The sequence below is a fragment of the Diuraphis noxia genome, unplaced genomic scaffold (genome assembly GCF_037042655.1).
Source record: "Diuraphis noxia isolate RWA-SAM2 unplaced genomic scaffold, SU_Dnox_SAM2 contig0001, whole genome shotgun sequence".
Taxonomy (NCBI): Eukaryota; Metazoa; Arthropoda; class Insecta; order Hemiptera; family Aphididae; genus Diuraphis; species Diuraphis noxia.
In genome coordinates this window covers 67,636,783-67,708,871 of record NW_028301711.1, presented here as the reverse complement: position 1 = coordinate 67,708,871, position 72,089 = coordinate 67,636,783, and the positions used below count along the sequence as shown (strand labels likewise).

The window sequence follows — 72,089 nt, the reverse complement described above, 5'->3', positions numbered from 1 at the left end:
GACCGTCGGAGTCGGGACATCTGGCTGAGCGTGCGGGGTAGTAGCGGGGGGTGCCCAGTTTATTACCGATGCGCGACCTAACATATATTATTAATATTATTAATATTAATCGTTATTATTATTATCATTATTAATAAGATAAAAAAAATTATTTACCCATTGCACCGCCTACTCGTACAGCGTTGTGGAATTCGGGAGTGTTTTTAGCTATCACTATTTTAAAAATAATTTAATTAATAACCCCTAATTAGCAAAACGTTGTCGCCTGGTAAAACATCATATGTGTATTTTACGGAACGATATCGGATAATATTGAATGTACTTACTATGACGTTTTTGAACGTGGATGTTGAGTTTGTCTCGGCGAGTGAACGTCTTGAAGCATATCCCACACGAAATCATCGATCCATCGTGAGTTTTAGCGTGTCTGTTCAGACCGCACTTATGAGCGTACACTTTTCCACACATTGTACAATTAAAAATTTTCGAGAATGATATACAAACAACGTTTTAAAATAATAATAAAATGTAGGCGAGAAGATGAATATACGCAAGGACGTGGAACGTGTTTAAACTCTGCGGACAGACTGATCTGTCAGGCAGTGTTGCCAGGTCAACGATTAAGAAAATTCCACCAAATCATCTCAAACTTCCCTATTTTACCAAAATTTCCCTTTCGATTTATTAGTTATTAAACGTCATTTCTAAAAAAAAAAAAAAAGCAAATTGACATTTAACAGTGTACTTCTTGTACAATTTTATTGTAAAATAAATAAACTAATAATTCGGTAGGAACTCCCTTACATCAAAATTGACCAACAAAAACATATTAATTTAAAGACTAGGTATAGGTAATTAGAAATATTTATAAAAAAATTAACATAGTCATAGTAAATCATAAACTCAAACAACTAAAACAAATTAATTTAAAGACTAGGTAATTAGAAATATTTATAGAAAAATTAACATAGTCATAGTAAAACATAAACTCAAACAACTAAAACAAATTAATTTAAAGACTAGGTAATTAGAAATATTTATAGAAAAATTAACATAGTCATAGTAAATCATAAATTCAAACAACTAAAACAAATTAATTTTAAGACTAGGTAATTAGAAATATTTATAGAAAAATTAACATAGTCATAGTAAATCATTAACTCAAACAACTAAAACAAATTAATTTTAAGACTAGGTAATTAGAAATATTTATAGAAAAATAAACATCAGTAAGTATATGAGATCTATGAATACAAATTGGTATGATTATGTAATGATATATGGTCTTTATGTATCTTAAAGTCAACGCACGTTTGATTTTTGTCTTGAAACGATGATCTAATAATTGCGATTGAATTAAGAGTTTCATCCCCAATGCGATTCCTTTTTTTTGTTTTTACGTCATTTACAATAAATTGAGAAAATACGTTCCACTTCAGCGTTTGAATGAGGCAACGTTAAAATTAACTTGGCCAACATACTCAAATTTGGAAAACTAGGTGAATCGATCATTAAATTTTTTAACATTGAAATTTCTTTCCACATATCACCTATATTAACACCTCCAAGATATTTTAAACGTACAATATCCGAGTTACTCAATGAAAATGGAAGTTGACGCCATTCTTCCGTTAATTTATATAGATCAATAAAATCTTTAAAATGATGTTTTAGTAAAGGCATGTCCATTAAATCTGAACGGTTTGACGAATTCAGAGCAATTTCAGGATCTAAAAATGTAATTTCTTTAAAGAAATTGTCATTAACTGGAAGTCGTTTTAAAATTTCTTCAGCTGCTGTAATGCAAAAGTTTTGACATTTTTCTTTAAACTTTATAACATTTTCTTCAGACTGCAAATTAACTCTTGACATTCAGCTCCAACAAAAAGTTCACTTAAAGGCAATAAATTGTTAAGATGTTTTAAGTTAAGACTGCTAATGTTGTTATTTAACAACGACGGTTTAATGAAATTTTGGCATAAACTTTTCATTAAATTTAATGATAAATCAAACATTTTATGGATCATAATTTGTCTGCTTTGAAATAGAGCATTAAACGAATTTAAATAATTTAGAGCATACTTTAGAAACAAGAAGTAACATTTAGTAAATGGATTTAATAGCTCATCCATTATGGTTTGTGCAGATTTTAGTTTGTCGTCAAATACTGCAACTCTAAAATAATTGGTGAGACTATCCCAACATTCGAGTACTCTGACAACGCATTGATGCATGGCTAGCCAACGAGTATCCTCAACCAATTGAGCACACCGTTTAGCGCTACCAGATACATAAGAATAAATTGATCGCATTAATTGTTCAACTGTTCTTGGTAAATGCATGCATGCTTTAGAGGCAACTAAAGCCGACGAATGGCAGATACACTGCATTTTAATAACGTTTGGAGAGTCCTTTTTGATTAAAGTCATAAAAGAATTTTGACTACCAACCATAACAGACACACCGTCACAAGCTACTCCTATAACATTTTTTATAGGAATATCTTTTTTCAGTAAACATTCTTTAAAATGATTATAAATACTTTTTGCAGAACAATCAAGGGCATTTACAGGTACAAGTTCCAAAAGCTTGGTATGTATAACACCACTTTCAGAGTGGACAAATCTTACCAATAAGCATAAGAATTTACTACATGTTAAATCAGTACTCTCATCGACTAACACTGAAAATGGATTTGTTTTTAAAATATCAATTGTATTATTAATTTCAACAGGAGCAACAACATTTTTAATAATACTTGTTAGTTTGGTACGATGAAGACTTATTGCTTTACAAATCTTAGAATCTGGGAAAATGTCTTGTAACACAGGCGTCAAATGGTCTACAGTTTGAAAAGCAATGTTATGTTCTCCAAAGAAAGATGCTAATTTGATTTCAGCTTTTTTTACATTATTTTGAAACGTTTCAACTTCTTTAAGATTAGACAAGGAGAATGCGGGTTTCATTCCTTGTATACTTTTGACATTTAATTTATGTTTGATACCAACAGAATGCTTTTCAATTTCACTTTTGCCACTTACCAGTATTGTATTACATGCAATACATTTGCACTTGGTATTATCCGATGGAACTTCTCTAAGCCATAGTTTAAATTCATTTTTTAATAACCATTCCGGTTGGAATACTTTTTTTTTGTAAACTCTTGATGATTCTTCTTTAGAGAGCTCATTCCTTTTTACGCACGCTTCTTTTTTGGAGTTACACTTCTGTCTGAGTCTGACATATTTGATTTAAATTATTAAGAGCTACAAAACTTAAACAATTAAATTACGGTATTAATAATGTTAAAAAGCCTATTTGGTGAGAAAATACAAATGATAATAACTGATAAGTGATAAGTTTTTGTGGGAGTTTATAATTTCCTCTATAAACGTAACCATGATAGAACCACCGGTTAAAACAATTGATAATAAAGTCTAGTTATCAATAGTTAAAACATAACCAGGTATACACCTACTTTTATTGGTTTTATCTAGAATAATATTGTGGGCACATTGATATGAACTATTTAGTGATAAAAATTTTTTTTTATTTATAAAAATATTTGTAATATCACAAATCACTATAACATAGAATAAACTTCAAGAGTTGCTAAATTTCCCACATATTAAGAAATAATTGAAAAATTTCCCTTTGTCCCTTTTCCAAAATATTATGGTAAAATTTCCCCGCGCCGTGGGAAATTCCCACACACCTGGCAACACTGCTGTCAGGGCCGCTGTTATTTCGATTTAAGAACTAATCGGCCACTAAGATTGACCAGCGCTCTTCGGCATTATATGGGGGTATGTGTTATATATATATAATTTATACACGAAATATGCGTACATAATGTATATGTTTTTACCCATGTATGTATAGGTTTTTGACCATATATGTATATGTTTTAATACATTATGTACATAATGTATATGTTTCACATGTATGTATAGGTTTTTGAGTATGTATGTTTATGTTTACGCACATTATATACATAATGTATATGTTTTTATCCATGTATGTATAGGTTTTTGACCATATATGTATACGTTTTCGTACATTATGTACATAATGTATATGTTTTTACACATGTATGTATAGGTTTTTGAGTATGTATGTATATGTTTACGCACATTATATACATAATGTATATGTTTTTACCCATGTATGTATAGGTTTTTGACCATATATGTATATGTTTTCGTACATTATGTACATAATGTTTTTACACATGTATGTATAGCTTTTTGCGTTAGTATGTGTTTTAATGCATATATGTATATGTTTTTGTGTATGTATGCGTCGAAAAACCGCGTTACAGAATCGGCGGATAGATGGCGCCACCGGCGGTGGCTCGGTGGCCAGTCGTCTATGACGTAGGTGGTACAGTCGGTAGGTGTGGGGGAGGGGTGGCTCGGTATAGCCGTGGAGGGTGAGGGGGGCTCGGTTATGACGTAGTAGGGCTCGTTATAGGCGGGGGAGCAGGTGGAGGGGGTAGTGGTTCGGGTGGGTTAGGGTGGCCCGGTATAGGCGTCTATGACGTAGGTGGCGTAGGCGGTGGTGTGGGGGAGGGGGTAGTGGTTCGGGTGGCTCAGGGTGGGTCGATATAGGCGTCTATGACGTAGGTGGCGTAGGCGGTGGTGTGGGGGAGGGGGTAGCTCGGTGGCCAGGCGTCTATGACGTAGGTGGTACGGCGGTAGGTGTGGGGGAGGGGGTGGCTCGGTAAAGCAGTGGAGGGTGAGAGGGGCTCGGTTATGACGTAGTAGGGCTCGGCATAGGCGGTAGGCAGGTGGTAGGGGTAATGGTTCGGGTGGGTTAGGGTGGCTCAGGGTGCTCAGGGTGGCTCGGGCGGGAGGGCGGGGAGGTGAAGCGGGGGGTCACTCGGAGCAGCCTTTCTACCCTACTTATGTTTCTGAGTTCAATATTTTTGTTTTACTAAAACAGTTGTTTGTCAACTCATTAAAAAAATTGTTAGCTATTCGAATATACTATTGAAATTTGTCTAACAATCATAGTTTTCGAGATTTTGATTTTTAAAAAAAAAAAAAATTGGCCGCACTTACCCCATACACGGAGAAAGTGCAAAATCATATCACCAAAAATACATAAAATGTATATAGTTTTTAGATGGGGCAACTGCCTCAAACTAAATTATATTACAAATAATTTATTTTTTGAATGGAAGAAATATCTTAAATTCTGTTCAAATGACAATACCTTCAATAATTTTTAAAATATTAAACACATTTTTAATAAACATTAAAAAGAAAGAAATACTTCATTTAACTTCAACATTTTATATTTCCTTTAATGCAAAATAATTACTTTTATACTCAGACTTTTGAGTTTACAGGTAAATATTATAAAACTAAAATAAAAAAAAAAACATAATAAAGAATATATTAATAAAAATTATTAATCAGTCTTTCCTCTATTTATTGGGAAAAGTTTCTCAGACTTATGAGTTCAGTTAGGTATACATATCACAAAATTAAAAATTAATTAAACAAATGCCAAATGAAAAATTTAAATACCCATGGCATAATACATTTTTACTTAGCCAAATTATATTGAGCAAATGATATTGCAAAGACCATTTCACCTCTTCTTCCAATACTGGGTTCTGGTAGTCTACATATTATATTATTCTCATCAATTTCGTCGATGTCGTCGTTATTAGGGTAAATGAAAGATGTAGAATTCTTATTATCATTCTCAAATTTTAAAAATCTCATCTTATAAATCTGATTTTTTATTTCATGAACCGTTTCTACATAATACACTGTTTTCTGATTTTTACCAACATAATATTTTATCAAAAGCCAATCTCCAATCTGATGCTCGGATCTTTCAAGATTCTCTTGCAACGCCAACTCAATATCAGCCCTTTCTATTTCATTTAACAAGTCACTTTCATTGGAACAGACACTCAAATTTAAAAGTAGATCATCATCAAAATTTATATTATTGTTTATAACTTTATCAATAATTTCATTTTCATTTTTCTCTGTGTCTTCTTGTATCGTTGCTACACGCTTTTTCTTTTTTTTTGTGTTCTCTTTTCATTATTTTTTTCCCTTAACATTTGAATAGCTTCTTCAGACGTTATAACTGATGCTCCACTAGTTACTTTTTTTTTTGATGACTTTTGGCTTCCAACCTGTTTCATAGAAGTTAATAAAAGTTCTTCAAATGATGTATAACTAGGAGTGGATGAAATACTATTCAATTCTTGATTATCTGTGGGACCTGGTAAATCATTGTCTTGTGGTTCTATTTTAACAATACCAAGATTTATTGAGTTGTTATTTTCTTGTGATTTCATCCATCTTTTTAAGCTCTCTGGATCAAACCTATTTTTATCAATAACTGAATTATTAAATGGATATATTCCAGCCTTTGAAAACCCATTTTTTATAATTTGTTCATCTAATTTAGTCCAAATACTACATAGTATATTGGATAGTTCATGTTTAGGAAGTTTTTGTCCTTGGTGTCTTCTCGTCCACGCACATAAACTTTCATCCCACTTGGTTTTTATAGATTTGAAGATAGCTAAATCTAAAGGTTGTAGTAAGTGACTGGAATGAGGTGGCAATAGTATAATGGTTACATTATTTTTTTTTGCCAGTTCTACCAATTTTAAATCTATATGCGAAGAATGACCATCATATATTAAAACTACAGGGTTTTCTGGTGTTGGTTTTGAAGTTTTCAAAAAGCTTTTTTCAAAATAGTTGATGAATACTTGTTTTTCCATCCAACCATTTTCAGTTGCGGCATATGTAGTTCCAGGGAAGTTAGATTTTTCACCAACCCACTTATCCCACACACTTTTACCTTTAAAAATAATTAGAGGTGGTCCCTTTTCACCAGCAGCATTACACGACATAAGAACAGACGTATTATCTCTACCAGAGCCCTGTGTTACACGAGTTGCAGCCACATTTTTTGCACCTACCACTCTTGTTTTTGAAGCATCTAAGCAGAATGATGTTTCATCTAAGTTCCAAATTCGTTCTGGTTTATCTAACAGTTTTAACTCTTTAAGGGTATTCAACAATAAATCAAAATATCCGTAGATTATAAAAGGATCACAGGCTTTTTTCCTCGCATACTCAACGATTTCTGGTTTTTTTTAAACTTAACTTATGCCTAAATGAAAAACCAAGCCACCAATCCTCTTTTGGGTAACCATTATTAAATGGATTTAATATATTATTTGTATTTAAATAATCGCCTACTAATGTCAATACTTCTTTGCGACTTAGACCATACCCAAATTTTTCCATATTTTTTAGTAGTTCTGCCAAATTCTCTTCTACAGCTAGAGTCAATGCTGGTGGACGCCCATAAGTACTAGATTTTTGCCCTCGTCTGCCCTTAATGTGATCATATAAAGTTGCCTTTGGTATGGAATAATGTTTTGATGCTCCTGTTACTGTGAATATCCCCAGTTTTATATCTTTTACAGCTGTAGAAAGAAGTGTTTTTGAATACTTAGGTTTTTCAGTTTTCCTTTTGTAGTTCCTCGCCATTTTTACTGTAACTATAATATAAGTACATAGTTTAAATATTTTAGATAAGTACTTAGGTAATTAATGTATGTATGTAGTAGGTAGCTTCAGCTTTTATGGGTGGGGAAAGTGCGACTTCACTAGTCGCATTTACCCCATTGAAACATTAGCACTTGCCCCATATATCAATTTTAACGAGGGAAGTGCATAATTTTTAAAAACAATTTTTAAACAAAACATTGAGTTAATTCAATAAGTTTAATGCAAACTAGATATAAAAAAACATAACTTACCTAAGTTTCAGCCCAGCTCGATAAAAAAAAAGGTGAGAAAAAAAATTGACTAACAAAACATTTATTACTAAAACGTGAGATAAAAACCATTTGTTTTTTCGTTAATAGATAACATCATTAAATGATATCATTACAGTGTATCCAACATTTAATGAACAATCTAGGATATTTCGACAATTGTTTTTCTATCTTCAAAGCAGTTATATGTTAAAATACAATAACATGCAGGATAGGCATTTACCCCGTTTATGCACAAGCCCCACTTTTCACCCTACCAATTTCTACCTCGCTTTCTATTATTAGTATAAGCGTTTTTCGATTCTTTTTTTCTACAATGAAAAATCGACCTTTAGTATTGTTGTGTTTATTACACCACAAACCAAATACCCACGGTCGCTGTATTCTATTTCCATAATTTCGTTGGTTATTTTCTACCGGAGTTTCAATTTCATAATTTGAAGTTTCTTCACTATCTTCATGTGGTCGTGGGTTGTAATTATCACGTTGTGAGCGATCGTGATTATATTTTCGTTAGAATATAGGTATCTGTTATCGGTAGATCACACGTTGTACCTACAACGCTTTTCACAGATAGCCGTTTATCTGTAGATCACACATTGGACCGGTCCCAATAAAACTAATTTTTGTTGACATCGCATATTGTTTTGTAGCGAATTTATAATTTTAAACTGCATTTTGGAAATATCGAAGAAATCTCTTTCTATTAGTATGATGAATTGCATTTCTAATAGTTCTATTATCTTCTGGATTACTGAAATCTGTGATTCGAATTGAAGATTCTACTTCAGTTGAAACCCTTGGTGTAATTTCTCTAAAGTTACATGCTATATTATGAAGTACTGCAGTAGCTACAATAATACTGTGAGAAGAGGAAATTTTTACATTTACACCAGTAGCTAAAAAGGGAAATCACCTTTTCCAAACACCGTAGTTTCTTTCCACAGTGTTTCGAGTTCTGATTAAAGACTCATTATATCTGTCTACAGCAACTGTAGAAATCCCTGATAATGGATCTATAACTGTGTGAGGGTTTCCGACTAGAGTCATAACATAGCTACACTGAGCATATCCACTGTCGGCTACCAAAATGCTATTTTTCATTTCGTCTCTTTCAAACTTGCTTCTTATTGCTGAATTATTAAATATTGTAGAATCGTGGGAAGATCCAGGCCATCTTGCTACAATGTCTTGTATTTTCAAATTTGCATCACAAATTGTTTGTACATTTATGGAAAAGAAGCCTTTTCTGTTCTGGTACACTTCTACATTGTCTCCTCCAGGGGATTTTATTTTTACATGGGTACAATCCATTGCACCAATAACCACAGGAAATTTGGCAATGTTGTAAAAATCTTTTCACCTTTTATATGTCATCTTCATTCCTTGGAAAATGAATAAAATCGGAACATAATGTGAGACAAGCTTCACTATACGGCTGGCTGTTGATTTATGAATTCCTATGAAATCACCGCAAACAATCAACATGGAGCCCGTTGCATAATAGCGTAATGTAAGGAGTAATTTATGTTCTGGACTTACAGCATGATTCCTATAACAAAATTCAATTTAAATTACATGAATAAAATAAATCATTAATGAATTGCAAGATAAATTGTATAGAAATGTAGCGTCCCAGCATACAGGAGGACAAACGACTGGTGTTGAGGTAGATGGATTGAGTGTAATAAGTATAACAACTTAATTTGTGATTAATTATTAGATATTTATTTGATTACTATGTAAATAAAACACTCTTTACTGCACAAATGATTTAGTTGCAAAATATTCTAAGTCCGAATAATTAAATTGGACTGGTGTCTGGCGTGAAGGTGCTTGCTCTGACTCTGGTGGCTCACGTCTGAATTGGGTCTAATCGGGGCTCTCCTATATAGTGCAGATAGTCCTACTCCCTGCGTTTCCTCTCCTATCGATAAGATACGTATGTGTCCATGGCCGAGTCGTGCAAAAGCGTACGCGTGTATTGTTCTAATATCGCGGCTTCCCACGCCCATACGACCGGTTGGTCCACATCCTGGTTATTCGCGATACGTAATCTCAATAACCCGACGACATTAATCATATCTCTAGATACGCCTGTCAATACTACGTTTTTATATTTAATATTTCGTATATCTAATTCCAACTATGGTGATATTTTGGAAAGGCTAAGAGTTTGGCCTTCGATATAGCTACACAATAGAATTGGTTGGCGAAATTATACGCCCCAGTCACTTATATATATCTACGTGTATATGCGTGTTTAGATGTCTCAGCGAGACGTCAGTACATAGCAGAAACAACAACTCAATTTCAATTAAATAGTTTATTAGACTTTCCACATCCAACAGTGCAGTATTAAGTAACTTATTTTGTACAACTTAACATTATGATTTTTAGATAAGATTATTTATGTTTAGCATGTATTAATTATAGTAATTTTTGAACAGAAGTCTATTGTTGTGTATAACATTCTAAATTGGTTAATTTATTTCGATGTTCGGTTACGTACATGATACTACGTGGTTAAGAATTAAGATGTATGATTTCAGTAGTATAGAGTAACGCATTGAATATAATATCTAACATATGATACTGGCGTCTGGCATTACAAAAATGTAAAATTTAAGAATGAACTTACCAATTAGTAGGAGAACAGATGCGTTCGCCTATCAAATCAACTAAGAAATGGACTGTATTTTTGGATAATCGAAATCTGTTAAAGGATTCATTATCCCTCCAATAAGTGAAATGATCAGGCCGTGGTTTGAATATTCGCTGTCGTCTAGGAAAATACAATAATAATGCCAAGTTGTTGGATTCATCATCCTCGTAGTCAGAATCGTCATCCATAATATTATTATTTATTCATTATTTTAAATTTTTAAATAAGATTTTTAACACAATTAAATAAAAAAATACACAATTGTCAATTATATAAAAAATTAAATATGATACTATGATAGTAGTAAGATACTGTGAAGTGTGAATAAATTAAAATAATAGATAACAATACCGCCAAAATTAACTAATCAGCGTTTAACCGTGGTCTACAGGCCGGTTAACTATTTGGTCGTTTAATCAATGATTAACAAGTTACCCAGCACTGTACAACGACCCAATATCGTTAATCATAGATTAACTCTTAATCACTGTTCAACCGACGGCGGTACAACTGGCCCTTACACGTTTTTGTTTACATTGAAAGTGTCCCTTCTGATTTAATCTATTCTGTAAAGGTGCGTTTACATTAGAGCCCGAACACGAACGAATGCAAGCGAATGCTACCAAACGAACCAATGAAAACGGTTGGCCGAACGCGAACGAACGCCATCGTTCGCGTTCGGCAACGTTCGCCCCAAGAGCGGTACGATCAAAGAAACCCTCCGTTCAGTTTAAACGGCATTCGGCCCGTATCGCGTATTCGTGACTTCCGTCCGAAAGGTCAATTAATAAAAAGTGTGAATTTTGTTTTTTTATTTCATTTTTGTTGTGGTTTTAATTATTTTACTGACTCGTAATTATGGAGTGGAATGACGAAATATGCTTACAATTAATACACTTATATAAATTAAGACCTATCCTTTGGGATCCGACTGATCCTCAATATAAAATGGTCCAGAAAAAATTGGATTTTTGGACGGAAATAAGCAAGGAACTTAAGCTTGATGTCAACGAAGTAAAAAAAAAGATGGAGAGCCTTTTAGCTTCTTTCCGAAGAGAGAGGAAACATGAAGGCAGCAGTGGACGTTCAGGAGCTGGAACAGATGAGATTTATCATTCAAAATGGTTTGCGTTTGAGGAAATGAAATTTTTGAATGATAAATTTAAACCTCGGATTACCAAAGATACTGTTGATGTGAGTATTTTTTTATATTTACTAGATTAGTCCTTATTTGCAAGAAATAAAATGATTAATAATTTTTATGTATTATACGTTATGTATAACATCTTCATAAAATCCTGAATAACTGCATTTTAAAATATTTATTTATAAATAAGCAGGGCTTTCATAAAAAAATAATAATACTGTTTACCGTTATAAGAAATTTAAACGTTATGAGCAATTTAGTGTTTTAACTTGCTCTGGTTCTAACTTCTAAGTACTTATTGAATACATAAAATTATTTATCTTGATTATTTTTCTATTCATTTGGGTATACGTTTTTTAGGGCGTCACGCGTTTGGGCGAATTTTTAAAATTGCAATGTGTTTGGGCAATTAAGCATTATGCATTTGGGGTATCTGATTTTAAAACAATATAATGTGTTTGTGCTACCTTTTTTAAAAATATTTATTTTTGTCTTGAATCTTTTTTATTTTTTTTTAAACTTACCTTTGAAGCCTGGCGGCTATGGCCAATTAGCTGATTATGGGGTTTTATGGTTGTAAGTAGTAGTGCTTGTAACGGTAAGGTTTTTACACATGTGTGTAGTACTTGACAGAATTTCTAATGGGGCATCCGTAGTTTTCTGCCATATCCCGGAAGGGGCATAGCCGTTTCTCCAGACAGTTGCCTGATCGGAGAAAAATTCCGATTGAAGCCGAGGATCGAACCGGCGACGGAAATCTTTTATATTGTCGCTCAAACACATTAAGAAATTCACCCAAACACGTCACTTTTATTCTTCGAGTATAAAGGTAACTCGCCCAGACGCAGACCGCCCCGTTTTTCAAACGGCAAACAATTGACCTTTTTCTTGGTATACCAGACACGGATTACTATAGAACTTATTGTTGACAGAAGTACGTTTTTTCGATAGTCGAGCAAGATAACGATTACCAAGAAAAATCCTGAATTACGTCGTTTTTTTATTACATATCTAAATAATAATAACTATTTTTATACTTATCTTATTCTAGGTTTAATAAAATATATTCAACGAATGTTAGATAAAAAAATTCTTTATTTCTTTATATATAAATATTTAATGATTTACTTTTACCAGTTACTTACTAATAACCACTAGGTACTAATACTAAAATAAATTAATAAAGCAAATTCTATATAAACTATTGCTGATTCCTATGCTAATTTTGATTGCCATGGCACAGCACCAACGCTCGAAAAATATTCAGCAAATTCATTTCGATTTTCTTCTGCAAAACGTGGTGATCTTCTTCCAACCCTTTCCATAGGAGTGAATGCACTGTTACTCTGTATGTCTTCTCTCCACGTTCCACGGACAAGTTGCCCTTCAATTTCATGGTCAATTAAATTTGTCGGTGAATAAATATCTCTCGATGACTTTTTCTTTTCTAAGAAAATTGTGTAGGTATACACACGCCATAACTACAAGCTCGGCCTCTAAATACCCTAAATACGGCAGATAGATTACCAAAAACATTTTCGACCACTCGCCGAGCTCTCGACAAACGGTAGTTAAAAATTCTTTTGTCCGATCCCTTTTCATGAGAGCCGGGGTAAGGTCTAAGTATGTTCTCTTTTAACGGAAATGCCGCATCTGCTACAAATACATATGGCACGGCCTTTTCCCGTCCAATTAATTTTTCTGGTGGTGGAATTTCTAGCTTTTGTTCTTCTAGCTGTTTAAAAAACGATGTATTTCGAAAAACTCCGCCGTCCAAAATTCGGCCCTGACAACCGACATCAGCATATAAAAAATTGTAATCGGCATCAACAACCGCCATCAATACAATGCTGAAAGTTGATTTGTATTTGTAAAAATTACTTCCACTACCAATTGGTGCTTGTAGTTGCACATGTTTCCCATCAATTGCACCAATGCAATGAGGTAAATTCCAAACGTCTTCATATTTTTTGCTAACGCTCAACCACTCTTCTTGGCTCTTAGGTACCTAGAATCGACAAAAATAAAAATACACTATATTATTTTTCGTCTGCAAAACATTTTAAATTTTTAGTTCTTGACAATAAAAACTGAGTGTTTTATAAATTTTTAACTACGAAATAGTTTACAAATTATCGATATTCTAATACATTTTGTAAAAATTTGAACTATAATATATTCTTCTAAAAAAAATCGTTGTTACGTTTGCGTGTCTTCAATATTTTTCAATTGCTATCAAAACCATGGCTGGGCAAGTTAAATAATTTTTTAACTCGTTAACTTAAATTAATACAGACAAATTAAAGTTAAGTTTAAAATTATATTTTATTTATTTATTTATTTTATTTTATTTTCAATATAACTCGTAAAAAGTTAAAAATTAGTTTGAAAAAAAAAGTAACTTAACTTAGTTAAAAATAAGTTTTTTTTATGTATATAAAAATCAAGATATAATTTTAAATCTATGAAAATTATATTAGGATTAGGAATAATAAATAAATTAACGTAACTTTAAAATAAATTAACTCGACAAGTCAAAAGATTAAAGATTAAAGATTTTTTTGACCACCCTAATTTTTCTTATCTACTTTTCTACAAAAAAAAAAAAAAAAAAAAAACAAAAAAGAAATTTCAAATTGAATATTGTGAAACAAACATTTTGTTAAGATTTCAAATGTTATTCGTTTTTGAGATACACAAAAAACAAAATTGATTTATCGATAACTAATTTTGCGTTTTGTTTATAATTCATTTTTATAGCCGACTGCCACGCACACTGAAACCTGTAACCCAGATGAAGCTGTTGAAATCGTGGAAGATGAGATTGAGCATGCCACAGATGAAGAACTGCTGCAAAAAGATAAAGTTTTTGTTTCACCCCGAGAAATAACAGGCTTGAAAAGAAAAAAAATGCGGAAGACCCTAGGATAGCAGAAACCTATGAAATAATAAAAGAAATTTCAAATAAAAGCCAAACACCGAAAATTAAGAGAGACAGTACTATTTTTGGGGAGTATGTTGCCAGTAAGCTAGATTTATTCGATCAACAAACGAAGACAATACTACAACATCAAATAAGTAGTCTTATTTGCTCCACTGAAATCAATTATCTTCATAACAACAAATCTGGAAACCAACCTTATCAACTCAATATTAATAATCAGCCTTCAGTCAATTCAATGTCATTTTCATCTCCACTTTCATCGCCAAGTTCATCTCTTCACTCAATGTCTAATATTTCACCAGTCACCATATTATCCTTCTTCAGTGCAGGCAGTGCAGCAGCCTTATCATCAAGATAATATGTCCAACTTCTCAAGTATATACGACTATCAATATCCGCCAACCCCTACTACATCAGCTTATGCCAATGCGTCAGAAACTATTCCAACTGATGACCTAAACACTAGATCAAATAATATATAATACAGTTTAATATTTACATACAATATTTAAGTTTTTTTAAAATTTTTTTTTAGTATACATAAAAGGTTATATTTATTTTTTTATTATATTGTTCAATTGCTTATACTTTCAACGTTATAACTATGTTTATATTATTGTTATTTAAAAAGATTATATTTTTTTTTTATTTTTTTTTTTATTATGTTGTTCTATTGATTATACTTTAAATTTTATAATTATGTTTTGTTATAAGTACGCATATTATATTGATATTTAAAAAGGATATTATATTTATTTTTATTTTATAATTATAATAAAGTAAACAAAATTACCTGTATGTAGTCTTGTAGAACTTCAATTATGGCTGTACAGACCTCTGGTATGATATGTGAAATTGATGATTTTGAAATTTTAAAAATAAGTGATAAGCTTGAAAATGAATCACCTGTCGCCAAGTACCTTAACGTTAATGCAAGTCTCTCATTTGAGGGTATAGCTTTTCGAAACTTGGTATCTTCTTTTCGAATTTTAGGATCAACTAATGTAAGTAACTGGCTAAATGTTTCATATGACATTCTACAGCAGTTTTTAAAGTTATCACCACCTTCTTTTTGTAAGTCGTTTAGCAACATAGTTCCACTATACACTCCTCTGTTACTGTACAACGAAGTCATCCACCAGCGACGTTTTCTTCTTGTCTTTGATTTTTTTTTTTTATTAATGATTTCATAAGCAAAAAACTTGAAGCAGCTAATAACAAATCATCATCTTCACTTGATGACATTTTAAAACTTATAAATTTTCGAATTCAACACAGATAATTTCACTTTCACTGAAATTTTTAAAAAAAATCAACAAAGTCCTTACTCCACGGCGGTTTTGTCGATACTAACTAAATATTGTGTATTTAGGTATTTGGGAACGAAGATTTTTGTGGGAGCGAAGACTGACGAACACGAACGATCGAGCAATGTAAACGGTCACGGCCGAATGTCTACCGAATATGCGTTTGCATTCGTTCGGTAGCATTCGCTTGTGTTCGTTCGTGTTCGGGCTCTAATGTAAACGCACCTTAATAGTATCATTATCTTATAGCAAAACTACTTGTACTTGGAAAATCGTATAAAATCAGGCTTTGGACTTAGAGCTTTGAAAATAACTACAAACTTTCCGAATTGTTGGAATCATGCGTTAACAGCGTGACATATCATGACTTTGAAAAATCTTAAAAAATAACCCTCATCCCTACAGTTATAAAAAATACGTTGGGGAGTAGTAATGTTCACACAGATCCTCCCCTGCTGTCGGTTCAAACGGAAAAAAAAAGTTATGAAAAATACGTGCCTGTAAAGGGTACGTAACTTGCTTCAATGTGAAAGTGTTTTTAAGTCGATCGCACGATTATTCGATTTTTAATTAATTTCTGAAATCGGAATTTGCCAAACTGCCGGGTGATGTCCGGGCGATCATCGGCTAGACTCCAGCCGTCAACTCGGTGCCTACGGGTTTTTTTTTTATTTTTACATGTAACTAGCATGGACGGTAGCTGGGTACGTGTGCAATATATTGGTACAGGTTTCAAGTCGAGTCGATATAAAATCAAATACGCGTATTTACGGATCGATTACTTGGTCGCCAATAAATTAATAATCACGACTTTTCTTCGAATTTCAATTTTTCATAAACCCTTTTAGAAATTGTTAAATCGGTCTGATGTATTTTTTTAACGTCTTCAGCGTGACTTCCCAAGTACGTTGGAATATTTTTACAAATCGCTGTCCGCACGCGGGTAGTAGGTTGATCTCAACAATAATACACGTTGCTATTGGAATTTATAGCCTCGTACACTCTTGTAAAATCATTGGTACGAGGTTTCACGATGGAACGTGGGTCAGCGGTCCGTGATAGATAAAGAGATCGCCGACGGACTGAATGACTGAAAGCTCCAAGGTCGTCGACAGATAATTGTGAATGATCGATACGGCAGATGCAGCGAATCTGGTGGCCACACAAAGGCAACTCGAGCTACAATTGGAATCATGCGGCAACCATATGATGTATCTTAAGTTTGGAAAATTCTTAAAAAATAACCATCGTCCCTGCAGTTATAAAAATACGTCCCTGTAAAGGGTACGTAACCTGCTTTTATGTGAAAGTCTTTTAAATCGGTAGTCTTATTATTCGATTTTTAATTAATTTCTGAAATCGAAATTTGCACAACTGCCGGGTGATGTCCGGGTGATCGGCCAGACTCCAGCCGTCCGTTCCTGGACTCCAGGGTTTTAAGTATTTTCACACGAAACTACTAGGGACGGAAGCCAGGGACATTTTCAATCTAACGATGAAGGTTTTAACTCGTTAGTCTTATTATTCATTATTTAAATATGAAAAATAAACCGTTTAAATTCAAAACATCGAGGTTGTTTAAGCACCGCGGTCTGTATCATGCAATTATCTACGTATCGTCATTCAACTCTTTTACAATACGATATCTCGATTAATACTAGTCCTGCAGACTTTTATGTGTGATTCAATCATGATTCTTTGAGCAATTACAATTCGATTTACAAGTCTCTGACCAATCGGTTCAATATCATGCGACCGACTTGACTTTGGCATTTGTAAGTAAACGTGTACAATCTCCAGCCATCCGTTCCTGGACTCCAGGGTTTTAAGTATTTTTACACGAAACTACTAGGGACTGAAGCCAGGAACATTTTCAATCTAACGGTGAAGATTATAAATCGGTAGTCTTATTATTTGATTTATAATTAATTTCTGAAATCGAAATTTGCACAACTGCCGGGCGATCGGCCAGACTCCGGCCGTCAGCTCAGTGCCTACAGGATTTTTCATATTTTTACTTAATTAGATGTTGGTGAGATTAATATGTAGGTAGCAAACAAATTTTAATTCATATTAGTCATATTACTATTATTTAATTAAGCCCATGTGGACACATTGTCTTTGGGGCAATGCCAAAAAATCTCTCCATCACCATGGCCCATTTTATATTTCTAATTTTACCCTTCATTCTAACTTAAAAAACAAAACTGTTCATGAAGTAGCTAAAACGTGCTATATAAGTTTTTTCAACAAACTGTATTCCCACACTAATTCTCTAATATTTGGCCTAGTCACTCATACCATTCCTAGAAATCCCCCACGACGTCTAAAAAGAAACTGATGCAGAGATCTTCTTAATAATTAACAAAAAAAAAAAATAATAATAATAATAATTAGAGTCCGAATTTGTATGCATTTACATATTTGTAATGAGTGTATGCATTTCAATGGGAGTAAGAAATGTGTAAAAATTAAAAATTACACGATTTGTGTAACAGATAATGCAAAGAAAAAAGTTTATTTTGCATATAAATGCATATTTTAGTGATGACTGTATATTTGAAAATTTTTGCATATTCAAGCATATTTTGTATAAAAGTTTATTAAGCCAATTATTTTGTTTCAATTTCATCGTTGAAATTATTAGTTAATTACGTATTGTTGGAAAATAAAGTTATTCTCCATATGTTATATTTTTGGACAGTTCATGTTATAATTATATCTCGTTTATCATAAGTCGCAGCACGGTCATCGGCAACAATGTTGACTGGTTTTATTATTAGACTTATATTTTGTAAACACGTCGCGTTGCCGTTGTCGGGCATAATCGCCAGTCAATTGTGCACTAGTGCCCATGACAAAATATAGAGGTATGTCAGCAACAATACGTGTTTGAATCTTGCATGCGCATTCCCACTTTTCCTATGTGTTAGGTTCTCCGATCTTAATGCTTTGGTATATGCAACCAATGAGAGGCGGAGAACGTAACACACAGTAAAAAGTGGGAAATATGCGCATAAGAATGTTGCTGACATACCTATTTATTTTGTCATGATAGTACCCATATATCATTTCGTAAATTCGAGTTCCGTAAATTTATAAATTAAAATTTTAATTTCATTACAATTTTTTTTTTTTTTTTTTTTTATTAATGAATACCCTCGGCAACATGGGCCATTGGGTTTAACGTGAGAAATAATTAATATAAAGGGGGAAAAAAAATTACAAGAATTGTATCTATATCTAAATTAAACTAAATTTTGGTAAGAAGATTGGCGGCTGTGATGAATTGTATGATGTTGGTAATGGATTGAGAATTGTTGTTAGTTTTAGCTCTGAGTTCTTTTAATTTAATGTGGTCCTCGAGAGATCTGGTTTTTATAAATGTTTTCAGTGCTTTATTTTTTAGTGATATATATTGTTTTATTTCATTGTTCCACCACGGGACTGGAGTTTTTTTGGAACTAGGTTTTAAGTATCCGATTGTTTGTTCTGCAGTCTCTATTATGATCTTGGTGAATTTGGATACTACTTTTTTGATATCTATATCGTCATCCGTGAATTCAGATGAATTGGTTTTCGTTTCGAGAAGGTTTGAGAATAGAGGCCAGTCAGGTTTTTTGAGGTTCCATTTTATAGTAGAGTAGTTCGTTTGATATGCATTAGAAATTATTTGTATAGAGATTGGAAGATGATCACTGTTATAAATCTCATTTAATACTTGCCAATATAATCTTTGTGCTATGGTAGGTGTGGAGAACGTAAGATCGATAGCTGAGAGGTTTCTATTGGAGGGATTTATTCTGGTTTGCTCGTTGTTATTAAGTATTACAATGTTATCTTGTTCTAATAATTTTTCTATGATTTTTCCTCTAGGGTCAGTTTTATATGAACCCCATGTGAGACTGTGGCTGTTAAAATCCCCGACAATTATAAAGGGTCGTGGTAATTGTTTGATAATATTCTCTAGATCAATAAGTGTAAAATTGAATTGATTTAGAATGTAGATATTACAGATGGTGGTTTTTGTTTCAAGTGTGATTGATATTGCTACAGCTTCTATGTTTGAATTGATAGAGATTTCCTCCCAAGGGAATGAGCTATTAATAAGTGTGCAAACACCGCCACTTGCCCTCAGACAGCCACTATGGTTTTTAAATGCATATTGGTAGTTGTTTATATTGGGCGGAGATTCGTCAGCTTTGAGATTAGTTTCTTGAAGACATATTGCGATAGGTTGATGTAAGTTTATTATAAGTTTAATTTCATCGATATTTTTATGGAGACCATTGAGGTTCCATTGAATAATGTTTTTTGGCTGTGTCTGCATTTTAGTGTTTATAAATGGTGATTTTTTTTTTTTTTTTTTTGAAGAATGATTTTTGATTATTCGATTTCATTATATTAAAAAGCTATTGCGTCTTCAGAGTGACTCAAGCAGCAAGTTGCATAGTCTCGTGAGCCTGTTTTTAATGCTAACGATTTTTATTTTTGGCCGGATCGTGTCTAATATTTCAATCATTTCCATCGACGTTATGTTAAATTGGTATAATAGATTGGAAGGATCATCCACGCTGAGGGAGTTTTCAATAATGTACTTGAGCTAAGGGAAGTCTATTTTTGGGTTGGGAATTCCTTCAAAGGCAGTTTTAGCTGGGGCTAGTGTTTCGTCAAGTTTAGCTACTATTTGTTCTATGGAGTTTGAGCGTTTAATTTTTTTGGTAGCGGGTTGTAGATTTGTCTTGGATTTTAATAGCTTTGTTGTGAGGATACTATTATTAGTTTGATGGTTTTGCTTTTCCTTCGGTGTTGTTGATATGTTAATAGGGCTCTCTGTAATGGATGCATTGTCGGTGTCGCTGGTACTGGTGTATGATGAGATCGGTCTTTTTGTGTGATCAGATGATTCCTGTAGGTGTATCGGCTTATTGGTACATTGTAGATTATTAAGTTCGATATTATGTTCTATGTTAGCACTGTTCTTATCCGTGGTATTTGACTCATTTTGTAAATTAGTATCTATAGCAATTTCTTGGGATGTCGACGTAGAGTGGTTATTGCCATTAGTTAGAATAGTATTATCAAAATCTTTTTTACAGTGGTTTGATGTATGACCCGTTTGTTTGCAGATATAGCATAATATGGTGTCATCCGAAAAGAATATGCGGTAATCGGTATGATCGTAATTAAATAATGAACTCGGCAGTTTATGGATATCGTCGGGGTGTAAATATACTTGTCGTCTAAAGCTGCCTATGTGCCCGTACTCGTCGTTTGAGAAACCGGCTTTCATAAAAGTAATGGGAGATAATATTTTAATGAGATTATCATTAATAGCTTTTATAATTATGTCATGCGGTATAGAAGGCTGCACATTGGAAATGATGATTCGTTTTGCCGGGTTAATGAGCCGACGATAAGCGATTTCTGTGTTGTTTATAATTATATACGATTGTTTTGAGATAATGTGATCGACGATACTCTTACTGGCGAAGTAAATACAAAATCTATTGTTGGATATGCGCGAAGCGAATTTGATGTTATTAGGCGAAGTTAGTTGACTAAATGCTTTGATGTACTCGATTTGTGGGATGTCATTTAGTGCATTGAAGATAATTGCTTGGTCTTTTTTCGGGAAAGATGAGATTGCTGTTGTTTCTGCGAATGTTTTGTGTGTGCTAAGTTGTGGATTGGGTGGCGTGAGTGAATTAGAGTTGTCCATGATGGACGTTGGTGTATTTAGGCGGAGGAGGTTGTTGTTACCTATTTGGTTATGGGGGGCCGTAGTATAACAACATACCTTCTTAATTGCAGTGTGTTGCGTAATGCGACGTATGTGTTACTGCTATCGGAAGCTAAGAAATGCGATAAGCGAAGACCGAGAACACACGTGTGTATCGGACCGGGGCAACACACGTACTGTTCATTACAATTTATAAATTTTAAAATGCCGAAAAGTCGAAGCACTATTCCAACTTCAATAAAAACATGGATTGCTTTTTATAATACAACAGACGAAACCATTTTTACCACGGACGGCGTTGTAGTGTTTTATCAATTGAGTGAGAAAAAAATTGTGTGCTCAAAAAAATTTCAATTACAACAACACGTTGATACCGCTTTACATAATAGTGCTTTACAACGTAGAGGAATAGAAAAAAAAAGACAACTATTTGTATTGGATGCAAAACCGAAATCCGGTAACGTTTTTAAAGAGGATCTTTGTGCGGCTTTGGTAGTATCTAATATACCTTGAAATAAACTTCAAATTCCCGAATTCAAGAATTTTTTGGAGAGTTTACAGGTAAGCATATTCCTTACGAGAGTACATTAAGGAAAAATTATCTTGGTCCATGTTATGATAATGTTATTATTGCAATCAGAGAAGTTATTGGCAATTCAGATATTTGGATTGCTGTTGACGAAACAACTGATACAAACGGCCGCTACATAGCAAATTTAATAGTTGGCGTTTTAAAACATGATACACCAAGTCAACCCTATCTTTTAGCATGTATAGAACTGCCTAAAACCAATCACTCTACAGTATCTCGGTTCATTAATGACAACTTAAAATGGCCTGCAGGGGGAAACGATGAAAACTTACGGTTGTTTTTATCAGATGCAGCGCCATCTCATATATGGTCAAAACAGGAGATTCATTAAAGGTCTTTTACCCAAATATCGTTCACGTAACATGTGTAGCACATATGTTTAACAGAGTGGCAGAAAAAGTTGGAGAATTGTTCACTAATGTAAATAAATTGATTAAAAATGTAAAAAAATGTTTTTTAAAGTCACCTTCCCGTATTCAACTTTATAAGGAAACACTACCCGGTTTGCCATTGCCACCTGAACCGATTATTACGAGATGGGGTACATGGATAGAAGCAGTTATATAATGCAAATAACTATGAAGGTATTAAAACTGTAATTGAAAAACTAGACAATGATTTGTCAGCAAGTGTAGAGAATTGTAAAAAAATGTTCAAATTGCCTTCAGTAAAAAATGATTAAGCATTTATAAAAATTAACTTTTCTGAACTCATTCAGGCATTTACAAATTTAGAAGATACTAAATTGACGTTAGTACAATCATTAGAGATCATGAAAAATATCATTTCAGAACTATCAAATTTACAGGGTGACTAAGGTTCTATTATAAAAACTAAAATAACTCAATTGCATCAAAAAAATAAAGGGTTTCAAGTAATGGAACAAATTGAACTAATTATATCAGGTAACAATGAAATACAACTTCCAGAAAATTTCAACCATTGCTCTGTGGCCAACATGAAGTATGCACCACTGACATCCGTAGATGTGGAAAGGTCGTTTAGTCTGTATAAACATATACTGAGTGATAGAAGGACAAATATGACACCTGAGCACATGGAAAAATATATAATTGTCCTCTTTTTATAAAAATTAAAAATCATACATTGTATCAGGTACGTTACACCAGCACCACAACCTAAGCTTTTTTATTTTAAATTGGTTCCATGATTTAGTAACCGATTAGTAGCCATTCGAAACCACAAAGTTGGAATTCGTAACCTAAACCAAGCACCAGAAAAACTGTTTTTCTCAACCGGGTGCTGGTGTAACGTTACGCCAGCACCCGCTACATCAAAATAATCTACTTAGAAAGTTCAAACTTAATCTAGGCTTTAGTAACTGATTAGTAACCATTCGTAACCATGAAGTTGGAATTCGTAACCTAAACCAAGCACCAGAAAAACCGTTTTTCTCAACCGGGTGCTGGTGTAACGTTACGCCAGCACCCGCTACATCGAAATAATCTACTTAGAAAGTTCAAACTTAATCTAGGCTTTAGTAACCGATTAGTAACCATTCGTAACCACAAATTTGGAATTTAATTTAATTATTTTTTACTTGGTTACCTTGGTTATTATTATTGTAAGAACTTATAGGATATAGTTACTACAATAGGATAACCTATGTCCTGAAATCACATATAAACCAAACAACAATAACAACAGAGACCTTAATAATATGTATTCTATGAAAAATTAAAAAAAATAAATAAATAGTGCTTTACACTGTGACACAGTTTAAATATAAATAGTTTGTACTTTTTGTTTGAGTAAAAAATAAATTAGCATAAAATACATTACTGTATTAAATTGTAAAAATTAAAATTTCAATATCTAATGTTTTAGAAGCACTTATGTGTTGGAAGCACTTATGTTTTGGATTTTCATTTTTGGGTCATCATATAATTTCCATTTTCTATTTGACCTATAAGCACACGCAGTATAATGTCTAACTGCACATCGAAGACCACTTCTGTCACAACTAATCTAAGCTTTGGTAATTTTATTTTTTATTCATTCGCTTTTAACTCACATTTAAAAATAAAAACCTAATAAAATAAAATAAAAATATTTAATGAAAAAAAAAGAAATTCAAATTATTTTTAGTATTAATAATTTTTTTAAGACCTTATAAGTTATTGCTATTAAAATTGATAATTATATAATTAATATAATATTTTATTAGATCTTAATTTTGATTCAAAATGCTGCTTTAGTAGTCTAGCCTAACGCAGCTGGTTAGAACTTCTAAAAAATATTTTAGAATAATGAAACAAGTTATTTTTTTTTTTTTGTTAATTACATTGTTATAATATCTATATGTGTTGAACATGTACTTAAGTTATGTAGTATGATGCCAATTATTATTTTTTGATTTTGTTAGGTATTTAGTTTCTAACCACTTTTTTTTAAAGGACATATTCTGTTCACTGAATTATAAACTTAATCATAAAATAATAATAATTGTTTATTTTGTAACCAAACAAAATATGAACATACCAAAAACAAATTAATCTCGGATTTATATGTATTTATTAAACCACAATAATATGTACATAAATATTGTGCTAAAAAACTCAAAATATAAATTTTACTTATATTATTTACTAATATTTAATTATACAATATATCCATATGAGTTCCTAATGAAACAAATTATATTTTAAATATCAATATTGTAAAACATGAATTTTACTGACCCTAATATGCAAGAATATGCATTTTATTTTTTAAATATACACACAAAAATATAGTAATAAAAAAATATATTACTTTATTGAAATATGCACCTCATTGATAAGCTGATTGTTACATAACTGAGTTAAAAAATTAAATTATTTATTTATTTTTTGCGTACAAATATTTTATTATTATTTATAGGATTGTATTTATAAAAATAAAATTTATGTTTGACCAAAAAACCAAGTTATACCCTTTGATTAGTAAAATTATTATTGGTTTAAATATAATAAATACAATTGTACTAAATATGCACAAATATGCAAAATAAATATAGTACCATTTTTATCACATTAATATAAATCGCGAACATTACTCACTTAAATTCCATTTCGACATAACAAAAAAAAAACATGCTGTTGTATACAAATCCTAGCCCTGATAATTATTAATAAATCGCAGATGAACAAATTGTCGAAATATGAAGGAAAAAATAGAACTATTGAGAAATATGTAAAAATATGTACTTATTGCCAGAAGTTAAAGTGGGAAAAAATTCCAGAGGGGACTAATGTCTCCATATAGTTTTAAGCGTACTATGTATAATTTTATGTATAATGTCTAATGTATAAAATTGTAAATTTAAAAATGTACGTTATCATAAATTGTAATCAAAATAATTATTATTTTAATTTTTGTTAGCTTTTTAGATTCTGAGCGGAGCGATGAATGTATTGATTTTACTATGATGTGTGTGTTTTTTTTTTGTGTGTCTGTCATCACGTTTTGGGGCAGTAAAAGTGCTTCGATTTTTTACTTCAGTACCTCGTTCGATCAGAAAGAGAATCTTGTTGGTTACTTTGGGGGGGTCAAAAGTAAAAATTTCTTAATACTTTTCTAAATAATCAAGAAAAATAAACTAAAAATTAAGGGAAAAACGGGAAATTTTACGCACACTCATTTTTCGACAAAACCGATTTTGGTTTTTGATGTAACTTTAAAATGAATGACCATAGATACATGCAATTTTCACCAAATATTTATATAAGTATATTCTATCCACCATGCAATTTTCAAAAAATTTCGACTTAAGTTGAACTATTCATGGGCATTTGAAATTTTCGATCATTATTAGTTTTTTTTTAATTAATATCGATAAAAATTTATTTGTTAGGCAGAAAAGCTTGAAAATTTAATACAAGGCTCTTAACATATTGTTACAATAGCAGTTGAAAAATAAAATAAATTCATAGTCACAATTTTTTTTTATAAGCATTCAAAGTTGGAGTTATGACAACATATTATGTAAAAATCACGGAAATTCACAAATTAATTTTAGTTAGAAATTCATAAAAAATTTTCTTTTAAAATCTAAGATTTGAAAATTTAATACAAGATTCCTTACTTTGTCAATTTTTATCACAAATTAAAAGCCACCGGAAATTCAAATTAAATTTTTATGAGCATTTGAAATTTAAATTTTTACAACATTGGATTTCCACTGGATTTCACATTTAGTAATTTTCTTATTTTGGCGTAACTCTAAAAGTCCAAAACAAATTACCGCAGATACTTGAAATTTTCACTCAATGTTTATATAGGCATTTTCTATATTTGATAACATTTTCAAAATATTTAGATTTGTTTTGAGCTGTTTACTGACATTTTAATTTTTCAACTTTTTTAGTTTTTTTTTTCTATAAATATCGATAAAAATGTATTTGTTCGGTATAAAAGCTTGAAAATTTAATACAAGGCTTCTAACACATTGTAAAAATAACAGTTAAAAAATATTAAAAATTCGTAGGCACGATTTTTTTTTTATAAGCATTTAAAGTTTGAAATTTTGACTAAATACGTAAAAATTACAGCAATGTTCAAATTATTATTAGGTTTTTATTTTTAAATGTGAATTAAAAGCGAATGAATAAAATATAAAATTACCAAAGCTTAGATTAGTTGTGACAGAAGTGGTCTTCGATGTGCAGTTGGACATTATACTGCGTGTGCTTATAGGTCAAATAGAAAATGGGAATTATATGATGACACAAAAATGAAAATCCAAAACATAAGTGCTTCCAACACATAAGTGTTTCTAAAACATTAGATATTGAAATTTTAATTTTTACAATTTAATACAGTAATGTATTTTATGCTAATTTATTTTTTACTCAAACAAAAAGTACAAACTATTTATATTTAAACTGTGTCACAGTGTAAAGCACTATTTATTTATTTTTTTTAATTTTCCATAAAATACATATTATTAAGGTATCTGATATTATTATTGATTTGGTTTATATGTGATTTCAGGACATAGGTTATCCTATTGTAGTTACTATATCCTATAAGTTCTTACAATAATAACAACCAAGGTAACCAAGTAAAAAATAATTAAATTAAATTCCAAATTTGTGGTTACGAATGGTTATTAAAGCCTAGATTAAGTTTGAAAGTAATTGTTCATACGCATTTCTTTCTTACTTACTTTATTTCTTTCTTACTTACACGCTTTTCTTTTTATGATTTGTTGTAGTTAATCTTGAAGCAAATGACTGTGCTTGTGATTCTCCTCTAAAGGATTATCAATTTATATACATCAATTGTCAGTTTTGCACTAGGTAATAAGTTTATTTTTGAATCAACGCATTACTGCACCATATTAGTCAGGTTCACATAAAAAAGCCTAAAAGTGATGAAGTTGTTAAGTGTTCAAAGGTAAACTATTTATATATATATTTTTTAAACTGTTAAAGATAGTAATTGGTGTTTTCTTCATTTCAATAGAATATATTATATATGATTGATAGCGCTACTCATCAGTTCCCTCAAAATGGCCAACTTGACGTCCTTAAGTCTTTTGCATTTGATTAAAAGCTACGGATTGAGAATACAAAATGTTGATGACCTAAATTTTATTTTAAAGACAAATACCATTGCTATTTAATATGTGATATATAAAAAAAATTAATGTATGTAACAATTATAATAATTATAGTTAGGATGTTGATGACTTTTTGATTTTTTTCCCTTTTATTCTGTACAATGCTAACCTAGCTAAAAATTTGTTTTATGCTCCCTTGATGCAGAATATTCTAATTTTATTTTGCATTTTTTGCATTTTTTTTTTTTAATGTCATTTTTCAACATTTTTAAGTCACTTTTTATAAAATGTGGGGCATTTTTCTCAAATTATAGATTTTAGGGCAAATGTTACACCCAAGTTTGGAAACAAATTTAATTTATTTAAAATCTAACTTTGGATTTGGACTATTTGTAAAAAATAATTTTAATATTAATTAAGATCGTATTTGCACTTTTTTGCATTTTTTTAGGGCATTTTTGTGTGGTTTTAGGTCATCAACATCCTAACTCTAATTATAATATTATTTTTCAAGATTTTTTTATGATGAAAATAATTACACAATATTTATTAACAGATACTTTCAATATATAAAAATATTGAAAATGTAAAGTTCATAGAGGAAAAGGGGCTTGCTGAATTTATTTTAGAGTCGGATCTGCATACAATTAATAATATAGCAAATAGATACACCTTAGAAAAAATGGTTAAAAAAAGGGGGAAAAAATAGCCATCTTCAAAAAATCAGCAATCGATATTATTAAAAGTGAAACAGTTTTACAACATTCAAAATTTATTATAAACCAAAAACAAAAAGTAAAACAAAACCCATTTGCCAATTCCTTACACCTAACAGATTACAATTTTTTAAAACAATAGTTCAGTCATCATCTACACAAAATACATTCCATATAATCAATTGTCTGCAATCGGCCAACTCATTAATATTTATTGATTATATTATATTCCATAGACGTATAATATAATAGACTAGGAATGATTGGTGATGTACGTAAGAGAGACAGACCTAGTTGCGGTTTTATCAGTGACTACTGACTTTATATACAAATTTTGGATTTGCTTTAGATAAGACTACTGATAATAAAACGTAAACAGTAAACACTATAAATGTATAATCAGAAACTCTAAAGTGTTTGCTACAAATCTTTGTATGAATAGATGGGGAAAATAAATAGTTTTTATTTAATGCTGCCACCCATTTGTCGCTTAAATCCTTTTGTTTAGGAAACCTATTTGTAAATAGCAAATATAAAATATTACACTTGTGTATACTAACATGTTATATTTATTAAATAACAAGAAATATTTTTCAGTATTGAATAACAATGTACATACTTATGTAATTTTAGTCCTGAATTCATACTACGTTGGAAACTGCAGCCGGTAACACAACACTTTTCTACCGTGATGATAATGTGGTAAAGTTTTGTTTCCAACTTATACTAAATTAAAAACAAAAATTACAATGAACACATTACGTATATATAATTATATTATATGTATATGCGTATCACGGATTTACACGGTTTGCTTATAATATAATTAATATTTAATACCTATACGATCCTACCAACTAGTAACTATCAAATCGTATTATATTTTTATATTATAATTATTTATTACAGTAATACAGTTTGTCTCAAGATTCAAGAATGGTATAATACATAGACAATTATATATTTATATTATACGTAATATGGTATAATATTAGGCAGTACAAGTTCATCCAAAGAGTATAAACATATAGCTGTATAACCACTGAATAGATTAAATTGGTATAACTTCCTTGATAAAACCGCAACAAAGCCTGTCTCTCTCACACATATGTTGGCTTCAATGAAAAGCCTTCATTCCTAGTCTATTATGTTATACGTCTATGATATATTCAGTTATATTATATTACATAACTCCCATGACATCCTTCATAAGTAAGTAACATCTTGTAATATATCTTAATGCCTAATTTGAGTAGTTTAATTTTATTGCATCTCATGTTTCAGTGTCCAAGTGTGTGAAGTGGATAGATTAGAAAAAATCTATAATAAAAAAAAACCCTGGAACAATTAATGTACTCGTATATTAATGTCAAATACATTCATATATTTAGCGAACAAATTAAGGGGATAATAGATGAAAAAGGCAACGCCATTATAAATTTTTTACCCAATAATTAATTGTAACAATTTGTATGCAATTGACAAAGTATTTTATCAGTTTTTGAAGGCATTAGAGTCATGGTGGCAGAATCCATTGAACGATACCCACTATAAACACACGAAGTAAATTTTAAAATTCAATATTCCATCACATAACCTAAAAAATTAAAATAAATAATGTAATACATTAATTTTTTTTAAAATAGGTAAAATACATGGGTTCCTGATTTTGTAATACAAATTGATGACCAGTCATCGGTCATTCAATTTTTTTAACCCATATCCAGAAATTGATGATACAATTCAGCTTTGGTATTGACATGTATATAATATGTATGATACTAAAATTTAAATTTCAACGAAAAGTTCACAGTATGTTGATAATGATTAGAAATTTATAATACAGCGTTTTTCAATTTAAAAATATTATCATAAGATCTCATAACATTACAATCACAAATAATATTAATACCGGGTGATTTTTTTCATTATTTCAAAAATTACTAATGTTTTTTACATATTTTCGTTGTTCAAAAACCAATGTTTTTATTAAAAAATCGTATTTTAAAATATTTTTTATTTTTATCATTTGAAATGTATGATATCTTTGGAGAAATTAGGTGCCGAAATAATTGTTTGGCCACCGGTGTCGAGATAGTTCCCTGTGAGTTACCCTGGCACCAGAGACAAAGTAATTATTTTGGCACCTAATTTCTCCAAAGATTTCATACATTTCAAACTTATCATCGTATAGAGGTAGATGCTGTGATAATTTTGAAATTTTTTCTGCTCATTGCAAACCATTATTTAAGGTGGTTTAAGGCTGGGAAGTGATCTGAGGTGTTGGGGGGTCGCTAATATTACGTAATATCAAACAATGCGCATTTAACCAACTATATCCAATTGATTTTATTAAAAAATCAAATAGCGAGTTGAACTTCTACAAAGTGACAATGTTTCATTGCAATATACGAATGGATCGCCAGAAACTGATTTCATTCAGACTAAAAGAGATCCTAACCTAGTAGTACTCCAATTCTACCAGAAAACATAACCGATGAATCTGTTTTTGTTATCCCGAGTAAAATAACTAACAAAAAACATGTTCCAAGCCCCCTCAGGAATGCCTTCTATAAGAAATCGCCAATAAAGTCTGGTGTTGTTCTACCTTTGCAAACAAAAAATCAATTTCCAAAACAATATGACAACCATGATTTTAAGTGTTTTGAAGGATCTTTTAAATTTTCATTTGAAGAATGGTCTCTTATGAATTATACAAATTTCAGAGGCGAAAACCGTTTGGACAAGATTAGGTATCCTATTATGTTTAGGAAGCGCATAAGAACTGTGAACAATACATGCGTTGTTAATGCTAAAATGGTCAGATATTTTAAAAATCATTGCAACGTGTACATGTATTGTAGCCATGAGGGGTGTAAAACTTTTAGGATTAAAGTTCAGCCCGCAAACGGAGTGTTAGTGGCGGATGTGTATAGTTCTGGTTTGAATTATCATCACAATCCCGATGACACTGGTCTCACGAATCACGTAAAAGGGTTTCAGCGTGACTTGAGCAAAGAAGCACTAAAAAAAAACTAAAGCGTTTTCCTTCAGGTCAGACACTATTGACTCAGCATCACCCTATCAATTGAATTGTGGCAATCTGCAAGGCATTAAATCAGATGATGTTGTCAGAAAAATGAGATCAGAGGCCTTGACTGCTGATGATTATGATAAAGATGATTTTCATGATATTTTATTGGTGTGTAACGATAAAGAAAACAATTTTGTACAGCATGTCGGTATACCTTCCAGTGCACTGCTATAGTAAAGAACAGTTAGACAATTAATAGACATTAAACTTTTAGGATTAAAGTTTAGACCGCAAACGGAGTGTTAGTGGCGGATGTGTATAGTTCTGGTTTGAATCCCTTGTGTATAGGTTGGAATGGTTTTACCTCCATATTCGATTATCTTAACTGATGTTACAGAGCATTGGTTGAAAACAATAACGGGTCTAATTTCACGATCATAAACATATGTGCGAATCATTATACAAAAATCATAGTAAACCATGTCTATACATATTTTCAATCTGAGACAAACAACAATAAGAGTGTAGAAAAAACGAACAAAAAAATGTTATTGATTGGATATGTTCACTGTTTAACGCAAAGAGTTTGGATGATATTGAAAATTGGTTCAAAATATTTTTATTGATATTGTTGTCTCCATGTAGTACAGGAGAAACCAAAAATGCCATTAATACGATGAGAGACAAGTGTAATATTAACCACCAGGCACCAACTGTCGAATGAATCAAACGACAAGGGCAAAGATTAATCAGAAGAGATAAATAAATTTCTATGCGAGTCCGATACGAGTAATTCCATGATGTACTGTAGATTTCAGTCTATCAAAGAACATGTTAAAACCGAAGTCTTAAATTGTACTGTAAACAGTGATGATATAATTATTAATGAATATTATGATGAATTATATTTACGCGAATTCATAGTCAATTGTGTACCTTTCTTAGCATTGTGAACACCTGTTATGAATAATAAAGTCAACAATGGCATTGAAATCCACCAAAGTAATGCTACCGTTAAGTCTTGGATTAAAACGGTAAAAGTTGACATACTTGATGGCGACCGAAGGTGGACATGCGGTCGTTTTCTAAAACTTATGAGAGAGCGTGTGTTAAATGCTCATCAACAAATAAAGTATAATATTAGAAAAAAACTTGTACGCGTGCACTTGATTTTGAGAATAACTACCAAAAGAAAAATCTCGGACATTTCTAGCAATAACCATTTAGAGGCGATAGAAAGTTGGGGAAAAAAAGAGAAACAGCACAGACATCTCCAACACACCCAGTATCGTCCTTTCAAAGCCCTGACATTAAAAATCCCAAAGTATTCGACCGCTACAGCAGATGAAAATATTTTGCCCATTGCGGTTGATGGTATTGACTGTATTGTGGTTACAAAATGTGACAATGAGACTAGGTTTAATGTTGTTGAGCCTATTAACAATGACATGGATGTACATGATTTGAGTAAGCAAATCAATGATAATTGCTTGATGAAATCTGTTTCGACACCTGACAGTCATAAATCTCCGTTTTGACAATCAGTGCAATCTATAGATTTATATAAAAATATGCTTCCTAAAGATTTGACATATTATAAACGAATGCCAAACGATATATTCCAGGCGGATTATATAGTAGGAAGTTATGGGTACATATTACCTAGTTTCAGACATACTATGGACGTTTTAGACGACCTGTACTTTCAAGATTTTGATTCATTATCTGGGAAAAATTGGTTGACTAACTTTGTTATAGATATCTGCTTGATGTCATATGCTTTTAAGCTAGGCTCAATGAATATCCAGGTTTTATCAGCCAACCATGTCAGACGTCTGTTTAAAAAAAGAGAAATTGGTGAACAGCATTATAAAACTACTTTTACTCAGGACAGTACAGTTATTCTACCATGGATAGTAATTGTTTTAAATTTCAAAACCAAAGAGTATTACATCATGGATCCATTTAATCCATATAACACAGAAATTCGATCATCAAAATTTCAAATCAATGTACCAAAAATGCTAAAATCAAATGTTATATACGGTGACGATTTACAATGTCCAACGTTATCACATATTACATGCCCTTTGGAAAACGTTCCACGACTAAAATATGGATATAATTGTGGAATTTATTTAATATACTACACATTTAAAATTATGGACGATTCTGAATTCAGTTTAGAGTTTAATCCTAAAAATTACACATAATATTTGAAAAATTATCTCTTAGAAAATTCTGACGACATGACAAACATATGCTTATACTGTAGCCAGCACTTAGATAAGCATCGAAGTCTCCCCGAAGATGACTGTGTAGAATTGGTGTCATGTTCGGTGTGTTGCCGCTGGATAGAAATAAATTGCATTCCTAAAAAAGATAGAATTGATAATTATGAAATAAATAATTTCTTCTGTTTTCTTTGTCAGAAATTATGAAACTAAAACAATATATAGAAATATTAAATATTGAGTTTAAATAGGTGAACAAGTTTATTGTTCTATTATGATTTATTATTATATCAATAATAGCTGCTATGTTTGGAAAATAATTTTTTTTGTTTTAAAACAAGGGCAACTGTAACAAAACTAATTTGAAACCAGTACCTTGTAATATAAGTTAAACGCAAACAGTAATTTTCATGTATTATTATCGTAATCATCAGACATAGCTTCAAAACACAATTTGTAACCACACCAGTCAGTTATGCATTTAATATATTATCTGACTTTTAATTTAATTTATTCATGCATAATTGACAGTCCACAGTCTGATCAAAGTGGGACGGCATTTTGTGTTTTACTTAGGTATTTCATTTATATTTAATGTATGAGAAGAATTACTTGTACATATATATTGAATATATATATATAATATTCATATAAACAATCAATTCATTGTAGAAATTAGAAGTTGTATCTTCATTGTAGCTTTTTATCTCAAGTTGTTAGTACATGGCATTTCACTCCATACCATATTCATAAACGGCATAAACCAATAATATAGTAACTATTAAAGTTATTTATGAATATTGAATACGTATTCAAAAATTTGGTAGGCTCCGTTTTCTTGATAAATTTTCAATCATGTACAATCTGAAATCACACAAAAAGCCAAAAAGGTTAATTATATTAAGAACATTGTATTCATCTATACTCTAGAGTGATTTTCCAGGGATGATGCAATACTCAATACTGTATCGACTTAAAATCACCAAATCATAAAATGTTAAAATTATATATAATTTAACATATTCAAAATTATTATTGATTTTAATAAAATGTCACCATTATTAAGAATTGAAATTTGGAAAATCATAAGAAGAATAATAAATTGGGGAATAAGAGTTTGATTTGAATTATAAATACTAATTTACAAATTAAGAATTAGGATATTTATAAATCATAGCAGAGCAAAATTAAAAACAAGTTTGTTTTAAATTTAAATTTTGAAAAAGATACTCCATGGGTACAGAATTCACTTATAAATAAAAGTAATAGATATCCATTAAATAATGTATTACTTTCCATGAACCACAGCTGTGTTTGAGAGAAAATACTAATCGCACCGCCTATACATTTTTCTTAATGTGAGGCCTCCTATAATTGTAGGTCAGTAGGCTTAGACATGCTCAGTCCTTTCCTGAATTAATTTTATCTAATCAAAGAAAATAAATCAATTAAAGAATCACATACAATTTTTTGTAGAGGATACCTACTGCTCAAATGAATGGCATGCAGCGTTGGCTGTGAGTTTGTTTTCAAATACATTTTCCAAAGCCATATCGTTGAGTGGAAACATATATATCAATGCTTATAACTAGAAATCAATAAAATTAATACACTATTAATTATTACAATATCTATACTTACTAATTCAAACTGTTAATGCTTAAGGCACAATAGGCTTATGTCGTATGCCCAGTACACGTATACATTTTTATCGATTGAGAACTGAAAGCTAGACACACAATTGTACTTTACGTTATGTGTTTATTCTTTTTGCACGCACAAAAGAACAGGGCATGCGACCATTACATGCATCCAATCCGGCATACGCGGATGTTTTATCCCGCACAGATTTGCATACAATGATGATTGATAGCTTGACATTCGATTACAATTATTCGTATTTCTTTAATGTACGAGTATATACATTCAAAAAAGAACCGGGCATGCAGCAGGACACGGTATTACACCAGATGAGGAAAGACCGCTAGACACTCAAAGTCACAGTTTTCGGTATGACTTAACTTTTTGAATTTCCGGTGAAACGATTTTCACTTGACCACCACGACTATATTCGCAACGTCGCTCTCTTTTCTCTCTCTTACCGCTATCACTGTATCATTATTATTCGGTATATAATATATGTATATTGACCATAAACTTTATTTCCTTCCTTCACTTATACCTACGCACGTAACGGGGTCCGCAATCCATCGCAAGTGGATATTATAGAATTCGCACATCGTGATTTAATGACTGATAGCTATAGTCTGTTCAAAATGAGATGATGACTCGGCGGCGACCAGTTTTGATCGCCGCCGATCATATTCCGCCCAAAAGCATCGATCACGTGACCGAAGCAACAGTGGGGATGTGTTAGCACGATGTGTGGATGTGCGTGTGTGCGTCATGCGTCATACATTTTAAATTATTTACACACATCGGAAGTCGATACTAGTATAGATAAAGGAAAGATAGATGCCCAACTCGAAACAAATTTTGGTTTGCTTACGTGGCTCCCTCTGATGACAATTGTTTGTAACTACATAGTACGTTGACCGTTGACTGATTCTATGATAAACATTTCTACCTGGTAAAGATTAAAAGTTTATACAATAAACATAGAAAAAAGATAAAATAACTAATAAGGATTTAAATATTTAAATTTATAAAACTAATTAAATTAATAAAACTTTAATTTTTACAAGTAATATTAGATAATATTAATTAAATATTAATCCTTATGTTTTACTTTAATATAATCTGTGATCTTATATGTACAATTACAAAATAATTAGGTATTTATATTTAAACAGGTATTACATATCAAGTTTATTTAAAATATTATATGTTATGGCAAAGGTAGTATGACATGTTGTTGACAAGTGTATGTTTTTGAACAATATTTACAGGATATTTTTTTAAACTTATGTTTCAGATAATATTGACGAGCAGACATTTTTAAATAATCGGTTAGGTTAGGTTCTAGAATCTGAACCTTTTTGAACCCTATTGATACTTTTAGACAAAGTAAATAATTAAAAATTTTTAAATTTTTCAAATAAAATAAAATTGAACTTAAATTATGTTTGTTACAGAATTTGAAAGTGTCAATGTTAATTTCAAAAATAAAAATTAACTTTTTTCTTATGCCATTCTCCATAATTGTTGGTAAAATAGTATCTGAAAGGTCAAACATTTGTTTTACAATTTTAAAATATGTTGAATTCGGGTGAATTAATGAGTTAGATGTGTAGTCTCTGGATTTAATTAGAAGGTTAGTTTTATCTTTGCTGACTAAAAAATCTTTACATAATTTGCAATTGTTGTTATACTTTAAAATTGTTCGAGCCATATAGCCGGCAATATATCCAACATTTAAATCAGTGACAATTGTAAACTGTTTTTCAGAACCATCTGTTATTGGAAAAGTGAGTAGGTTTTCACCATTTTCATTGGATATCTGATAGCCTGAAGGTGAACTAGTAATAAATTGTTTTAAATTATTTAAAACATTGTCAGATTCATCCAGTTCACAATTTCCAATCAATTTGACCGAAGAAAAGTTATTTATTAATAACGTCTTAAATGATGAAACAAAATGATAGCAGTCTGGATTTGTGTTCCTATAGGAATGGCTTCTAATATTTCCAAATAAAACTTCCAAGGAATCTTGATTAATGTTTCTAGTTAACAGGTATTTGAAGTTGTGTTTATTTTTTAGCTTATACCAAAGATGTTCAAAAGACTTCAATGTCATGACCCAATTGTTTATGCACGGCGGTTGTCTTGCTAACGGCTTTTTAGTAATTTTGTCAATGAATTTCATACTTTGAAACACTCTTATTGCTTGATTCCAATGGTTGAGATGAACATCTTCGGATTCAATTTTTATTGCTCCTGATAATGGTTTAGAAGCATTCAAGGAATCAAATGTTTTATCTACGAATAATAATAAATCTGCTGTGCCATCAGAATCTTTAATTTATTATTTTGAAACATTAGTCTTGATAATAATTTCATAACAGATGACACTCTTTGGCTAAACACTTGTGTAGCAAGACAAACTTTCATTTTTTGTTTATATGGATAAACATGTGCTTCAGTTAATTTTGGCAAAGCTCTAATTTCATAGTTTTCATTAGCCTTGTCTATATTAACCCTTTCAGACCTCCGGGTCACTTTTGTGACCCAATACTTTGATCGTCAATAACGAATGCGGGTTTATTATATTTCGATCACTCTGTATACGTATCGATGCGACAAGTTTCTAGGAATACGGTAAAGCGATTATCATTATCATAACTGTATTGGTTCGATTTATATTTAGATATTTGTATGAGAAAATTTCCAGAAAAAGATCCTCTTATTTTTTTTTTCTATTTTTGTTATTTAATTAAACTCTGCGATTAGTTATGTGCTATTAATATACGTCACATGAGAGTAAACTTGTTATTCGTCGTAATAATATTATTGATAAAACTGTTGGATTATTTAAACGTTTGGTACGAGCGTTTGAATGTTGGGTCATTTATGTGACCCATCGGTCTAATTGGATACTCTTGTTTACGTATATTCTAACGACGGACGGATGGTTGCGTAAGTGTTAATTTGCTTGTTTTATTTATATTTCCCATGTATATTCTTTTCGGATATAATTATATCATAATATAATATTATTATTAATGATTTAAATTATAATAAATTAATTAACAGATAATAATTACCATATAATCAATTATAATATTACTAAAACAATATACTCACTCGTTAAATATTTTTAAAATGACGTGGAAAAACTTACACGAACAAGAAATTCTAGATTTATTAGAAGATGGAAATATCTCAGATATAGGAAGCATAGATAATGATGAAGAGATATTCCCAATTAACGAATTTGATGAATTAATGGACATTTTTGATAATGATGAGGAAAATACATCGAATGAAGTACCTGAAAATCTTGAAATATCAAATTCACTTGTACAATATCATGTTACTAATAAAAAAGATATAAAATGGGTACAACAACCATTTGAAAACTTAAAATTAAATTTAGACGATATAGAATCTGTAATTGCACCAGCATCAATGCCTGCTCCTATTGACTATTTCAATAAATATTTTTCAAATGACTTCTATGAACAAATTGCATATAACACATTATTATATACAGTCCAAAAGGGAATACATTTTTCACCGACAAATGCTCAAGAAATAAAATGTTTCATAGCTATTCATATTATCATGGGAACCCTTAAATTCCCACGTGTACGTATGTATTGGGAGGAAGCTTACCGTATAAATACTGTTGCTAATAATATGACTAGAGATAGATTTTTTCAACTTAGATCTAATTTTCATATAATAGACAACGTTAGCATACCACCGAATAATAAAGACAAATTTATTAAAGTCCGCCCGTTATATAATTTAATAAAAAAGCAATGTAACAGTTTGATCAAGGAGAGAAATCTTAGTATCGACGAGCAAATGGTGCCTTTCAAGGGTAATCTATCAATAAAGCAATACATAAAAGGTAAGCCATGTCCATGGGGAATCAAAATTTTTGTACTAGCTGGAAGTAATGGTATGGTGTATGACTTCATATTGTACCAAGGATCAAACACTGAAATAAACCAAGATTTACAAAAAATTTTCGGAATTGGTGGTTCTATAGTACTACAGTTGGCCGAAGGTATAAAAAAAAATTCCCACTATCTATACTTCGACAACTTTTTTTCTTCATATCAATTATTCGAACGTTTATAATCATCTTGGTATTTATGCAGCAGGGACTATTCGAACTAACCGTTTTGCAAATCCCCCTCTGTTAGCGGATAAAGTCTTGGCGAAAATGGGACGCGGTACATCCTTTGAAATAAAATCAATAAAAAATAATGACTGTTCTAGTGGTATGATAACAAACCAGTCAATATTGCTTCTAATTTCATAACATCAGGAAATTCAGTAAAAATAAAACGATGGGACAAAAAAAATAAGCAGTACGTTGAAATTGAGAGACCAGAAATAATTTCGCTTTACAATAAATCAATGGGAGGTGTGGATAAGATTGATCAGTTAATTAGTACATATAGAACATTTATAATAACTATATAATAATAATATTTAATAATAATATATAATAACATATATAATAACTCATGCTTTTGATATGGTAGTAGCAAATTGCTGGCTACAATATTTAGAAGACGCTAAACTGTTAAACGTTCAAAAAAATAAAACTTTGGATTTATTACATTTTCGTTTACAATTAGCGAATGAGTTAATTTATTGTGGAAAATCTGCAACACCTAAGAGAAAAGGTAGACCTCTAAATAATGCGTCACCTACAAGTGCACTAAATTTATCAAGAAGTTCAGACTCAGAAGTGTCGCGTCAAAAACTGAACAGAACTGACAGCAGCATACCCTCCGATGCAATACGATATGATACGATCGACCATATTCCAGCTGTTGACCGTCTGAAAAATCCAACAAAGTGCAAAAACCCCGAATGCTCCAGAAAACATAGAACTCATACATTCTGCGAAAAATGTGATGTACATTTATGTTTGTCGTCAGACAGAAATTGTTTCAAAGAGTTTCATACAAAAAAATAAAGAAATAATTAATTACATAATTTTAAGTTGATAAAAAGTTTTTATAAATGTCATTTATTGTTTTACAGGTGTTAATATTATTTATTTTATTATAAAAAGGTCATTAAAATTTTTAGTTTATTTGTCTAGCTATAATAATATTATATTATATATATTTAAAAAAAAATAAAACTGTTGTTCAATTCATTCCTTATAGACCGCTGGTTCATTTATGTGACCCTACCTGTATTTCTATAAATATAGGTGCAAAAATTATAAAAAAATGCATAGACCATCCTTAAATAGACTTAATAAAAAATTTACAAAAAAAAATTTTTTTTCTAAAAAAAAAACATCAGGTCTGAAAGGGTTAAAATAATTCTATGATATGGTCCCACGAAGCCTGTAATTTTTTCCCATTCATGAAAAATTCTAGGTCTTTGGTTCTAAGGTTATTCTCAAACATTTTGTCAGGTGTGGGACATCATATATTGGGATTATTTCAACATTGTCTATTTCATATGCAACTCTATGCATCTCTTTATTTTTATAATAAGCCTTTGTTTCATTTAGTAAATAGTTAATAGCACTTCTATTTGTAGGGCCTTGGTCACACACGGATGCTATTATGTTAATGCCTGTACTTTTAACACTCTTTACAGCTTCTTTAATACAAGTAACTAACTAATTTGTTTTAGTGGTTCCTTGACAAAAGTAGTAAGCATAAAGTTGTTTCCATTTTTTGCTTACACCTTTTATCATAAAAACCAGTACATGGTCTGCAAATTTGTTTGTGAGTCTTCCCAAAATTTTCAAAACCTAACATTAAATCATTTTTTTTGTCGTACTTTAGACCAGGCTCAAGAGCCATTTCATCAAATAAAATTATGCAAGTTCGGTCCATTGGTTTTAATTGTTTCACTTGGTGCTTCGTATTTTCCTCAATGTGACTATTAATGACGGGTATAAAAGGTATTTTTTCAAGCAAATTATTTAATGTAGTTTCACAAGGCAAGGCAAATATTTTAGATAAAAACTTATACGCTTTTGGAGAAGACTTGGAAATAGATAGAGCAAATATTTTATCATTTAACGTATACCTTCTACCATTAAGTTTTTTGTGTTGATTTCCTACTTGGCTTTCGATAAACTCTAAAGTAGTTTTGTTTATTTTTTCTTGAAAACCTTTGTAGATATTACTTTTTATAAACTTTTTTGCTACACATAATTTACTTTTTAATGATGCTTTAATATTGGACATTCTTTGAACTTTTGCTTTCAATTTAACCACTTATGTATAAAATTTTCTTTTGATAGGTGTCAGTCAGCGCCGGATTGGGAAGAAATTACTTACCGGGCTGTCCACCTAGACCGGCTCAAGTTCCTAAACAATTTTTTTCTTAACCTATCAAATTTTATTAGTATATAACAAGATTTAATTTATAGACCCTTAATGTAAATACAAGTACTACTATTTCTTTCTCCAATTATAAATCAAACATACTAGGAATTATATTATAATATTATACAAAAAACATAAGTAAAACTTTAATAGTTTATTATTGTAATTATTATTAAACAATATTACTGTAAAATGTCAAAAAATAAAAATAAATGTTATGTCACATAATTTTCAAATTAGTAAATTTTTTAATAAACTACTTTTATTAGCTATTAATAACTGTATGACGTCTTCATTTTTGATGTTTTGTAAAATGTCTTTCTCAATATTCATTAATAAAAATGTATCCATTTTGTCTTGCGATAAACAATTTCTGAGTCTATTTAGTATATACTTTAACTTTGAAAACGCTGTTTCACAACGTACTTGCGTACAAGACAGCGTTAAAATAAACTTATACGCTAAAAATAAACTTGAATATGCCATGGAATGTAAATTGTAGATTTGTAAAACTTTAAAACAACATACAATACAATCTTTACATGTATTTTTGTTTTCATCAATTTTTTCTTCATTGTCCTCATCATTATCGTCATATTGTAATAATTTTTCCTGGTCATCATCATCAGCAAGTTGTTTAATTTTAGGCCATTTAGAAGCAAAATCTTTAATTTCATCGGTAAATGTTCCTACAGTTAAGCTAGGATCAAATTTGTTTAAAATACTTGTTAGTTTGATAAGTCTTTTTGCTATATCGATATGGCTTAAATTTAGAGTTGAAATAAAATTAGAGGGATCTAAAATTGAAATACTAGAAAATATTTCATGTTCCGAAAATCTATGTTTTATGCTGTTTATAATTTGATCATAAATCACATTAAATACGTTAATACGATATTTGTTTACTTGGTTTATTGTTGGATCGTCTTTACTAATTTCTCCTGCCATTATTTTTTTTCTTGAAATTCTATGTTCAGTAAATTCTCGAGGTATATTTAAACCCAAATCATTAAGAGTCATGTTTGCCCATTCCGTAAAAGTGTTTGATGCTTCTAAAATATTTTCAAAATTGCGAGATTGTTTATTTAATGTATTCGTAGTTTGTTTGACCATTTTGTAAGCCTGAAAAATATCCAATCCTTTTGTTTGTAAATAAAGAGATAGTGGTGTTGTTGATGAAAATATTTGTAAAAAAATTTGACTTAATATAATTGTTTCATATTTCAATAACGAATCAACGTAAACTTTAGCCTTGAATCTAACATCTGATGTAAAATTTGGTGTATTATAAATTTCATCTAAAGTTTGAACAATATCTACAAAGAGTGCATCTTTAGGATTATGAAATGACCCAAATATTTTACTTACACAACGGTCTTTGGCCCACCACCTAGTTTCTCCAATAATAGATATAAATTTGTATTTACTTGTTGTTTCCCATTTATTCATTCTCAAGTAGGACTCACGAACAAAAACAGCAATAGAGCTTAATAAACCAAAAAAAGAGACACATTCTATGCATATTTTGGCGACATCTGTCATTACCAAGTTAAGAATATGTGCATGGCACCACACATGTATTTGTTCTGGAACTTCCTTTTTTAACCATGCAGTAAATCCGTTATATTCTCCACGCATATTTGCAGCGCCATCGGTAGAACTACCCACACATTTGTTTAAATCCAATCCAGATTTTGTCAAAAGTTCACAAACCAATTTGCACAATTGTTATCCTTTTCCAGAAATGCATCTTACAAAACCTAGTAATCGTTCATTTACATTAGTATTTACGTATCGAATAATAACAGAAAGTTGATCATGAACATTTATGTCCTGCGTCGAGTCAATTTGTATTGAAAAAAACTGGGCTTCATTGATATCATCTGAAATACATTTTCTCATTAATTGTCCTATTGCTTCTATAATGTAATCTGCGGTTGTTTTTGATAATAATGTAACTAGACTGCCTGGGCGACCTGAAGATTTTTTTCCAGTCACTTAGTTATTGTTATGGAATTTCGAACTTTTTAAAACAGCATTATTTATATGATCTTTTAAAAGAGGATCAAATTTTGATATCAATATAAGAACTTCTAAGAAATTTCCATGATCTATTGTGGCATCATTGAGAGTATAAGCTGCCTCAGCGTTTTTAGCACCACGATAACTTAATCCTCTCTTACCAATCATTTTTATTGTTTCAATAATGCGATCTAAGACAGCTCTTTTCTTACACTTCTCAGCTTGATTTTCCTTTGTAAACATATTATAGAGATCTTTTTGTTTTGAATATAGTAAATATGAATCTATACATTGACTATGATCAACTGATTTTTCATGTTCACAAAGACGCTGATATAAATGTCGAGGATTTGACTGACAACCAATAGTAAAACGGTTAGAATTTTTTGAAAAAGCTAAACAAAACGTACAGTAAAATAATTTACTACTATGTTCATAAGTTAACCATTCACGCTTATAGTTGTTATTATCTTTAACTCGGTAGTATGTAAGTAATGGGTTAAATATTACATTATTAAAAGGTTGAACTGGGTGAGTTTTGAAAAACATTTTTAATTCAAAGGTATTTGGTTTTTTGAAACTAGTGATTACCACAGAATTTTGTTCAACTACTTCTGGATTATCCGAATGTTTATAGGAAATAGAGTGATCTGCATCATTACTTAAACTTTTGTTTGTTGTAGTGTGTCTAAACTTGTCAGCAACTTCGACACTATTACAGTCCTGTATTGGTTAAAATTAAAATATTAATATAGAAATTATATAAATATAATTATATCAATTTATACAAAATACAATGTATGATGTATATATATATAAATATATATATATATATATATATATATATATATATATATATATATATATATATATATATTAATAAAATAAAGTGAATGAAAAATGGTTAAATATCGTTTATATTAATTTACAAATGTCATAAAGATTTATAGATTTATTTCATTAATAATTTAGGAACTTATTTACACCTAACATTTATAGGAATATTTGTACTATTAAATTTAATAATAATTTTTATAACTGATGTAAAAGCTAATATTTTAATAATTACTTTGAAACTGAAATTTAGTACATATTATAGATTTTAAGATTTACTTACATTGTTTTAACCAAACAAATAAAAAATGTTCATTTGTTAATTTATAACATGGATAAACATCATCCTTCAATTAAACAAATTAAATAACAAAAAGCAACATTATATACAACTATAACACCAAACCATTAATTTTTAATTAGTAACCTTCTACATCAATCAATGCAATTAATGTCATATATAAATCTCGTCCCACACAAAAAAGTGTAGATTCGTATTTTATTAACAATAAACCACTTTCTGTTTCAAAACAAAAAACAATTGATGAACAGCTAGGAGTTATGATTTCAAAAGAATTCCAACCTTTCAGTTTAGTTGAAAATGTTGAATTAAAAAAATTCATATATTTATTAAATCCTGGGTATCAGTTACCATCGAGGAAAACTGTTTCGAAATCTATTTTACCACAGTTGTATGAGAAAACAAGAGAAAAAGTTAGAAATAATTTATTGAATGCCAAATATATTTCATTTACAACTGATGGCTGGACTTCCATAAATAATGATAGTTTTATTTCTGTCACTGTACATTTTATCGATCCAGAAGAGTGTGTTTTAAAAACATTTTTACTTGGATGTTTTAACGTGGTGGAATCCCACACAGCTGTAAATTTGTCATTATTTTTAAATAATTGTTTTAAAGACTGGAATATAACAGAAAAAGTAAAAGTTGCTGTGAGTGACAATGCTGCGAATATAACATCAGCAATCCGGCATGAATCAAAATTGGCGCCATATTCCCTGTTTAGCGCATACATTAAATCTAATTGCACAATCTGGACTAGGTGAAATAAAAAACGTTCACAAAAAAGTAAAAACCATCGTTGAATATTTTAAACGAAGTACAAAAGCAAATTTAAAACTTAAAAATGCACAAAAACAAATGGGATACCCGGAATTAAAGTTAATTCAAGACGTTTGTACGCGGTGGAACTCCACGTATGACATGTTTCAATGGTGTATCGATAATAAAGAACCTCTTATGAGTACAATTGCAATAATAGGTAATATGGATAATTTAGTACACGAAGACTTTGAACTAATAAAACACTACTGTACAATATTTAAACCGTTTAAAGAAGTTACTATCGAACTAAGTAGCGAAAAAGGCATTTCGATTTCTAAAGTGTTAATTTTATAAAAGCGTTACATTCACATATAAAAAATAAAGAAAAAGAACCAAATTTACCAAATGCTATACATTTGATGCTTTCTAAAATGGTAATAAAAGCCAATGCTAAATTTGAAAATATCGAAAATCAGCCTATTTTAACAGAAGCGACTATTTTAGATCCACGGTTTAAAAAAAAAGCATTTAATAATCAGTATACATATCAAAAAACATACGAAAAGATAGTACAAAGAGTTGCAACAATTATTCGTTTAAATCAAAGTCCAGCAGAAAATGAAGAAAATGAGAAAACCATACCGACCGATCGTGGAAACGAAACTTCTGAAATTTGGCAACAGTTTGACTCTCGGGTACATACATTATATTATCATTGATATTTTGATATTTAAGTGATTTATAAAATTAGTTTATGATTTTTAGGTGTCTACTTCAACTTCAGTCAACACACCAACATCTGAGGCTATCGTGGAGTTGGATAGATATTTGAATGAACCTATACTAGACCGAAAATCAGATCCTCTTAAATGGTGGAATGACAGAAAACAAATCTATCCAAATTTATTTGATTTGATGTTAATGCGTTTGTGTGTACCATCAACATCAGTTCCGAGTGAAAGGACCTTTTCAAAAGCTGGCTACACCATTTCCGAAAGACGTAATAGATTGTCAACAAAAAACACGGTAATGTTGATATTTTTAAACAGTAATTATTAAATACTATTATTTAATTTTTAATTTTTATCCGTTTTAGGCTTAGGCAAGTAACTAAGTTAATTTTAGAAGTTTGAGTTTATTTATTTTTTTTTTATTTTTTTTGCTGAAAATAAATATGTTTATTATTTATGTGGTTTGTTTTTTTTGAGTCTATAGTTCATTTAATATAATTGTAGCGTTTTGAAAAATATTAAAACGATGATAATTTTTTATTAAGCATTTCAAAATTCAAATGTAAAGGTATTTATATAATGATTCGTAGGTAATATTGTAAACAATGTTTACAAAAACATAGTGTTTCTGATACAAATTTAATTATTTAAAGTTAATTTTTCCCGAATACAGTTAAATAGTGTTGTATAATAGGCCTACGAGCTACGAAGCATATTCGTTCATAAATATTAAATATCCATTGCAAGAATGAGTAAACATTTGAATATAAGTATTTTTATCGTTCCGCGAGGAACTATACGAATGTGAGTAAGTACAAGTAACAAGTGTAACTAAAGAAAGAATGTACTGATTGTACCGATGTAACGAATATATTGGAATCGGTACTTTATTGGAACTGTACCGATTGGAACGATTCCACGAAAGGAACGATAATTCCCACCACTAGAATCTGGCAGCCGGTTAGGTTAAGTTAAGAGATAAGGGTGGTGAAGTTAGGTTACCCGTCTGCTCGAACGACTTGTGTTGTGGTAGATGGATTGAATGAAATAATTATAACAACTTGATTGGTGATTAATTATTAGACATTTATTTGATTATGATGTGAATAAAACACTATTATTGAACAATAATGATTTAATTCAAAAATATTCTGAGTCCGAATAATTAAATTGGACTGGTGTCTGGCGTGAAGGTGCTTGCACTGACTCTGGTGGCTCACGTCTGAATTGGGTCTAATCGGGGCTCTCCTATATAGTCCTACTCTCTGCGTTTCCTCTCCTATCGATAAGATAAGTATGTGTCCATGGCCGAGTCGTGCAAAAGCGTACGTGTGTAATTCTATGATATTGCAGCTTCCCACGCTCGTGCGACCGGTTGGTCCACATCCTGGTTATTCGCGATACGTAATCTCAATAACCAGATGACTTCACGGCTATAGATAATATGGTTGCGGAACGGCCTATACTAAACAACGCAATAAGCCGAGCCGGAATCTTATTGAAAAGTCACGTGACTAAAATGACGAGCCTGTCACGCCATCTACGGCATTTGATAGAACCACGGCTACAGATAATATTTATAGCCGTGGATAGAACTAATTGTACAACGGCTATTTATAGTATATTTTCGTTATATTATTGTTCTATGATATTATGTAGATTTGCGGACTATAAACCTTTTAGACCTTTTTTATAGACCAGTAGACTACGGTTACGGCTATAGATATTTGATTTAATATTTTAAAAATATATTATTATGGCTAATTGTTGTGTGAACTATAAACTATAAACCTGAATATTTATTTATTGCATACCTACCTATTTATAATATTTATATAGAATTTATAGATGAACATTAATATTTTTGTATTACTATATTTTACTTCTGTATAATAAATTAAAGAGACAAATAATAACCTGGGTAATAACCTTTATTACTAAGTCCAACCTTATCAATAGTATTTAATATGTAACTTATATATCATGTAAATAATTTAGAGTTAAACCCATTGTTGCCAATGGCCATAGTTGCCGAGGCTTAATTCAAATAAAAATAAATAAATAAATAAATTGAAGAACAAGATTTATGATAGAAGCACAGAAACAAAATATTAGAATAATTATATTTTATTAATGAAGTCATACAATTTATTACCTAGAGAGCGCTGTGTGCTGGTGTAAAAGCCAATACACGTTTTGAGCTTCACATTTTCACAGTTCGTTCCCACAACCATATTATCTATAGCAGAGGTTCCCAACCCGTGGTACGCGGAAGGCTCGTAGGTGGTACGCGAAGAAATTTTTTTATTACTATTTGTAACTATTTGTAAGAAACTTTTGAAGTATATATTTATTTTTCATATTATAAAATATTCAATGAAAAATTACTCTAAAATATTATAATATTATATAATATTATGTGATTCATAATATTGAAAATAAAATTTATTCTGTGTAACTATACTTACTATAATATCATATTGTACGTTTATACTTTTTATACTTTGGTATAAAAAAGTTACCATGTCGTGGTGATTACTGAATTTTTTAATCATAATCCATAAGGATTAAGAGTATACCAATGACGCGTAACCATAACAATGGTGCACTAAAGGTTATTTTTTAAAGAAAACGTTCGTTGATAAAACATATAAAAAGTTAATAAGATGTGTTGAGGGTCACCAAATTATAAAATGTTTCCGAATTGGGTGTTATCGTAAAATATTTGGATACCTCTGCTTTACATAATGTAAATATGCACTACAACTTGAAAGCATAAATAAAAAAAAGATTACAAAAACACTTTAAACATTTAATCATTTTATTTTGGTGTAAACTTAGAGTTTTGTTTGTATAAACATAATCTAAACATACGAGTAGAATCATGCGCTTAACCAACGATTTGAACTATTGTTCCCGTGCCCGTAGCCTTTCGTGTCCACTGCCATCCGTGATGTATTTTTCACGTCCATCCTCACAATACCGTACATTTTCCTATCAGTGCTCCCTATATCAGTCGTGTCTACTGTCTACTGTCTGTTATTCAGAATTTAATTTTTAGTGTTAATTTATTTAATCAATTCACTTTTTAAGTGCACCATGGATTTTAGTATAGAAGAGCTTAGTATAATAGCATTGCTTTTGGACGAGGACGAAAAGAAGGAAAAAAGAAGACACTGGGTTCATCCTATTTGGAAGTTTCGAGACACCGAAGGAGAATTTGCAACATTATATATAGTCTGTTCAAAATGAGATGATGACTCGGTGGCGACCAGTTGTGATCGCCGCCGGTTATATTCCGCACAAAAGCATCGATCACGTGACCGAAGCAACAGTGGGGATGTGTTAGCGCGATGTGTGGATGTGCGTGTGTGCGTCATGCGTCATACATTTTAAATTAACATACATTTAGATATAATTTATAATTAATTAGATATGAAATTTTGCCAATATTCTTTTGCTGTATCTTGGGAAGAGGAAGTTTCGTCAATGGTTTCCAACTGATTTGAATGTCGAGGATAGTAATTTTGCATCGTTTGCAACTCCAACTTTTGCACTGTAGAAAAAATCTCAGTCTTTGCTATATTCTGCAAGTATGGAGGTAGTGATTTTAAAGTATGTGATATCCCAAAGAGGAAACAGTCGATAGGGTTATCCAAAGTTATAGTGGGTAGTCTACTTTCGCTTGATTTTGTCTCTTCTTCCTTTTTTCAAGTATGTACTTCATGAGTGTAGATGCTGCTGTCTCAGGTTGAATATTTTTTTTCCTACTAGGCTTAGCAAATTTCACAGCAGAGAAAGAAGGTGTATCGTTTCTAGAAGAAAGATTATGTTGGGTGAATGACTGGCTGACTGGTTGATTGGATATTTCTGGAGAAAGTGTATCGTTGCTAGAAGTAGGATTATGTTGGGTGAGTGACTGGCTGACTGGTTGCTTGGATACTTCTGGAGAATTAGGAATATCAGTTGTTTGCAGAGATTCTTGTCCTTCATCATCATTATTAAGTTCTGCATATTCAGTGTCAGGATGCCTTCCAATGTTCCCCTTTGTTTCGCGTTCTTCCATGTATTCAAGTAAAAACTGTAGCTGGCTTTCAAATCTGTACGGTTTCACTTTTTTAACAGCTTGTCCACTTGTGGTTCTTCTTTTACTCAAAGACTTTCTGAAGTTGTCTCGTATGTTATTCCACCTTGCTTTGCAATTACCAACTGTGCAGACAAAAATATAAATTATTATAATTATAATCAGCAGAGCTAGTTTCACCTTATTTAAATTTAAATATTATTATTAAATATTAAAAATTATATAATTATTAGTATGTAACTGTTTTACAAATATATTTTTATTTCAGATATCTGGCGACAGGCGATTCATTTAAAACAATATCATTCAGCTACCGGATTGGTCACTCCACTGTACAGTCAATAGTGACCGAAACATGTAGTGCAATTATTAAAGCTTTGATAAATGAAGTGATGCCTGAACCATTAGAAGAAGATTGGAAAAGATACGCACATGAGTTTAGAGATATTTGGAATTTCCCAAATTGTATAGTAGCTGTTGATGGAAAACATTGCTGCATACAGGCTCCACCAAACAGTGGTTCTCAATTCTTCAATTACAAGAAATTTTTTTCAGTTGTGTTGCTAGCCATGTTTGATGCAAATTATAACTTCATTGCAGTAGATTTAGGTGCCTATGGTCGAAACAGTGATGGAGGTTTTTGGTCAAATTCTAACATTGGTAAAGCATTTGAATCGGGTAATTTATCGGTACCTGGACCTTCATCACTTCCGGGCATAAACACTGAACTTCCTCATGTAATTGTTGGCGATGAGGCATTTCCATTAAAGACATACATTATGCGCCCTTACCCCGGTCAGGAACTCGACGATTCAAAAAGAATTATTATCGTCTCAGTTGTGCAAGAAGAGTTTCGGAATCCTATGTCAAAAATTCAGATTGTACAACAGGCAGATACAATCATTACCAGATAATGTAGACAACATAATATTGGCCAGCTGCGTCTTGTATAATTTCATACGAAAATATGAAGCTGCACCTGTCATCAGAGGAGATGCAATTGGTAACGATAACAATCAAGTAAACTCAGCAATAAGAAACCTGTCCCATCGAGTTGGAAATGCTACCAGAGAAGCTTTTCAAATAAGAGATGCATTCAAAGATTATTTTTCTTCAGAAGCTGGATCAGTTCCATCGCAAAATCACATTTTAATCAACTATTAAAACGTAACAATGCATTGATTACCATACCTAACCATTTAATTATTATTACGATTATAAATAATAATAAGTATGTAAAATAAATAAATATACATTAAACCATTCTTTTTTTTTTTCTATATATAGCTGTTGGACGCTGTTCTGTCGTCGTCGCATGCTTATCGCACCGACGCGCGACGGCGACGACCGGGCATATTCTATATTTAATTAATTATAATATTTTATCTATTTGTGTTCAAAAATATGCGCGTATACGCGGAATGACCCGACGACGGTCGATTGCTACTTTTATTTATTTTATTTTATTTTATACTGGGGCAATTTCTAGTTTTGTTGAAAAAATGTGATAATTTCCAACTTAAATTATTTCACATAATATACTGATACACATGTATTAAACTAATAGTTAATATGAACGTTGAATACTACTACTACTAATAATAATAATAACAAATAACAAATACTCACCATCATTCTTCATTTCCTCGCCAATTTCCTGCCATATTCCTCCCTTCAAATTGGAATTCAAATACTTTGGGTCCTTTAAATCATAAAGAACCTGTCTGTTCCGTACCAACTCAATTAGAAGTTCGTCGTTCATGATATAAATATTTTACATAAAAACATAAAACCAAAACTTACAGTAAAATACACTAGTCAAAATTTGTATTTTGACGTCCGTGAAAACAAAAAATATCGGCGACGACGTATTTTTTTTTTTATCACGGATGCCTGACGAGCACTGTGAACGTCGGAGATTCACTGCGTCGGACGCGTGTGAACACGCACGGTCTATCACGGTCTATTAATATTTTTTTTTCACTGAAGCTCACTGATGTCACGTCACGTCACGTCACTGTTATGTGTGAATCGACCTTTAGTATTGATTATCGACAACACACACATTTCAATGTACTTGCTTGGGTGTAAGTCTTTTAAAGTGTTCGTACGATTCGTTGATTAAAACATATTTTTTTTTAATTAAAAATAATATTAAATTTAAATTTCCGTCAGTTTATGAGTTGAAAAAAACAATTCGATATTCAATTATACCAGCCAAATTAAATGATGTGACCAGAAACATAACTTTGTGCTATAGAATGAACTTCAGTGAAAAAACACTATCGATGTCTATTCCAAAATCAATTAAATTTCTTAGTATATGCGATCCTCGACCAGATACGGACATACCACCAACAACAATAGAGAGGCTTTCAGATAGAGCTTTAAAAAATATTGAAAAAACATTCAAAACGAATTCGATTGGAAAAGATGAATACTCAACGATTATTGTACGGAAGGTAAATTAGACAGTACGATGTACAGTATTAATAAATATATGACTTAAGTCATAAACAATTTATAGGTAAAACCAGTGCTCGAAATGGACCGGAACGCACCGGAACGGCGTTCCGGTTCGTAAAATAAACTTTGCGTCCGTTCCCGTTGGTTAAAATTAAAATTTAAGAGTTCCGTTTCGTAATAATTCACAGTATCACAATTTCGAGGATTAAAATTATAAAATTTCCTTTCGACAAAATATAAAATTAATATAGGTAATATACTTAATAATTAATATAGAGAGAAGTTTAATTTGTAACTCCATGAGGCTTCACCTGACATCACGCGTGTATAATCGTTTTATCGTATTATCGCAATTATTCGAAATAAAAACGTAAACGATTTAATGACCGAAAAGTTCCCACAGGCTACGCTATACAATTAAAGTCGTGATCGCAATAAAAGGCAATAAAACGTAAAAATACCCAATTTACTATCGATAACGTATTCTGTCACAAATTGTAACAAACTCTATCTACCGACTATCTGTAATCGTTATACATGTGTACATTGTGTATACCTACCTAATTATATTTTGATTGTAGTTTGATAATACTTGACAAGTGACAATGTCACAATATATTTAGTCGGTGTTTTGCTTCGAGTGCGGTCAGTTACTGCATCAGTATATGTGTGAGGTGCATTTTACTTTTAAGTATTATAATTATTATAAATTATGAGTTCGTTTTTATTAAATTGGGTCAACAAACGTCCGAACGATTCATTGGAAACAGAAAATCCAAATAAAAAAGTAGCATTAGAACATCCTGAAACGGTCGTCGAAAATGTTGAAAGTTCCGACTGTGATGTACATATCCCAACTTGCTGGAATTATAACACCTCTCAGATCTTCATTAAATATTAGTACAGTCTCTGCACTTTTATTTATTAATTGTGTTGGCCCTCCACTCACTGAATTTCGTCCTGAAAAATATGTACGGTCATGGTTAGCCAAAGGTGGACATGCTGCTGATGACAATGCAAGTCGCAAACGTGACAAAAAAATTGACGACAAATATTCAGCATTATGGAAATTATTATAAACTATGTATTCAATTTGAATTGTAAATTTTTTAAGCTTAAAATTACTTAAAATAATTAAAATTAAAAATTAATATTATAATACTCATATTAATTTTTTAAACGTTCCGGTTCGTAAAATTTTTCATTTCGAGCACTGGGTAAAACCATTGATTTTATAATAGACAGATAGCCCATGGTATAGGAGTTTTCGGCAACTTATATTATGTTAATAAGGACTGTTAATTGATCATTATAGTATGGCCGCACATTGTTATCAATTATCTGTTATCAGTAATCGGTGGTCCAAAAAATCAAAATATTAGTGGTCAAATACTATAATATAATAGTAAATAGATACTTTAAGTAATACAATTAGTTAATAGTTATTGAAAATTGAACTATTGACTGTAAACATTTCTGATATATTTTTTTTAAATTAAAATGCCTACGATTTGTGCCATTTTTGGGTGTTCTAATAAAACTACAAACAAAAATATTTCTTTCTATCGTTTTCCAAAAGTTAAGATGAATGCTGCGTCAGACCTGAAAATGAAAATGAATAAACAAAAAAATGCTTGGTTGAAATCATTACGTAGACTTGATCTAGCAAATAAAAATATTGACTATATGCGTGTATGTTCTGTTCATTTTAAATCTGGTAAACCAGCCAAATACCAAGACGAAAATGATCCAGATTGGTGTCCAACATTAAATATGGGTTATTGCGTTACTAATGGTAAGAGTATATTATTAGGTATAGTTATAATGATGAATTTATAAATTTAATATGATAGGTTTGTGTAAAACTAAATTCACAATAACTGTTAAAAGTACATCAATTAAATCTTTGTTAAAAAATATTAGGTGTAGCTACTTCTCCAGTCATGAAAAGGTATCAAAGAGCTACTAAAAGGAAATTATTCACAAATAAAATTAATGAACCAAATACCAAAATTTCAATTAACAATGTAAAAATACCAAATTTAGTTTTAAAATTGGTCCTAATTATTCAACAAAATTTTCTGTATAGGATTTAGTTATTGAAGATATAGAAAATGAAGATATGCCAATCGACACTGGTATATCGTCTTCAACTGAAATGACAATGATGGACATACAAACATTACAAAATGATTCAGTACAAAATAACTTATTAATATCAAAATTAAAATCTGAAATTAATTATTTAAATTTAAGTGAAATAACTTTTAATAATAGACCAAAAATGTTAACATATTATACTGGGTTAGAGAGCATTCAACTATTTAACTTAATACTTGAGCAGATTAAACCAGGGTTAACTTCCAGCAATCAAAGATTATCAGAATTCCAAAAGTTATTATTATGCTTAATGAAACTAAGATTAAATTTACCATTTGTGGATTTGGGTTACAGATTTAATATTACTTGTTCAGCTGTTTCTAATATATTTCGTAAGGTAATATATCTTTTAGAACACATGTTCAAAAAATTAATTTACTGGCCTGATAGACAATGTTTACGTACCTTAATGCCTAGATCATTTTTCAATGCATTTGGCAATTCTGTTGCAGTGATAATTGATTGTTTTGAGATTGGAATTGAAAAACCATCGAATTTAAAGGCCAGAGCTCAAACGTGGTCATCTTATAAAAATAAAAACACTGTAAAATATTTGATTGCAATTACTCCACAAGGTATTATTTCATATATATCCGAAGGTTGGGGTGGTAGAGTCAGTGATAAGCATATTACAGAAAATTGCGACTTTTTAGAAAATTTATTGCCTGGGGATATAGTGTTAGCTGATCGAGGGTTTACAATAAATGAAAGTATTGGATTTCATTATGCTACATTAAAAACTCCTGCATTTACTAAAGGACAACCTCAGTTACATCCTTGTAGTATTGAGGAAACAAGAAAAATAGCGTCTGTTCGAATTCATGTAGAACGAGTTATAGGTTTAACTCGTTCAAAATATAAAATACTTAATGGCCCTGTTCAAATAACATAGACATAATAATATATGGACTGCGCTTTCCTCACCCCCAGTCTATCATGTCAGGTCGTCGAAATTGTTTGAGAGAGATGGCGATAGTTGGGGACAGTCATGGAAGAAATACGTCTATATTTTATACACCATGAATATGTTTATTATTAATAAATGTGTAATAATAGTAAATATTATAATTATTATATTGGTATTATAATAGTTATAAATTATAATAGTCACTCCATGTTTTTACATCGACTGACGATTATATAATCCATATATATACGCGAACAAGCGACTTATTGTGTTATTATAGTGTTATTTACTGTTATTTACTGTTATTTAACTTAAAAAATAATTATTATTATTTTTTAAACAATATTTTAAAAATAATAATGAAAACTTGTTTTGCCGTTCTTACTTTTTAGTTTATACTTGTTGACACTTGACTGTTGTTTTGGACATTGGTGATACTAGAAACTAGATAATGATTATTTCATGGCTTAAATAAAAATATTCAATAGTTTCTTCCATGCTTGCCCCCAACAATCGCTATCTCTCTCAGTTTATATCGGTCCCGGTTTTCTCTCTCTGAGCGCAGTCCATATATTATTATGTCTATGTCAAATAAGTACCCTTAGACACCAAAGTGACAAATCATGTCTCCTTGATTCGATTGTCACTGTATGTTGCTCATTAATGAATTTATGTAGTTCAGTTGTACCTTTAGAATAAGTACATATATATTCATACCTAATTTGTTTAAGCATACTTAATTATAAATATGAAATGTTTATTAGTTTCTTTAACTAAAATAATAAAACAAAATTGTTACATAAAAGACAATAGTTAAAATATTATTTACAGGTTGAACATTTCCAATTTTTGTTTGGCTTGCGTTTGATACCTAAACATGTATAATGGTACCAAAGATTTAAACACCCTTCTTGAGAACACATTAACATTTTACCCCCTTTGTCTGTTTTACACATACAATAAGGATATGTTTGTCCACTTAAAGACTCTTGATTTGTAGTTGAAACAAGATTGTTGTCAGCATTTGAAGTAATAAATCTTCCCAGTAACTCAGGTTAAATAGCTTCATAAAAGAACCATTTTGATTTAATTATTATTTCATTACACAATTCATGGTTTATATTGATGCGTTCTATGTGATAGTTGTTTGGCGACCAAATAACGAAATCTGCATAATTTACACCACAAATCAGCATCTGTGTTTGAACTTGGTAGAAGTATGGATGGTTGTTTTTAAATTTTCCATCTGTTAAATAGTCAAGATTTTCTATATCTTTTCCCTGACTTACACTGTAGGGACATTTTATTTCCAGACAACCTTTTCCACAACAGTCACAGTTAATCTGGACTTGCCCCCATGTATGGGATATTTGAATTAATAACTAATCCAGATTCAGTAACTGAAAAATTTATGTGGTTGTTTTGTAATTTTTTAATGTATAATAATCGACCATTACTTTCATTAGTATTACCCCATTCTGTTGCTGCATTTTTAAATTTATTATTTAAGGGATAACAAATAGATTTAATAAGACTTATATTTGAGTTGTACGTTTTTACAGAACACACATCCTTGACTCTGGATGCAGTTATACGTCCACTTCTATACAAGTACCATTCTTTAGACTGTGACTGTAATTTAGTAAGTTCTTCAATTTGGTTACAATCATTCACAGTTAAAGAAAAATTCATACTAGAACCTAAAGTGAGCAGCTCTTCTCTACTAAGTAGAGTGTTCTCATCTTTATAAATTCCATTTAAACTTTTAGGGAAAGAGTTAACTTTAAATTTTAAATTATAAGGTGTTACTACCTTTAAAATACCAGCATTACTATTTATTTTTTCTAACTTAGAAAGAAAACTATGAAAAGTATCATTATCTTGAAGTGTTTTGAGTAGTATTTTAATCAAATCATTTTTTGAATTATATGTAGGTGAACAATTTGGATCAATAGTTTTTGGATGACTAAAATCAATACAAGATATTTTTTTTGGTTCAGTATTTTTCTTAGAAGGGGTAACCCAATATGCTGAGACATCAGTAACTGACTTCTCTGATTCAGTTTTTTTCAAGCAACTATACTGAAGAAAAAATAGAACAGCGCCAACATGCGAACAACATTCTCCTAGACCAGCCATACAAGTACAGTGTGCAGCTAACACATCACCCGGTTTTTTTAAAATAAGCCATGGTATAAGTTTGGTGTCATTCAACCGTTGAGAATGATTCACCTATAAATTGTTAAAAGCAGAAGCAAAATTACACCAAGCAAAATAAACATTTATAATAGGAGCTTTTAAGCATATAAACTTACCTCTGAAACTACAAGCGTATTATTATTAATATCAAGCCATTTAACATTGGATATCCATCCACTTACAAAAAAATTATAAGCTTCTAAACTTTTATAAGCCTTAAACTCTTGTAAAGTGTATGCACTTTTAGTTAAAACAAGGTAATTAAATATATCAGGATATGTTACATCTGGTACTAAATCTAAATTGTTAGACCATTTAATAGATGGATCTTTAAGCATAAAATATGGATCATGGGAGTCAATATTGTATATCTTTTCTAGGTACCTTTTTTTAACTTCCTTAGTCATACTCCTAATGTAATTACTTAGTGTTAAATCCATTATACTTATAAATTAACACCACTGAATAGAATAATACTTATAACAGTTTATTACGAACACAATTTAATACAATAAACAATTAATAACAATTACCTATATTATAATAATCAAAAATAAATTTCATTAATATATTATAATATGCAATATTTAATATATTTCGGTAGTATCACTGACGTTTTTGGACCACCGGTAATTGATAAGAATTAAAATAAGTTTAAACCTAACCTATATTATAATAATCAATAGGTAGCGCTGGTCGGTGTATCAGTATCATTATTATGAATTGTATTAATAGTCAATAATAATAACATAGAACATAATAGAAGCGACAGTCGAACAGCTGATCGATTTGTTTTCATTTTGCCGGAGGTTCAACATGAAGTTGGCAGTGGAAGCTCGGCATGATGTTTTAACCATATTGTAATTTAAAATCTGTAGCATGTTTCGACTGTTATCACTTTTTTCTGTGATATTGATAATTTAAATTTTTAAAAATTAGAAAATACATTAAGCATTGCGATACGGTTACAACATCATACCGGTCATCCACTGCCAACATCATGCCGAGCCTTCAGCTCAAGGTCAACAGAAATATTTTTCGGTGATCAATGGGATTTTGATAGCTGTCGCTTCTATTATGTTCTATAATTATAATAGATATCGACCGGCACGATCATTATCTGCGTTTATACCGAAATAGATTTCTGAATAAAACAAGCTTGCTTCGTTAAAATTATGTATTATTATTATTAATTATTAAGTGAATGGAGGATGTCGGCGCACCGTTTGTTTTCCATGCACAACATAGACAAAACGCATTTACGCAAAATCATGTTTTTTATATTTTTGAGTTATCTTTAGAGTAAAATCACCCATTACAAAAACGATAGAGAATAATATTTTTGAGAGTATGACATAAATTTGTTTAAATATTGTTTCAAAACACTTTAAACACCATTTAAAATTTCATTTTTTTTTCATTTTGAAAGTCATAACAAAATTAAATAATAATAAAATATAAAACCGATATGTCAATGTCATTTCCTAGGAAATAATAAAATAATATTATCCTCTACAAACCAAAAAGAGAAATAATTTATATTCCTTACAAGCAGTGGCGGCTTGAACTCTTTTTCCCTCGAATTACGTTTAATATTTTTACACCACCCACCCTAAAATATGGTTATTAGTCATTAATTATTACTGTACATTATCTGCTGAGTACCTACACATATAATATATGGCTATATATTATATTTATTGTTCATAATTTAATATTTAAATCATCAACCTGCAAAAATGGTCTAGTCTACTTTTTCCAACCATAAGACCCACCCACCCACCCCCACCCTTTGATATTTTTGTGAATCTCATGATTAAAATACACCCCCTTTGAACCGCCACTGCTTACAAGAACAATACTCATTCCGTTTCGGCGTTTCCATTGATTCGATTCGAGAGCAACGATCTAATAATATTTAAATAGTAGGTTGTTAAAATACAAAATAAAAAAAATTAAAAACAAACTTAAATTACTAATGAAGGAACAAGAATGAAAACCCAAAAAATATAATTCAAATATTTATTCAAACAAATAAATATAAAATATATAATAATGAATAATAAAATATAAATAATTATAAAAAGAAACTTAATAATAATAATAATAATAATAATATTAATTCAAATAAATAATTAATAAATGCAATCATGACATCATAAGAATTTACAAATTATATAATAGGTAACAAAGATAAAAAAGCAACGAATTATGAAATTAAATATGATTTAAAATTTTTAATTTTAATACTTTTGCTAGTTGTGATGTAGTAGAAATTGTTTGAGTTTTTTTTAAATATTTTACATATTAATAAGTGATCAATAATGAATAACTTATGTTCTTTACAATTACAATCGTTACCATCATTTAACCACTGGTTTATTAAAGCATCCACTTTTATTTTTTGCATTAATTTAAAACGAAGTTTTTTTTTATAGGAATAATTTTCAAAATATTTTTCAAAAATATCCAAACTATGGTTAATTATTTTATTAAAATAAATAGATGGTGCCTTAAGTCCGGTATTAACATTTTCGAAAGAACTATAGTTTTTATTTATTAAAAGAATTTGATTTTTTCATTAAATCTTTACTAGTTAAAAAATTATTTTGGCAAAAGTAACAGTAATTTTTTTATGCATTTATAGGCAAGGTATCCGGTAAAATACGTTACTGAACAGTCCTCCAAGGTGACTTTTGTAATTTGGTGTTGATCAAAAGGCAACGTTGATGAATTAGATGAAATCAAATCCGTAACATGTATTTCATTACCTAAAGATGATATAGGTACATTAATTACTGGGCCGATTATTACATTAAAGTCTTCCGTTTCTTGCGTTTCTTCACAATTAGTCCCTTTTGGTGCACATAAGGAAAATATACAAAATACAACTACTTCTAAAAGAAGTTCTTATAGTACGAGATGTTTGATTTTTATTATACCCCTCTTTTTGTCTAAAAATACTAATGATAAAATTTTCAAAATATTTTAAATCTTTTTAAGCTAATTATAAACATTTGAAATTTCCAATTTTTTTAAGTTTTTTCTTTTATAAATGTCAATAAAATTTTATCAGTTGGTTAAAAAACTTGTAAATTTAATACAAATTTATCCATAAGTTTATATAATAACAGTTTGATTAGACATGAAGCAAATATTAAAAATACATAGGCACGTTTTTTATAACCATTTAAAGTTCAAATTTTGACAAAATTTATTTAATTGAAAGATTACAAATTCTTCAGTTCATAAAAATTTATAAAACGTTTAAATTTTATAGCTATGAATTTAAAATTTAACACAAGGTTTTAGGTTCCATGTAAATAATTAATTCTGCTGCAAAAAATCTAAAAACGATTCAAACACAGTTTTTTTTGTAGTTATTTTAAGTTCAAATTCGGATGAAATTACCAATCAAATAACCAAAAATAACAATTTTAGCTAAATTGCTGTAGGTAATAAAAAAATATTAGTCGAGGGTACTTTAAATAAATTGTATAATGTATATACCTGCTATGAATGACTGAGTGAGTTGGGTTATTTGGGTATATAATAAATCAATTATGAATCTGATTTGATTAATTTGGAATTAATTCCATAGGTATCTACTTTTTTTTTTCTAATAATAACAATATAATTAATATAGTACTTATAAAATATCCTAGACTGGCAAACCATCTCCACTCAGAATCGTTTTTCGTATACAATGATAATGTTATATAATTGAAAGAAAGTTTAATACCATCCATTACAGTAACCCAGCTGAGCGACATCCACTTACCCGCTTTTTTAGTTTAAGTATTTTTTTATAAGTGTGGATTTCAAATTAATAGTTGGTCTTATTGTTGCGTCTATTAATTACTACGAGTGAGGTGCATTATTTTTTTATCTTACAAATGTGTAGGACCAATTTATTTGATATTTATTTTACTTTTTTGTTTTTCTCGACGTTTTTGAAAATTATTAATTTATGTAAATTTTCAAGTCTTAGGTTTAATAATACTAAATTTTTATTAATTTTTATTTACAAAAGAATTTGCAAAATTTCATACACATTTCCGTGTAATTCACAAATTTAAATAAGTGCATTTTTTCAGTATAAAAAAAATTATTTCCTATCTTTTTCTTTTTTTTTTATTAGACCAACATTATACATCACATATTATCACATAGGTAGATTATTATAATTTACCAGCTTGATTAATTTAACCCAGAAAGCAAAGCTTGTGGTGGGCTAAATGATTTACGATACATTGACCAGTATTAAGAGAATAAAATTCAGTAGAACCTCGATTATACGAACCCTCTATTATCCGAACTATAATTAGCGTATCCGAACGTTCTGATATCCGAACATGAAAAGTAAGAGTACGCCAAAAGGACCAACATCTCCTGAAGCATTTGCTGCATTTGAAACTGGTCTTGAGTAGTTTGAAAAACAGGCCGAATGTTGTCCAACACGGCAACACAATTACATTTCCTTAAACGTTTGCGAGACTTGGCTGCAGTAAACCACGTTGCAGCTCATCGTCAAATTAAAATTGATTATTATATAAAAATGTGTGTATGTAATTCTAATAAAATATTAATAACAAATAATAAATATTTAATTATAAAAAAAATAAATAATTAATACATATTATGCAATTTTCTAAATTTTTTTTTTAAATTTCCAATATCCGAACTTTTGCGTATCCGAACTAGGTGCGGTCCCAATCAGTTCGGATAATCGAGGTTCTACTGTATAATTTTACATGTTGACTAAAACATATATCACTAAAACTAAATTTTACAGATAACCATCTATTAAAGTTACAGAATAAAGTAAATATTTACACAAATTTGCTTAATAACCAATTTTTAACCATTCTTTTAATGTACTTAATATTATTAGATTTTAAAGTGAAATGATCAAAAATATTTTTTCCAATATTTAAAGGCAACGAGTTATACATAACTGGACCTAAATAATCAATAAACCTACCTCAGATCAAATTGTTCATTTGTGTACTTAATACTAACATCATATACTCTGAAATAAAACACAACATTTTTGTTTTATAGTATTTTAAAATTTTAAATTCGTAATGCTTTGTACGCACTAGGGCACTTGCTCCATTTGCTCCCACCTCCCTTATTTAGGACGGCTATGCTACATCTATTATATAATATTGTCTATGGATCATATAGGATATATGCTAAATATTTTATTGATTTATATTAGGTTATAATTATCAACATTATAATTACTGTACATATTTCTTCTAATGTAGGTCAACTCATTTTGGGGATAGAAGTGATACAGGAGTATATAAAGTCCTTTTAGAAAAAAAGTCGATGTTTGAAGAAAGTGGAGGATTTATTGAAATTGAAGAAAATCCACTTACAATTGCAATAGTAACTCCCATCATGAAAAGGGCTCTTAGTTATTCATTTTCGAAAGATATAGTATTCGTTGATTCTAACAGCAGTTGTGATCAAGGTAACTCTACCATAACATTTTTTATTGGTGCGTCAAAAGTAGGTGGCATCCCTTTAGGGGTAGTTTTACATAAGCAGCAAACAAAAGAAGATTAATTACGAGCATTCAGTTTATTAAAAAAATGTCTAGGTAAAATTGCATTTTATGGACAATTACAACCATCATTGTTTATGACTGACGATAGTTCTGCAGAACGGCAAGCTTTAAAAGCTGCTTTTCCAGCATCAACTTTACTACAGTGCGCATTTAACGTTTGTCAGGCTTTGTGGAGATGGTTGTGGGAGAGTAAACATCAAATAGAAAAATCTGAAAGGCAGGCTAAAATGCTTAAATTTAGAACAGTCCTTTTTTCTCATGATGAAGTAGAAGCTAAAAGAGGAATGGATGAATTATGTAATGATGATCATGAACAATTTTCCAAACATATGAAGTCATTGAGAATCAGAATGAACGAATGGGCAATTTGGTATCGACAAACATATTCAACTTACGGTCACAACACAAATAATATAATCGAATCATATATAAGAATTTTTAAGGATGTGGTACTGGAACGTTGTAAGGTATTTAATGCGGCAGCACTGGTAGATTTTATATTTAAGGTATTAGAAAATTATCATAAAAGACGTCTAATTAAATTTGCGTCATATAGGATTTATTTTTTATTTATTTATTTATTACAAAGCCAGAAATTCAATATAATTCATTTTGTAACAAACAGTGCTCGAAATGAAAAATTTTACGAACCGGAACGTTTAAAAAATTAATATGAGTATTATAATATTAATTTTTAATTTTAATTATTTTAAGTAATTTTAAGCTTAAAAAATTTACAATTCAAATTGAATACATAGTTTATAATAATTTCCATAATGCTGAATATTTGTCGTCAATTTTTTTGTCACGTTTGCGACTTGCATTGTCATCAGCAGCATGTCCACCTTTGGTTAACCATGACCGTACATATTTTTCAGGACGAAATTCAGTGAGTGGAGGGCCAACACAATTAATAAATAAAAGTGCAGATACTGTACTAATATTTAATGAAGATCTGAGAGGTGTTATAATTCCAGCAAGTTGGGATATGTACATCACAGTCGGAACCGTTACCTCACACCTCACACATATACTGATGCAGTAACTGACCGCACTCGAAGCAAAACACCGACTAAATATATTGTGACATTGTCACTTGTCAAGTATTATCAAACTACAATCAAAATATAATTAGGTAGGTATACACAATGTACACATGTATAACGATTACAGATAGTCGGTAGATAGAGTTTGTTACAATTTGTGACAGAATACGTTATCGATAGTAAATTGGGTATTTTTACGTTTTATTGCCTTTTATTGCGATCACGACTTTAATTGTATAGCGTAGCCTGTGGGAACTTTTCGGTCATTAAATCGTTTACGTTTTTATTTCGAATAATTGCGATAATACGATAAAACGATTATACACGCGTGATGTCAGGTGAAGCCTCATGGAGTTACAAATTAAACTTCTCTCTATATTAATTATTAAGTATATTACCTATATTAATTTTATATTTTGTCGAAAGGAAATTTTATAATTTTAATCCTCGAAATTGTGATACTGTGAATTATTACGAAACGGAACTCTTAAATTTTAATTTTAACCAACGGGAACGGACGCAAAGTTTATTTTACGAACCGGAACGCCGTTCCGGTGCGTTCCGGTCCATTTCGAGCACTGGTAACAAAGCAAATGATTTAAAAGTTATTCAGATCGATAAGACGATAACACATCTTATAAAGTGTCATCCCATTCTAATTATGATATATATTATACAGTTAAAGTTTATGATGGATTTGAACACTGTGAATGTGCGTTTGGTCAAGGAGATAAATTTTGTAAACATATTTGTGCCATACAGTTAAATGGATTTAACATCGAAAATGTTGTAAATTTATCAACGAAACATAGAATTCAATTAGGTAACCTTGCTATTGGTAAAGATTTCGATCATACATTTATGGAACTAATGGACCTCGCAAATGATATCGTTTCTACTAATAATTCCAAGGAGAAAAAAACTTCTGAAGAAAACATGTCAACTTTTTTCAATTCTACGTTACCTACTGATGAAAGTATAACTGAACATGAAACGCAAAATATGGAAAATAATGACTATGAACAACATTTAAATTTAGAAATCAATGTATTACAAAATAACATCGACCGAATAAAAAACATTGCTCAAAATAACCATAACAGTTTGATGCTCAAAAATATAAAACAGTTTAACAAACAATTGGAAAAAATAACATCATTATCTGATTTGGTTGATTTTAATTTCAATAAACTTCGTCGTGCAAATCTTATCGGAACACAGCCAACTTCCAGATCCAGGCGCAAACGACTAATAACTTCTGGTGCTAAACGCATCCAAGCAGGACGACCGTCTTCTAAAGAACAAAACTTCAAGCAAAGAAAAAAACAGAAGGTTCGAAGTTTAGGTAAAAATTTACTAAAAAATTTGCCACATGCGAAATCTTATTAATAATATTTTTAAATGGTTACTAATTTCCAATTAAGAATATTATATTATATTGTTATAAAATAATAAAATAAATCTTTACCATGTTTTTATTTTTTTCCTTTATTTTTTTTTTATTTGAACCTTTGTCAGGATGTTTTGTTGTCTGAAAGCGTTAAATACTACATTAAACGCTCATTAGGTGTCGTGTTCAATTCCGAATTTTGTCGATTTAAATTGCGTTTGTTTCATTTACTTTTCATTCGACACGACACTTGGTTTTACATAACAAAATATTGAGGTTTATATTTAATTTTTAATCTGACATCAAAATGTTATCCTTTAGATACTCTTTTATATATAGTAATTAATGTTTAAATATTAAATTATACGTGGATATATTATAAACATAAAAACATTTCGAACTTCTTACTAAAAAATTGTAGATAGGTAAAATGTAAAATGAATTGAATTTTAGGATTAAGGATTTAAGGATTTTAATTAAGAATATTATAATAGTGTTTATTTATTTGATTAGGTATCTAATATTTAATATTCTTGCTTTCTAGTTTAAAGGCTGATTGCTTAGGAAAGGATGTAGATATCGTAGACAAAAAATACAGACATTTAAATAATACGAGTACCTATATGAATATTATCAAAAATTATTGTAAGTCCAAAAAATAACATTAAGCTTGAATAGTCTGACACTTTCCTAGCTGTAACTATAAAATATATCACATACCTACATTCTTCATATTAGATTATACGTTAATTTTTTTTATGAATAAGATACAGTCGCAAATACATTGTTAATAATAATGTTTTTACATATTTTTAATCTAGCAGTAAATCACATTAAAATAACAGCTTTTATATTGAACTTTATGAGTCTTTATTTGTGTATAGCGGTGTATTACATAGTGGCCAGACTCGAGTAGTATCCGTAAAATAAATTTGTTTTACGAACCCTAACTGAATTTGGGATCTATTGGCCAGCCTCGAGTAGCATCCGTAAATACGCTTACCGGAAAGTCGAAAAAATGTTAAAGTTATTGGAGAAATATCCAATTATTAATATCCTAATTATTTTAATCTTTTACAATCATAACATTTTAGATGAGCGATGAATGTATTGATTTTACAATGATGTGTGTGTTTTTTTTTAGATTCTGAACGGTGTGATCAATGTATAAGTATTGATATTACAATGATGTTTTTTTTTTGTGTGTGTATCTGTTTGCAGCATAACTAGTCGAAATAATGCTTCAATTTCAAATTTTGGGGGGTGGTTTCTGTCGTTTCTGATGTAAAAGTGAATATCCTTGGTGCATTATACAGGTCAAAAGTAACATTTTCGAACCTCGACCAAATCGATTTTTTTATATGGTTGTAATTCAAAAACTAATCACTGTAAATACTTGAAATTTTCACCAAATGTTTATGTTAGTGTTATCTATATAAGTACCGTTTAATTTTCAATTTTTCTGAAAAATATTTTTTGAAGTGTCGATAAAATTATTTTGGCCAAATCAAAATACTTGAAAATTTAATACAAAGTTCCTCATAAGTCATTCTTATAGTGATTAAAAAATTATAAGAATACATTGGAACAATTTTTTTTTATAAGCATTTGAATTTTAAATATTGACAAAAATTCGTCAAAACCATGAATATTTGCAAATTATTTGTAGTTCAAAATTCATAATATTGTTTGTATTTATATCTAAGATTATAAAATTCAACACTAAGTTTTCAATAAGTTTTGCTTCCAATAGCTATAGAGAAAATTTGAAGCGTCATTATAGGAAAAATGTTTTGAACGTTTGAGTTTTAAATTTTTATGAAATCGCGTAATGATAGCGATTTATCCTCAAACCAGGTATATGACGTATATCTATGATAATATAAGGTATTATGAATTATGATAACTACATGCAATGTTTTTGGAAAAATTGATTAACCATGCCTTATGCAAAATGCGTCCTAATTAAAAAATAAAATATTTGTTTCAATATAGAATATATGACAATATTTAAATATAATATATCCTAAACTGGCAAATCATCTCCGCTCAGAATCGTTTTTCGTGTACCTATCATTGCATTCAAATTTAACCTACCCTAGTTAGAGATCCCCCCACCCCTGACGAACAGCAGAGCGATATCCACTCACTGTCCCGCTTTTTTTTTTGTATAAATATCAAATAAATTTTATTTGTTTGGTAAAAAGCTTGAAATAGACGGCTTTTTACATATTGTTACCTAACCGAATAGGTTTACCCTCTATAATAGATTCCTCAATGAAATTAATATTAATTAAAACTTCAATCTATAGGTATGACTATATACTTATTAATAACATAAAACTCGAATAGACAACCATGACATTTTTAATTATAGATTTTATTATAAATTTATTAAAGCTCTTGTGAATTAAATTTTTGAATTACAATAAAATAACTAAAACCGATTGAGGATTACAGGATACAATAATTATTATTGAACTATACGCAATCGGCGTACCATACATATAAAATCTTTATATAATAAAATTCTCCCAATTCCCAAAAAAAAATCTTTTTGTGAAAGTGTCATGGCCATTGGTTTTTACAAAATAAATAATAAGTTTAAAACTGTTAAAAAATTGCCATAGAGATGCTTATTATTATTTTACCTGAAAATATTGCCGTTGATTTATTATTGTTTTTGGTTGGCGTAGTGTTCAGTAGAGTATCAACATTTCTATTCGCATCTGTAGAATAAAAATATGTGTTCACAATAAATTACCGAATTCATTATTATTTAAATTTATTTACACCGTGTATTTAGTACCTATTTACCAATTGAATATTTTTCAGGTATTGCATTTTGAATTAGGCGTGGTTTTATAGATGTCGAATTCTAGTCTAATTCTAATTCGACCTTCTAGTCAAATTACAGTCAAAATATTGACATTTATCTCCTGACATATTAATTTTTAAGATACTAAATCGAGTATATATCGAGTTATGTCGAGTAATCAAAAACAATTTATTTTAAATCACTAAAATAAAAAAAACACAAGACAATATTCGATTGAAGTACTGAAGTTGACACACATTTTACCATTGCCGATGGTTGTTGAGTGTTGACTGTGTAATGTGTTTGTCATTAATTTTGTACCAAAACAAACACTAGGTAGGTAGTTTGTATTTTGATTACTTAAAAATAGTAAAAAAATATTCCAATTCGTTCAAAAATAAATGAAGAGAATGGTCTTGGTGGTCGAGAGGGGCATGAGGAAACCATACACACAATTTAGCAGTAAAATAATGAGGTATACCCATATTATTCCTTTTATTGTTTAATAATATAAAGTTTGTCTTTACCTATTTATATTGTAGTAATAAAATATTTAATATTTTGATGTGATGAGTGATGATGACAATACGGTTAATTTATAATTTATATAATAAATATACAAACAATGTTTGGTAAAAAAATTAATAATAATTCATATCATATTGTAAATAATATATGATATATATAATATATAATAATACATGATAATATGATATATGATATATCGCGTATTTGTATTCCTTGCACAATATAACATGCTCATAGCTCATTGCTCATAAAGTCATAAGTAATAACCTTTTGTATATTTAAACTTAATAGTAGCATATTGATTATAAATACAGAACCTTGAAAAACTAACGTAGGTACCTATTTTTCCAAAATATAGGTAACTAATGTTAATAATTTTACTGTATAATTTTATAAAATGCTATCAACCATTTGTTCAAGTTGAGTTTTATGTTTTTTTTTTAAACCTAGCAGTACTAAATTGTTTTATTTATTTAGATTATTAATTGTCATAATTAATATTCATTACACTAATTAATTAATTATATTTGTTTATTGTTTAAGACATAAGCTTTGAATATTTTAGTTTTTTGTTAGTGTTCAAAATGAACATCTATTAAACTGCCTAATCAAGTTAAATTATACACAGGGTACAATCGATTTTGATTATCCCGGATCACTGTATCCAGTAAATTCCCGAAAATGCATCATATCTTGGATTGTACGCATAGAAAATATTATATATGTACGCTCTGCGGGACGGATATTATACTGAATTACCATAGTGATAGAGATGGTGTAAAATTAATATTAAGTATACACGGATAGTCAATAATGGAATGATGTGCCTCTCCTGAAATCGTTGTGCCAACAACCGACCACGACATGCCAACTGCCAAGACGTGACTACTGGCGATTATAACGCTACCCGCCAACACTAACCACACGACTACAGCGCTTTTTTACTTTTACACTATTTTACTATTCGCGATTGAAAGCGGAACAGGCGCTACCTTGTGGAAGTCATCAGAACTATTGTAACGAGGAAGATGTATACTAATTACCAGTACTAGTATACTCAACAACTCAATACTGTTATTCGTTATTACCAGGGCTCGTAAGTTCATGCCCTAAAAAATGCCTAAATAAGTATGCATTTATGCACTTAAAATTGGCAAAATATGCTTTGAAATATGCCTTAAAAAGTCAAAAAATATGCATTTATATGCACTAAATATCTCAAATTATGCACTTAAAAATGCTTACTAAAAATTTTTTTATTTATATTTAATAATTATTTATTTTTGAAATAACATGAATTCTCCAATCATTTTTTTATAGCTATATTTTATTATTTTTATGTTACAATTAAAAAAAAATAGATTTTAAATACTATTTAATACTATTCCTGAGCTTCATGAACTGTGTATAATGTACGTCTTTGTCAGTTATTCATTTTAAATCTGAAACTTTTAAAACAAATTTATTCATTAATACTGAAATAACATTAATAACTTAATTACAAAATTTATATTTACCTTAGAAATTACATTGTACTATCAGCGATTTTTTAATGTTGTCAAGCTTTAATGAACGACGGTTATCTGTGACTAAATTTTTGTATTTTGAAAATGACCTTTCAACGTCAGGTCATCAAGCGTCTGTTCACTTTTTAAATCCTATTATTTTAAAATTTTAAATAGATAATTTATGTATTAGCAGTATTAGGTATGTAAAATAATGTTAATTTCAATATAATACCCCTGTGAAAGTTTTAGTAACAATTTCATTTTGACTGGTTTCGCCAGTTTTGTTTAGGTTTACATTTCTAAAAATTGATGGAATTGCGTTTTCTTTTAATTTTGGTTTTAATCGCTGTGGTATATTCATATTATTCTTTATATAGTACCATTGAATATGATAGAATTATAATATGATATTATTAGTTAATCGTCAGTATTTAATTACAGTTTCTCAAGTTAGATACATACTTTATCCTCATTCAACTCATTCCACCATGAATATGAATGATTTATATACATTGGATCAAAATTTTGTTCACAAATATGTGTCGGTTTTGTTATCTTACCATTCATTTTTGAAACTATTTGTATCCATTCATTCCGGAGGTTATTACATTTTGGAAATTGAAACAGTGAAAATTTCTTGTCTTTACTTGACTTGTGATTTTCACAATCAACAATACAACAGACATTAACCATTTTAATGAGCAATAAGAAATTCGTAAAAGCAAATAACACTAAATTAAAATGAAATTGTTACGTTTGCAAATAAATATTAATTAATAAGAGAAGGGAAGTCAAAATACTATATATAATCGTACTATAAAAATATATTATACAATTATCAATAAATTTATAATAATTTGATCTAGTTATTAATAAATTTGTAATAATGTGTTATGTGATCTAGACATCTAGTTATTAATAAATTTGTAATAATGTGTTATGTGATCTAGACATCTAGTTATTAATAAATTTGTAA

The 72,089-nt window shown here is 30.1% G+C and overlaps 3 protein-coding genes, 1 long non-coding RNA gene and 2 pseudogenes across 4 annotated transcripts; 3 read left to right on the top strand and 3 right to left on the bottom strand.

Moving 5' to 3' along the window:
* Window positions 1-477, bottom strand: part of LOC149061427 (uncharacterized) — a 2,559-nt pseudogene extending 2,082 nt beyond the window's left edge.
* A 5,075-nt stretch (window positions 478-5,552) lies between these two features.
* On the bottom strand, window positions 5,553-7,538 carry LOC149061426 (uncharacterized; annotated as a pseudogene).
* A 38,256-nt stretch (window positions 7,539-45,794) lies between these two features.
* Window positions 45,795-49,681, top strand: LOC149061425 (E3 SUMO-protein ligase ZBED1-like). Its single transcript, XM_089214984.1, has 4 exons — window positions 45,795-45,915; window positions 46,056-46,393; window positions 46,464-46,724; window positions 49,523-49,681. The coding sequence occupies exons 1-4, from the start codon at window positions 45,795-45,797 to the stop codon at window positions 49,679-49,681; spliced, it is 879 nt and encodes a 292-aa protein (XP_089071110.1).
* Window positions 49,682-50,905: 1,224 nt separating this feature from the next.
* On the top strand, window positions 50,906-51,427 carry LOC149061424 (uncharacterized). The gene has a single exon (XM_089214983.1). The coding sequence runs from the start codon at window positions 50,906-50,908 to the stop codon at window positions 51,425-51,427; it is 522 nt and encodes a 173-aa protein (XP_089071109.1).
* Window positions 51,428-54,593: 3,166 nt separating this feature from the next.
* On the top strand, window positions 54,594-56,745 carry LOC107167328 (uncharacterized). Its single transcript, XM_089214982.1, has 4 exons — window positions 54,594-54,780; window positions 54,909-55,032; window positions 55,080-56,027; window positions 56,643-56,745. The coding sequence occupies exons 1-4, from the start codon at window positions 54,594-54,596 to the stop codon at window positions 56,743-56,745; spliced, it is 1,362 nt and encodes a 453-aa protein (XP_089071108.1).
* A 14,200-nt stretch (window positions 56,746-70,945) lies between these two features.
* LOC149061423 (uncharacterized) lies at window positions 70,946-71,764 on the bottom strand. Its single transcript, XR_016189945.1, has 3 exons — window positions 71,346-71,764; window positions 71,123-71,263; window positions 70,946-71,053 (listed from the first exon to the last, which is right to left on the bottom strand). It is a non-coding gene; the product is annotated as an uncharacterized LOC149061423 (long non-coding RNA).
* Window positions 71,765-72,089: the final 325 nt, after the last annotated feature.

Bases quoted from the DNA above. Each gene is read 5' to 3' on its own strand.
- LOC149061425 (XM_089214984.1), top strand. From the start codon at position 45,795: ATGGGATACCCGGAATTAAAGTTAATTCAAGACGTTTGTACGCGGTGG. The intron at 45,916-46,055 runs GTAATATGGATA...ATTTTATAAAAG, and splicing joins GAGTACAATTGCAATAATAG to CGTTACATTCACATATAAAA. The intron at 46,725-49,522 runs GTAATGTTGATA...TCACTTTTTAAG, and splicing joins GATTGTCAACAAAAAACACG to TGCACCATGGATTTTAGTAT.
- LOC149061424 (XM_089214983.1), top strand. From the start codon at position 50,906: ATGCCTGAACCATTAGAAGAAGATTGGAAAAGATACGCACATGAGTTT.
- LOC107167328 (XM_089214982.1), top strand. From the start codon at position 54,594: ATGAATAAACAAAAAAATGCTTGGTTGAAATCATTACGTAGACTTGAT. The intron at 54,781-54,908 runs GTATATTATTAG...TATTAGGTGTAG, and splicing joins TTGCGTTACTAATGGTAAGA to CTACTTCTCCAGTCATGAAA. The intron at 55,033-55,079 runs ATTGGTCCTAAT...GGATTTAGTTAT, and splicing joins ATACCAAATTTAGTTTTAAA to TGAAGATATAGAAAATGAAG.